We start from the raw sequence: 60948 nt of genomic DNA, 5'->3' as shown, positions 1-60948 counted from the left end.
TTTATTGCAGTGTGATTAGATAATTGAAGAGTAACAACAGTTAGTAGTAAAGAGTATTTGGCGTACATTAATTTATATACGCTTGAATCGCGTGGGGAAAAAGAAAAAGAAGAGAAGAAATTTTAGTAGTTAAAACCTAAATCAAAGTACAATATTTGCAGTTCAGATGTCTCTGTTCTTGCTCTTTACTTTTGGTTCCATGAACTGCTAATTTTATCTACTAACTCTAGCCACTGATTGATTATAATATTGAATTTTTTAGAGTAAATTTGTCTTAACCCCCTTAATCTTTTATGGTCGGGAGTTGTAGACACGTAATTTTTTACCCTCTCGAAATGTTTTCATTGTCTTATTGATTAATTTTTCTTTTTAGTCTAATCTTGGATTTTAACTATTATTTCATTTTTAGTAGGTCTGTTTGTGAAAATGAAAAAAAAAAAAAGGACAAAAAATATTCGCTATTTTCAAGGTATAAGTTTTGTGTTTAAAAGAAAGAAAAATTACAAAAAATAGGTTTCTTTTAATCTAGTTTTTCTAAGTTAATTCTTTTTTTTGGATTTTTCGTTAATCTATTTTTTTTTTCTTAGTTTTGGTTTAAAAATAGTTGATTAATATATTTATTTTGGTATTTTATATATCCTTTTAATGGAAAAGAAAAAAAAAATGGAACCAATGATGGCCCGTCACTTGGCAAAATTTCACCCTATTGGAAGGGAATATTCCTTTCATCCTTCAAGATATTTTTATTCATGTGGACATTTTGGGAAAAGGAATAACACACTCAAAACCCTAGCCTAGACACCATATAAATATCTAATTATAGAAACCTGATTTTCCATCCATATACAGCCGCAATTCACTCGAAGAAAAGAAAAACTTCCTCTCACGTTCCTCATTCACCATTTAATATAAAACAAGATCATGCCTTGGTCACTACCATAGACAGTTATGTAGAACCTCATTTTTACCGCACAAAGGACCCACTGAAAAGCTCCAAAAGCCAGCTGAAAACAGCTCGATAAACTCATTGAAAAATAGCCCTTAAAACATCATTGATACCCAGCCAAAACAGTCCGACAAACCACCAGTTTCGGGTTCAGTGAGGTTCGTCAAACTCGGGTGAACAGCCCAATTTTCAAGTAGGGTCAGCGTGCTTTTGTTTTTCTCTGTAAACCGACGCTCGGGTCCGTTATTAATATAACGAAGAAGGTTTTACTCCATTAAAGGTCCATCTTTTACTCCTTTGCTTTTAAATTTACCATGAATGAATGCATTTCTTTGAGATTCCGTAATTACGCTAATTGAATTTGAGTACTACCTTTAATGTATTGGCATGTTAGCTTCATTTTGAGGTGGATTGATAATTTCTTTACATTGTTAATTTGAAAGTTAGCATGAGAGTTCAGATTTATAAAGCAAGAGTTGAGTTGGCTGAAAACATGAAAAATTAAGAATCTTTTTTTTAGACTAAAAACGTTCTCTGTTGATCTATGATTTAAGCGAGCAAATGGTTGAAAACACATGCGACGTGGATTAATATTTAGAAATCGTGTTCGTTTATTTAGTTAGTTATAGGTTTGTTTCTTTTGGCTTGATATGAGGGACTTGGGTTCCCAGCATGTTTTCTTTGTTTTGTGGAAACAAGTAAGTTTGAGTAAGGATAAAAATATTTTACTGTTTGCATCGTATACTTTTCGGTGCCTTCAAATGAGTGTTAATATTCAGAGAATGACCCTTTGAGTTTGCATGATTGGATATTAAATATTAGGCAATAATATTCTTTAGGTTCCATTCATAGATTGCCTATTTTGATTTGCTTTGATTTTAAATTTTTCTTCAGCCTTTATTAACTTTCAATGGCCTAACTAATTAATTGAGAGCCCGAGCAAGATGGGATACGAATTTATTTCAAATCCCGTCGCAAAGTTGAAAGAAAAGAGTTGAAAAAATAATTTTAAGGGAGCGAGATAGGTTGTGAACATGCTTTAAGACCCGTTGTCAAAAGAGTGAAAAATAATAATAAGTCTCGGATTTTAGAGACAAATAATTACCTTTAACGCTAGATGAGCTTTAGGCACGTTTCAAGACGTTTGTTTCGATTAAGAATGCGGTTACGCATCTTATTTCGAGACGTTTTTTTTATAACTCAAGGATGCGGTTACGCACCTTGGCTGAACTCGTTTTAATAATTAATTGCGTTTCGAATAAGAATGCAGTTATGCATCTTACTTTGAGACGCTTAAAAGATTCGGAATGCGGTTACGCATCCGGACGCTTAAACAACTCAAGGATGCGGTTACGTACCTTGGCCAAACTCGTTTTAATAATTAATCTTGTTTCGATTGAGAATGCGGTTACACATCTTATTTTGAGACACTTAAAAGATCTAGAATGCGGTTACGCGTCCGGATTAAGATTAATAAAAGTTCAACAATAAAAAGTACAAGCAAATCAAGGCTCGGGACATAATTTATCCAAAAATAGTTTAAGCTAAGTATAAGTCGATAAAGCGACCGTGCTAGAACCACGGGACTCGGGGAATGCCTAACACCTTCTCCCCGATCAACAGAATTCCTTACCCGGTCTTTTGTTTTCGCGGACCAATAATAAAAGAGTCATTTCCTTTTGATGGGGATTCATAAGGTGACTTGGAACACAAAAACTCAATTCCAAGTGGCGACTCTGAGTAAATAAATAATCCCTTTTTCAAAACCGTCACTTCAAATGGAAAAACCCTTTAATAATAAAAACTTGCGCGTTTATAGCGCGGGGGCGCAAAAAAGGGGTGTGACAGGAGTGAACGATTACATCCGTAAAAAGTTGTCCAACAAAATGGTGTAAATTAACATCGGTTGGTTGAACAAGGGTGGTTCCTCCACTGCTAAAAATATAGATACAGACATGGCCAACTTTGTTTGTCTTCGATCGGAGCTAACTGCTTTTTAATATCTTATGAAACTAATGAAAATTTCTTTGTTTATTGAATATTAAGCACAAAAAAAAAGGCATTATCTTTTTTCTTGTATAAAAATTTTAATGCTCACCGAAAAATGCTGCTCAAAGGGGTTACCATTCCTATTTAATAAATGGAGGAGGTATTGTCTCCCATTTATTAAAGGTTAACGGAATTAAGTGAAATTTACTCAATTTTTTACATGGATATATAACATTAAGGAGTCGTTTGGCAATATATTTTTTTTTCTAAAACATTACTTTTGTTATATAGTAGAATGATTCTTTTGTTAGTTTTTATCTAACTTTTTTTCAGGTGAAAGACATGTTCAAACACAAGCTCAGCTTTCAAATACCATTTTTCAGCTTCAACTTCAAAAACTTGTTTTCCAAAGTTTCAATCAAATTTGTGTCCAAACGCCTACTAAAATAAATTCTCTAAGGGCCTAACTGTAGTTTTACCAACTAAAAATAGGAGGAAATTGCAATTTATTCAATCTCTTTTACAATATGCTGTTGCCTTATGGATTTCACCAATTTAAGCATCAACTAAGACAACTTAATACGCCATCCATCAAAGAACTTTATAGGAGTACTTTACATTAATCCTCAGGTGAATCGTCTTCTATATTTCTCTTTTTTTTCTTTTACTTTTACTTGCTATTTTCTTCATTGTTAACACAACTAGTGTGCTTTTATGGTTTGGGGTTCTATAGAATCTTGAAATCAAGATTGCATTTTTATTTTCTTGGTATAAAAATGCCCCCATCCTCAGCACTCCACACCCCCATCCGCCATAGCATTTACCTAGATTATGTACAACTGTTTTTGGGACAATATTTCTACTTACTTGCCAAACACAAGAAATAAGTATGAAAACCACATAGTTTTTTGATGTCTGCATAGTGTGTACTCTAACCGGACAATTTGGAGATTTTATTGTATTCTTGTTTAGTTTTTGCAGATTATTGTTGGCAATCATTTAATATTATGCCTTCAAATGGCAAAAGGCAACAGTTATCTCCCCCCGATATACTTAGCAACATTCCCGAGAGTGTAATTGATGACATTCTAATGAGGTTGCCTTTACAAGAAGCTGTGAGGACAAACATCTTATCAAAGAAATGGAGACACAGCTGGTGCAGACTTCCATGACTGAGGCTTGATGAAACACTTAATTTGGAAAATTAAAAAGTCTAACATACCCTACAAGTAACTTTACAAAGATTATCTACCACATTTTGACCCTTCATGCAGAACCAATTACAAAGTTTACCCTCTCCATTACTTATTTGCATGGTTGTCCTAATATTGACAACTTGTTTTATTTCCTCTCTAGGAATGGCATTCAACATCTTGTGATTGAACTTCCATACCGGGGTAGATACAAATTGCCACCTTCACTTTTCGCATGTTCGCAATTGAGGCATCTGTGTCTCAAGCATTATCTAATACGCCGTCCACCAGTCTTTAAGGGATTTGATAGGTTAATTACCCTAGAACTAAGTGAAGTCGCAATTTCTTCTAAATTGCTTGGGAGTTTAATCTCCCATTGCTTGAGATTTTGGTGCTGAAAGATTTACGTAATTCAAACCACATTGAAATTAATGCTCCCAATCTGAGGTCATTTTTTTTCGAAGGCAACATAAACATTTTACATCTAAAAATGTTCCCCTTCTTTCAAAAGTTACATATGAGCCTACAACATTTTCGGTAGAGGCAGAACATGATCTTACCAAGATTTTGGCCTCTATTCCTGCTCTCGAGAATCTCTGCTGGAATCAGTTATGGGTAATGTTGCTTCATGACTTAATTGTAATGCATTTTCGTAGATGTACCATCTTGGGGTTTGAGTGATCCTGATTTTTGACATTTTCTTCCTAGGACGTGGATAATGTACTAGCTGAAGCTATACCAACAAGGCTTCCCTATGCTCCTAACTGTCTTAAATGCCTTTGCATGGCTTGGGTACTCTGGGAGATTTCTTTGATCTTTCGTTTGCTCTTTGCTTAATAAGAAGCTCTCCAAATTTAGAAGAAATTGAAATTGAGGTAGTTAATGATGTTTATTTTTCTCTCTTCCTCTTTTATGTGTTTTTCGTATGCAACAACTTTCTTATTCTGCATGCTCATCAGATTAGCAATTTTAAATTCATGGGTTTTTCTCGATCTTTCTGAGGTACGTGTTAGTAGTGATGAGGACTGTTATGAACCTGTGCCCCAGGATGTTGTTGATGAGATTCGTGCAAGCTTCTCAGATATAACATTTAATCAGCTGAGGAAAGTTGAGTTTTACGATGTACTAGGAGCAGAGGCTGAAATGCAGCTTATCAAGGTTTTATTGGCCAAGTCTCCAGCACTGGTCAGAATGGTAATCAGGCCATGTGAAATGGAAAATAAAAAATCTCTCAAAGTACTCGCAGAGATAACAAAATTTCAGCGGGCGTCATCTAAAGCTCAAGTTGTGTATAATATCGATTAGTATCCATATCACAATCCTGCTGGATCTTCACGAGTCTTCAATCACATCATGATCTTTAGCTAAACTGTTTTGGAAGTTAAACATGTGAATAGAAATGAACGTTGATGCAGTAGTAAGGCTGTGTTTCGCCTTTCCCGTAAGTGAATCTGGACGAATGTTTTGACTAATCTGTTTCATTATGCTTAGTGGGAACTGGTTTTTGCATTTCATGCTTGTTCTTGAAATATCTATGAAATGAGACTTTTGGTTTTTTATTTCAAAGTTATTCTTATGTGCTAAATTCTTTGCTTGATGAATTCGCTTTGGCAAGCTTGATGCATTTTCTCCACAAACAAAACTCATAGCACTTGCATAAGTAACAAAATTTAACCGGGCATCAACTGAAGTGGAAATTGTCTTTTAACTTAGACTGCAATCCTGTCTAAAAATGCTCTGTCAGTAAAAGGTTGTCCTTTTTCCTATTTGGCGATTGACGGATTCAGTGTGACAATGCTGAGGGTTTAAATTTTATGCTTGTTATCGAATGACCTATGAAATGAGACATGACATGAATTGGCACTGATTGTTTGCTTCAAGGCTTAATGCATATGCAGCCCCCTAAAGTTCTACCTTTTTTCCATTTTGGCATCTTAACTAAGCGTTGTTTATATTGAACCCCTGAACTCGTCCTTAAGTGTGTCTATCAAACATAATCAGACTTACATAGCAAACTTTTGCAATAGGATATATAGAATTATCCTTAGTATGCGCAAGCAGATATCCAGTGAGTTTCATTAGTGTCATTTTCTTACTTAATTACCAACTTCAAGTTCACGCGCCACGGTTTTTTGGTTGATCATTTTTTAATTGATTTCTAGTAGGTGTTATTGTTTTGTTGCATTTAGGTAGTCAAATAATTGAAAATATTCTAAAGAAGACAATCTTGTTTGAAATTTCTGGAAATAAAGAAAAATATATGGAACTTTTAGTAGTTAAAAACTAAATCAAACAAACAATATTGCTCCGTAGATGTCTCTCTTCTCGCTCTTTACTACTGGTTAAAATATTGTATTTTCAACGTTTACAGGAAATAGTCAAAGATACTCTTAACATATTAAAAATGGTTCAAATTTGCTCTACTTCCATCTATTGGCCCTAACGTTAATTTTTAGATTAAGAATGTTCTTCCTTCCACCTATTAGGCCCCAATTGCCCTTACCGTTAATTTCTGGCTTAAAAATGCCCCTCATTTTAACATAATTATGAGATGACACATGTGGGGCTTTAATTAATAAGTGACATTAATTTATTGCTCCATGTGGCCCTAACCATAAATAACCCCATCCATTCTGGTTAATCCAAAACAACTAGAAACCATTTGTTCATACCAAATTTTTTCAATGTTTCACGTTTTGCGACTGAATAGATTAAAAAGACAATAATATCATCTTTATTTGAAGCTGCAATTTTTGGCTCAAAATCAATGCAAATGAGCTTCAGTTGATTGAAGATCTAGGTTCAACTCATCTTCTTTATCCTTGTTATGAATTCTTAAAAATCTAGACTCGACAATTAATTTCAAACAAATAAATTTTGATAGGTTAGGTTAGTTTTGGACTGGTTTCAATATCCACATGGACCAATAAGTCAGTATCATCTATTTAATTAAAATCACGCATATGTCATCTCATAATTATATTAAGAGCATCATCATTTTTAACCGTAAAGGACAACTTGGGTACAATAGGGGGAAGGAGAGACATTTTTAACCCCAAAATTAACATTAAGCCTATGTTTGATGGTCGTTACCCATGGCCAACGTTTCATAATGTATAGTATGATATTGTACTGTACTGTATTAATGAATATAATGTCTGGATTGACTGTATTAATTGTTGTAGTTTAATAACATTTTTATTGTTTGGTTTGACTATATGGTACTATATAATAACATGTAAGTTTTATTAAAATACCCTTAACCCTTAATTACAAACTAGTTTATATATATTAATAAAACTAAGATAAAAGATAAAATAGGAACTTTAAAAAATAAGTAGGTGGTGGTGGTCATTGCGTGGGTGGTGGGGGTGGTAGGGCAGGGAGGTGGGTGGGTGGGGTGGGGGTATAATGGGGAAATGAAATACGTAACCACGCAAAAATCACCAAATTCGTTATTACAAAAATTGAATTTTTTTCACAGTTATATAACCACGGAATTACAACACCATACAACATAATTTTAGAATCAATAGAAACAAATATGATTTCATAGAAAACAATACATTAACGAACCACGGGAAAGAACCATCCAAACTGGGGGTAAGGGCAATTGGAATCCGGGGGAAGGAAGACAAAATTAAACCTTTCCAATACGTTAGACATGTTTTACCCTAAAATAGATTCTACAAGGGCCTAACTATGGTCTTATTACAAAACTAAAAAGAAGGCAATGGCAATTATTCCATTTTACCATATATATATATATATATATGCTGACGCCTTTGATTTAACCATGTAAGCGTGATCTCTTCAGTTTCTTCACATTCATTCTCAGGTTCATCTTCTTTTTCTTTACTTACTGTTCTCTTCGTTGTTAACAGAACTCTCTGCTTTTATGGTTCTGGTTCTATAGGATTTTTAAATCAAGATTGTATTTTTATTTTCTTGGCATACTTAAATCAGATAAAATTTAATTGTGGTTTGCTTAAAATCTGATGGGGTAACGTTGCCATGCATGTGGTGTATTGGTAGGTCTATCATGGATGTGTTTCAGCAGTGGCGCAACCATGATTTTCGCTAAAGGTTGAAATATAAAGAAGTAAACGGAGTTTAATATATAGTATATATACATAAAAAATAAATTTTTTTGACCTATCTACACTGGCCCCACGTGCCCGTTGGGCCAATGCAAACTAAACATCAATTTGGAATAAGAACCCACGGTACCTGACCAAAAGACATAAGGAGAGTATTAAGAAAAGGAATCCGGTCTTTGACAATCCAATCTTAGCTACTTTTGTCCCGTTTAAGCTGAACCTAGGATTTGTGACTATAGATTGGCACTCCTTACGCAAATCCAGTGTACGCCACTGTTTGAAAACAATTTTTACTGTGTAATTACGAAAACAACAATTAGATGCTGAAGGAAGTGTCTAAGTGTTTGTTACCTAGTGATGTATAATGTTACAGTAGAAATTAATTTTTCAGTACAGGAGAAGATTCTTTTGTCAAATTAAGTTGTTCTGCTGTGGATGTTTGCGCAGCTATAGGTTGTATCATTATGGTAAAATGAACTCAATAATGCTAGTATTGTCAAAAATATCCCAAATAGTGGATATCCAAAATATCCCAAAATATCCCAAAATATCTCAAAATATCTCATTTCCTGTTTCTCTATAAATAGGATGCACAGATGTAATGTTGAAAGAGCAGAAGTAAGATAATCTGATATCTCTCTACATATTCTCTCTCTACATATTTCTTCCGTATATTTACTTTATAGTTATTATTTTATAACACGTTATCAGCACGAGACTCTGTCATCTCGAGCAAATACTTTACAAGCCTCGAAGGTATTGATTTCTTTGTTTTCCATTACTAATGGCAAATCTTTCTAGACGTGAATTTGTAGCCTTAGATATATCCGGCAATAGCTATATGTCTTGGATTCTTGATGCCGAGATTCACCTTAATGCGATGGGTCTGGAAGACACCATCAAAGATAAAAATGAGGCATCAAACCAAAACCGTGCTAAGGCAATGATATTCCTCCGCCATCATCTTGATGAGAATTTAAAAATGGAATATCTCACGGTTAAAAATCCTCTTACGCTGTGGAATGATCTGAAAGATAGATATGATCACCTGAAGTTGGTCATACTTCCACAAGCATGTTTTGATTGACTCCATTTAAGGTTCCAAGATTTTAAATCTGTTAAGGCATACAATTCTACTATGTTTAAAATTATTTCTCAATTGAAATTATGTGGTGAAAATATTACTGATCTTGATATGCTGGAGAAAACATTCTCCACTTTTCCTGCCTCGAGTATGCTCCTGCAGCAGCAATACCGAGAGATGAAGTTCAAAAAATATTCTGATTTAATCTCACATCTTCTAGTGGCTGAACAACATAATGAATTATTGATGAAAAATCATGAAAGCCGACCCACTGGTACTGCCCCATTCCCTGAAGTGAATAAGGCAAATTTTCGCCATTCTAGGCGTGGAAGAGGTCGTGGCCCCAGTCGTGGTCATGGTCGTGGTCGAGGAAGGGATTTTAATCATGATTCTCGTTTTGCACCATATAATACCCTTGACCACCAGCAGTGTAAAAGGAAGGATGAAAAGCATGAAGTTGTGCAAAAGAAAAATTCAGAAAATAATTGCTTCCGATGTGGAGGAAAAGGGCACTGGTCACGTACCTGTCGTACGCCAAAACACCTTGTTGAGCTATATCAATCCTCCCTCAAAAGGGCAGAAAAGGATGCCGAAGCAAATTTTATTTCTGAAGATAATGTTGAGCCTATGCATCTAGATGTGGCAGATTTCTTTGAATTCCCTGAAGGAAAAATAGATCATCTGATCGGTGATGGATCTGTATTAACTTAGATATTTCATACATGTCGTTTGTATTAGCTATTGTGGTTATGTTTCCATATATATGTAATAAAGTGTGTGTAATACTTTGTCTAATCAAAATATCTACTTCGGTGTTTACTTTGCCTATTCTTTCGTTTTGAAGAATATATGGAAAATCCTCAAATATTATTTGGATCAATGACCAATCATGAAGATATTTGTGTAATTGATAGTGGAACAACGCATGCTATATTCAAAGATGAGAAATACTTTTCTTACTTGCGTAGAAAAAGGGGAAATATTAATACAATTTTTGGTAATAGAAATTAATGATCAAAGGCTCCAGAAGAGCTAATTATTTATTTACAAGTATCATGACACTAGCAGTGTCCAAATAATATATGATTATGGTGAACAAATTAATGTCTCTCGAAGAGCTTATATATGATAGTACCATTCATCTCAGATCATAATTATTTCGATCGGAAAATAAATTATAGTAAACCTGAAGTTTACTAGCGAGAAAAATGGTCATCATATTGAGACTACAGATGATTGGAAGATTGAATATCTCCAACTTATTACGGGTAGGGTCGCGTGTGTAAAAGCGTTACCCGAGCATGATGAGATCGCATGTCACAATAAACCAGAAGTTTTGACATAAAATTTCATGCAACAGCAAACCAGAAGTTTATTAAAAGAAATAGCACTCGTCATAGTAAACTTGAAGTTTACAGGTACAGATAATTTTATCAGTTGACAAGACCATTTTGATCGTCCTGATTTAAATCTGATGTGCTAATTGAGTATTAAAAACATATTGAAGAACTAGAAGATTCTTCAAGAATTTGTTTGTGTTGCTTGTTCTCATGATAAGTTGATTACACCAGCTAATGTTGGGACTGAATCCCCAAAATTCTGAAAAATATAAAAGGTGAGTGTGGGCCCCTTCACCTGCAATGTGATGTCTTAAATAGATGCATCTATGAGACGGTCACATGTATGTTTATTGTCAACTGGCAGTTTGACATTTACAAAGTTGCTTGCTCAAAATAATTGAGTTGGAAGCACAATTTTCAGAATATGTAATCAAGACAATGATCTTGATAATGCTGGTTTATATCTAAGTTGGTTTGGCATTGGATGCCTCCTGACCCAACTATTTCATATTTCATCTGCAAAATATGCTCTTAATGTCCCTGAAGGACAAAGTCTACAACGTGCATGGAGCATGGTAGACCAATCGGTTCCAAATATAATAATCCTTGAAAAAGGGAGGAACAAATGATCATAATAAGGAGGCAATGTGCTCTTGAAGAGCTACGACATAACACTTCATAAACCTTATGGGAGGTTCAGGTACCTGAAAATAATGAAGTGATGAGATCTCAGTAAGTTATGTCGAATTGCGAACCGATACAACATGATATCTTCTCGACAATATACAATATAGCGCGCAATATTGTATAAGGTTGTAAGGATTTGATTTCTACGTCTCTTAAAGCATGTTGACGTAGAATAATTACCAAGTAAAATGATGCATCTTGGTAGACGTAATGTTTATTGGGCCAGCAGTCCAAACAACAGAAGATGTCACATTATTTATACTGATGGATGCTGTCATGGCCTATGTGGCTTACTTGATGAAATTTATATGAAAATTCCTGAAGGATATAAAATGCCTGAAGCATTTGGTTTAAAGTCTCGGGAAATGTATTCAATCAGATTACAAAGATCATTATATGGTTTAAAACAATCAGGGCGTATGTGGTATAATCGCCTAAGTGAGTACTTGATAAATGAAGGATATATAAATGATGCCATTTGTCCATGTGTTTTTATTAAGAAAACAAAATTAGGGTTCATAATACTTGCTGTTTATGTTGATGACATAAACCTCATTGGAACTCCAGAAGAGCTCCAAAAGGCGATTGAATATTTGAAGAAAGAATTTGAGATGAAAGATCTCGGAAAGACAAAACTCAGTCTTGGTCTGCAAATTGAACATTTCGCAAAAGGGATCTTTATCCATCAATCTGCCTATACTGAGAAAGTTTTAAATCGGTTTTACATGGACAATTCGCATCCTTTAAGTACTCCTATGATTGTTTGCTCACTTGAAGTGAGCAAAGATCCGTTCCGACCTCAGGAAGAAAACGAAGAGCTACTTGGTCCTGAAGTACCATATCTTAGCGCAATAGGTGCACTTATGTATCTTGCTAATGCTACAAGACCTGACATAGCATTTTCTGTTAATTTGCTAGCAAGATATAGCTCTTCTCCTACACGGAGTCATTGGAACGGGATTAAGCATATATTGCGATATCTGAAGGGAACTAGCGATATGGGTCTGTTTTATACTAACAAAGGTAGTACAGATCTTGTTGGTTATGCAGATGCAGGTTATTTATCTGATCCACATAAAACTCGATCTCAAACGGGCTATCTGTTTACATGCGGAGGTACTGCTATATCATGGCGATCGACCAAGCAGTCCATTGTTGCTACTTCTTCAAATCATGCTGAGATAATCGCTATTCATGAAGCAAGTAGAGAATGTGTGTGGTTGAGATCAGTGATACATTTCATCAGAGAAAGATGTGGCTTGAAGTGTGATACAAAAATACTAACAGTATTATATGAAGATAATGTTGCATGCATAGCTCAATTAAAAGGAGGTTTCATAAAAGGAGATAGAACAAAGTACATTTCACCAAAGTTATTTTTCACACATGATCTCCAGAAGAATGGTGATATTGATGTGCAACAAATCCGTTCAAGTGACAATCCTGCAGATTTGTTCACTAAATCTTTGCCAACTTCAACTCTTGAGAAGATGATATTCAAGATTGGAATGCGAAGACTCCGACATCTGAATCTTGGTCTTCGTCAGGGGGAGTGAAATACGTGTTGTACTCTTTTTCCCTTAACCAAGTTTTGTCCCATTGGGTTTTCTTGGTAAGGTTTTTAATGAGGCAACTCTCAAAGCGTATTATTAGATATGCGCACTCTTTTTCCTTCATTAGGACTTTTTCCCACAGGGTTTTTCCTAATAAGGTTTTAACGAGACACATCATCTATTAATGGATATCCAAGGGGGAGTGTCAAAAATATCCCAAATAGTGGATATCCAAAATATCCCAAAATATCCCAAAATATCTCAAAATATCTCATTTCCTGTTTCTCTATAAATAGGATGCACAGATGTAATGTTGAAAGAGCAGAAGTAAGATAATCTGATATCTCTCTACATATTCTCTCTCTACATATTTCTTCCGTATATTTACTTTATAGTTATTATTTTATAACAAGTATAACATTATTATTCAGTTTTTTGTTGTGTATTGTGTCTTTACACGTACCAAGACACCTCCAGATTATATACATTCAGTGTAGTCAACGGCATTCTTAAAGCGGGCTTAAGCCCTGAAGCAAAGCTCAAAGCGTTTCGCCTCACTTTATGTGCGCTTCAGTGTCATCATCAAGGCTCTAAGACATACTTTTCCCCAATGAGCCTCTCTTGAAGAGGTGACACAAGAAAATTGATATTTCACTTTATCGTAATATTGTTACACTTTCTTTGTCCATGTATTTGTCATTCATGCTTATTGTAATTAGTCTTGGACTAAACATATATAAATTTGTATTTTAGCACCATTGCGCCTTTTTCCATTAAATCCCACACTTTATTTGCGCTTTGCACTTAAAGCCCCAGTCGACCTTAGAGTTTTTTGCGCTTTTCCCTTTTGATAACACTGTATACATTGCTAATAAAGCTACTAAGATTAACTAGGCTATGCAAATTTTAATAGTAAAGCTATTAGTACAAGAATTAATAAATAAAACGAAAAGTTAGTAAAGCTTTAGTAAAGCTACTAGTTCGATGTCAAATCTTGCTGAGTTGGAAAACTTTTTTCTTGTAGCTATTGATTTCAGTTGATAATGTCATTACTTATAAGCAGCAAAAGATAATGAGATCCCTGTTTTTGTTCATTTAGTTTTCCCTTCTAAATAATAGATCTTAATAATATTTTGGATTCATGAAGTATTGATGTGATTCTTGCTGTAAATTTAGCAAGTCATGGTTATTAAGAAGATATTGATGAGTCATTTTAGTATAATGCACCTTTTAATTTATTTGTTTAACAATGTGAAAAGCGGTTGGGTGCTGTCCGTGTAGTGTGTACTCTAATCGGAATGTTTGGAGATTGCTTAACTATTGTATTCTTGTTTATTTTCTGCAGAATTTTGTTGGCAATCATTTAATATGGTGCCTCCTAATGGGAAAAAACAATGTTTACCTCCGCCCCATGTACTTAGCAACCTTCATGAGAGTGTAATTGGTGAAATTTTAATGAGGTTGCCTTTACGAGATGCTGTGAGGACGAGCATCATATCGAAGAAATGGAGATATAACTGGTGCAGACTTCCACAACTGAAACTTGATCAAACACTTTGGGAAACAACAGAGGACTTAACATCCCCCGCAATTGGATTTGCTAACATTGTCTATCCTCTCTTGGCCCTTCATACAGGACAAATTACCGAGTTTACCCTCGACATTCCTGATCTGAAAACATGTCCTAATATTGACAATTTGATACATTTCCTCACAAGGAATGGCATTCAACATTTTGTTCTTAGGCCTCCGTTAGGTGACCGATACAAACTGCCTTCTTCATTTTTCACAAGTTTGCGTTTGAGGCATTTGACTCTCCAAAGATGTATAATACGTCCTCCACCAGTCTTTAAGGGATTTGATGGGTTAATTAGCCTGGAACTAAGTTATGTTGAAATTTCTTCTGAATTCCTTGGAAGTTTAATCTCCCATTCCCCGTTGCTTGAGAATTTGGTGCTGAAAGACCCACGTAATTCAAACCCCATAGAGATTAGTGCTCCCAAGCTAAGGTCATTTGTCTTCCTAGGCAATATACATTTAATACAAATGAAAAATGTCCCTCTTCTTTCCAATGTTTCATTTGAGCCTACAGAATTTCCTGTAGACGCGGAACGCGATCCTGCCAATATATTTGAGTCTGTTCCTGCCCTCGAGAATCTCTGCTGGAATCAATTAATGGTAATGTTGCTTCATGACTTAATAGTAATGCATTTTCATAGATGTACCGTGTTTTGGGCTTTGAGTCATCCTGATTTTTAATATCTTCTTCCTAGGTCTTGGATGCTGGACCATTTGAAGTTATACCAACAAGGCTTCCCTTTGCTCTTAACTGTCTTAAACGCCTTTACCTATCTTGGATTACTCTGCGAGAATTCTTTGAGCTTTCATTTGCTCTTTTCTTGATACGAAGCTCCCCATATTTGGAAGAAATAGAAATTGAGGTTGCTGATGATGTTTATTTTTCTCTCTCTTTCTCTTTTATGTGTTTTTAGTATCCAATGACTTTCTTATTCTGCATTATATATTCAATTTTAAATTCAGGCTGATGGGTTTTTCTTAATGTTTCTTAGGCATTTGTTAATCCCTGGGACACTATTGATGAGATTCCTGCAAGCTTCTCAGATATGACATTTAATCACCTGAGGATAGTTAAGATTAACAATGTAGTAGGAGCAGGGGCTGAAATGCAACTTATCAAGGTTTTACTGGCCAAGTCTCCAGCACTGCTCAGAATGATAATCAAACTATGTCTAATGGAAGATAAATCTTTCAAAATACTCGCGGAGATAACAAAATTCCATAGGGCTTCATTTAGAGCAAAAGTTGTGATAATGTAGATCAGTATCTATATCACAATTCTGCATTATCTTTGCGAGTCTTCAATCAGATCATGATCTTTAGCTAAAATGTTTTGGAACTTGAAAGTGTAAATAGAAATGAACGTTGATGTAGCAGTACGTCTGCGTTTTGCATTTGCCACTGTGAAGACTATCAGTTTGGGAACATAAGTGAATCGGGATGGATGTTTTTGACTAATCTGTTCTAATGTGCTAAGTGAAATGGTTTTTACATTTCATGCCTGTTCTTGAATGATCTATGGAATGAGACTCTGATTATTTATTTACAGTAATAATTTTATCTCATATTGCTGAATGGAGTTTATCCTTTTTTTCAAGGCATAACGTACTGCTCTAGGTAACTAATCTTTTGATGAATTCATTGTGGTCCTCAAAGTTATTTTGATTTTTTTTTCTTTTACTTCAATTTGATTTGATGATGACATGAGTTGAGCTTAAATGAAATAGTGAGAGTTAATAATTCATATAGTCGACCCTGATTGAGCTGCAGTTGTTGTTTTATTAAATGTTGAGACATTGTATTTATTTAGTTGAAAGTACGTTGGAGATACATAATCTTTTACCCGCCCGTCTTTTTTTCTCAATCATTTAAAAAATAATTGCCATTTAGATTGCACATAGGTTTAGATTCGAGCAGAGCCCAAACGGGTGAGGCGAAAGCTCCACTGTTCTGAATAGCGAGAGAATGAAATCCGATCAAATTGACCGAGATTCTCATCACCGAGATTCTCATCATCTGTAACGATGGGCTGGGTATCCATGTCACATAACCTTTCTCTAGCCAAGAATTCCATATTTCCTTTTCTAACTTATTTTATTCCAAAGTAGCTAGTTTTGATTGAGCTCCTGACCTTTGACTTACCTGATTCCTAAAGAGTACTGTTGGTTGTGATTTCTCAGTTTCAAATTCAAATGGTTAGATAGATTTTAATAGTTTCACTGCGTTTTACATTACTCACTTTGTTTTATTTATATGACACTATTAGTCTATTTAAAAAACAAGAGTAAATTTCACTTAAACCCCTTAATCTTAATGGTCAGAAAGGTCAGAAAATAATATCCTTTCACCTTTTGAATGGGAACATAATCCCTTTGAGCAACATTTTTATATGAGAAATATGGTGCAGTATTTATAAGCTGAAACTGAAATTCAACAATATTATTCTTACAAGCTCAAGGTTACAATCCACATCCCAGAAATATTCTCACTCAAAACAGGAAAAAAAAAAAAAAAAAACTCAGCCTAAAGGTCAGTTGTTCTTAAATCTTTTTCCTGTACAGTCAGAACATATCCCATGCCTTTATCATCTTCCATATGATCATATATACAAGTTCAATCAGATCCTACCGTAGACGAAAGTCTGGTATTTAAGTGGAGAGTAGAGGAACAGGTCTATCATCCACCGAGTTTCGAACCGTCTGCCACTGGCCCTCGGGGATTCCTCGGTTATTAAAAAAAACAAGCTCATAATAGCTAAGATTGTCTTTTTTACTATATCACCTTGGCCCTGATAGTTCCATTGCTTGGACAAGCAATGAAGAATCATCAGTAAGATCAGAATATCTTTCTGACGAGGAGAACTCGTTGGCTCTGCACCTGGCGGATTCTGCTCTTTGAGAAGCTTCCCATTTCTCTGCAAGTCCATCTCCTTCGAGCATTCTCACCACTTCTGACATTTTTGGTCTATGACTAGGTTGATATTGAGTGCATATCAGAGCTACTTGTACCATTTCCTCAAGCTCGATCCGATCATATTTGTCCTTTAAGTCCTTGCTCACCAGCACGTCAAGCTTTTTCTCCTGATGAATCTTCTTTACCTGCAACAAATATGCACATTAATATTGTCAATCCCAACAAGAATCAAGATACTCTTTTTTTTTTTTTTTGGGTCTTAGTTTTACCAAACACAGAGTTTAAGAATGTAAATAAGACCTTTGAATCTTGTGATCTTAAACTGAAACCGTGCATAAATTATCCTCGTAATATACAAAAAAAAATACCCTTTGAATCTTGTGGTTTTAAACATGTCTAAGACATTTCTATAAGGGAATGTCGTTAAAGGTGAAATGCGAATGTTGAATTAAAAACATACTAAATATAGAAAGGTTGGAAGCATTCTTTTTTCTAAGCAGAGGGAAAGTAAGGCAATTGAAACCTTCTCATCACATCGTGGAATGTGCAATACTTACCCAATCGAGCATAGCGCCTTTTTGATTTGCAGCTTTACCGAATTCAAGAGCTCTCTGGCCAGATATCAACTCTAGCAGGAGTATCCCAAACCCGAAAACATCTGTTTTATCTGAGGACTGTCCTGTAGAGAGATATTCAGGAGCTATATGTCCTACAGTTCCCCTAACTGCAGTCGTAACATGTGAATCGCGATGATCCAGTAGCTTTGCCAATCCAAAATCTCCCACGACAGCCTCACAGTCATCGTCAAGCAATATGTTTGCAGCCTTCACGTCCCTGTGAATAATCTTGGGATCACACTGCTCGTGTAGATATAGTAAACCCCTTGCAGCTCCTAATGCAATTCTTTTTCTTGTAGTCCAGTCCAATGGTGGCTTTGCTGCAAGAAACGACAGAAAAACAGCAGCCGTTTAGGACAAGAATAGAGAAACAAATGGCTTCATCAACTATCAATTGTATACTCCCTCCGTCCCAATTTACGTGAAGGTGTTTGGCTTGGCACGAAGTTTAAGAATAAAAGGAAGACTTTTAAAACTTGTGGCCTATAACATCTCACTGAGGGTAAAATGGGAATTTCTAAGTTAATTTATTACTACTAAATATATAAAGGGGTGATTCCTTTTGGAGTACTTTTTTTGGTTTAACCATCAGGTATTTGAAGTCCACCAGTTTGACTATTCAGGATTCACCCGGGTAAGCCCACTGCTGGTTAAGGGCGACGGGATTTCAACCATCCCACCATACTTTTCGATGAAAATTGCATAATCTTTAGTTCTTTAAGGTTGTTTTTACCTTTGAGACGAGAAGCAACGCTTCCATTAGACATGTAAGGGTAAACAAGAAGCCTTTCAGTAGGTGTCATGGAGAACCCATACAGATGGAGGAGATTGCGATGCACTGCCAAGCTGATCATTTCAACTTCAGTTTGAAATTGCTTGTCTCCTCCAATTGCACTCCCGTCTTTGAGCTTTTTTACAGCAACAATTGTGCCATCACTAAGACAACCTTTGTAGACGTCCCCAAAACCGCCTTTCCCGAGTATGTTCTTGTTGCTGAAGTTGTTTGTGGCAGCTTGAAGTTCCCTAAATTGGAACCTCCTCAAGTTTCCCAAGCACACTTGTTCATGATGTTGTTCTGAAATTATCAACAATTATATTAACAAAATTTGTTCTCCGAGTTAAATCAACACATTATTAGTACCTTGGTACTTATTTTAGCCTATGTTGCTCGGTTACGGTTCTGAGTATATGACATATCAAGAGGTCGAATTTATCGTCACACAAATTTTATTATTCAGGGGTACTGATCAGCACATTTTTCTTCTTGAAAAATAACTTACATTTTTAGTCAACAATGCAATTTAACTCGATTTCTATTTTGATTTTATTAGCTAAATGACCTATGGTTATCGCATAACTATGAATTGTTTTTATTTTTTATTAATTAAAGTTTTCATGGTTTACTAGTTACTTCTAAACTTCACTGACCCAGTGCTGTGATGCGGCTTGCGTATTTGAGGACCCGACACGGGTGCAATGGTATTTTTTGAAGGATTTTCGAGCAACATAGGTTTTAGCTATATGTCAGACTTACCATTGATGTCAAAGAAAATTTGCTTGTTGTGCTTTTGTCTCCACCAAAGAAAGAAACCAAAGCCAATAATTAGTAAGCAGATGCATCCAAGACTTGTCCCAAATGCTAAGGCAACTTTGTGAGTTTTAGGTCTTCCAAAAGGCTGAGCATCTGAGATATCACAAGAGATTTTTCAGTCAGGAAAATGACTATACAAATTTTTACATGATTTCATCAATGGAAATTACCACCAACAACAACTATACGCCTCGGTCCCAAACATCGTTATTATTTAAAACAAAAAAAAATTAAGAGGATGATTCAAGATTCTTACGTGGTGAGTTGTTCAAAGTTAAGGGCATAGGCATGGATGTTGTTGTCCCATTGCATTCTGGTTCTTTCCCAGTTGGACATATAATAGGATTTCCCAAAAGGCTGCATCAATGAGATACAAAAAAAAAATACCAGCAAATTAAAATATAAAAAAACGATTTCTTTTCTCTAATCTTAAGCAACGGGAAAATACTGAATTTCAAAGAATTGTTCAAGAAACTTACTTGAATGTTTTAGCCAGAAGCCTTGGCACGGGACCACTCAAATTGTTAAATGACAAGTCTCTAGAAAAAACAACAATAATCCCATCAGAATATAATCATGAAAACAGCAAGCATGAAAAAGAAAAAGGGCAGCCCGGTGCACGAAGCATTCCACGTTCACGCAGGTATTTCCGCGACTCAAACGCGTGACCTATAGATCACAAGGAGACAACTTTCCCATTTCTCACATGAGAAAATAAACAAAGATAAATGAGGCTAAGGAACTTACAGAAGAGTCAGTTGAGTCATATTGGACAATTTCAAAGGAACAGCTCCACTAAGACTATTGTTGTTTAGTCTCCTATATAACAATTAAAAAAAAAAACATTAGTTATTGTAATTTAAGAACTCACTTTTATCTCAAGATCTTTTAAAATTTCTTTGCTTACAAGTATTGGAGGCTTTTCAATTGAGCTAAAGATGGAGGGATTTCACCAGTGAGCTGATTATCAGAAAGATCAATTGTTTTAAGTTTTTGAAGCATTCCAAGTTCAGTTGGAATTGGCCCTGATATATTATTGCTCTGCAGAAGCCTGTAAGACACAAATATTTACAACAATATTAGTATACTATTTTTCCATTTTCTTGAATCAATCATTTGAAATTTCAATTTTTTTTCATATAAAGTACTCACAGTAGATCCAAGTGAGTTAAGTTGTGGATGTATGGTGATATTTTCCCAGACAAACTTTGGCTTGGACTTGCCCTGCAGAATTCAACAAAATTAAAATTCCTAACTATTTTTAACATAATTTTTCTATTTTCAGAAAGACTTTCATTTGTTTCAAGGCCAAAATCATAAAACTAGAGAATACTCATGAAAATTTGTAATCCCTCCACCCCTTATCAGAGGTCTCGGGTTTGAGCCATGTGTATTGAAAAAATCTGTTAGGGAGCGCTTCCCTTAAACGGGTCTTACGCGGTTTGGATTAAGCAGGCTCTAGTGCAGGTATCGAACGGCGGGTGGCAAAACAAAAAAAAAGGAAAATAAAACTTGTATACTTACAAGCCAGTGACAAATTTATCACTTGAACAAGTGATCATAGTCCAGCTACATGGATCAACAGAACTGTCATCCCAATTCAAAACACCATGTGGATCATGCAATGAGTTCTTGATCTCCATTAAAGCTTGCACTGCCCAAAATCAACATACAAAAAATAAAAAGGAAAATAATGAATTTCTTTATATGTTTAAAAAATTGATCATATCTCATTCCTTTCAAAATTTTCAGAAACCCCATATAAGTTTAAACTAAAAAAATTCTCTCAGTTTCAATCTTTATGAGAATTAACAAGAACTAACCTTCATAATTAACACCACTAGGTGTAAGCATAGCACTTGAATAAACCAAGAAACTCAATAATACTACAAAAGCAAAAACACCACTGATACTTCTTGTTTCCATTGGTCTTAAAAGTCCAAGAAACAACCTTAAAAAAGAGCAAAAATGAGAAAAAAAAATTATGAAAGAAGAAATTTGGGACTTGGTTTTTTTAGTTTGATTTTTGGTAAGACTTTCAAACCAACCCAAAAAGACACAACTTTTATTCAACAAATATGAAGCATTGGAAAATGGTACAATTCTTCATTTTACAGAAACTTACACTCACTCACTCAAAGTCTCAAACAGCTTTATGTCAGAGTTTTTTGGTGGTTAAAAAAGTGAGAGCTAAAACAACATGCCAGCCACTTTTGTTCAGTTAAGCAAAGTATAAATATAGTAACTTTTCTGTAACCAAAAAAAAAAAGTGGGGGTGTTTATTTAATTAACCCTGTCTTGATAAATTCAAAAGGTGGTGAAAAAAGAAAAATTCCTTCAATCATACATTGGTGTAGAGGGAACTTTCACTGTTTATTTTTTTAAGAATTACTTCCTCCGTCTATGTGATATAGTTTGACTGAGCACAGAGTTTAAGAAAATAAAGGAAGATTTTTTAATCTTCTGATCTAAGACAAGCCAAAAGATATTTGTATAGTTATATTTCATCTCGTTAAACATAAAAGATAAAATTTAAAACTAAATTATTATCAAATAAAAAAGAACAGATTAAAAAAAAAAAAGTATATCACATAAATAAATTAGAGGAAGGAAGTAAAATGATGTAAATGGTATTTGAGATTTGAGAATCTGACTGTTAAGCACTAAAATGATTATTATTAAATATTTTTATTCTGAAAATTCTTTTTGTGGGCCATGGGGGTTAGAGTAGGGGTAAGTAGGACATGCTTATTGGGATTGCTTCAATATATGCTGAACTTTAATTAAAGAAACAGGGAATCTAATATTCTCTGTGAATTTTGTAATCTGCAAAAAAATTGTTATTTTAGGAGAAACTATTCATGGATTTATGTGCAGACATACTAACACTGACCTCTTTCCCAGAATCCAAGGACAGTATTTGCCTAGACTACAAATGTGAAAAAAATTAAATTATTAGTGTAAATTATTTTGTAATAGCATATTACTTATCATTTTTATTTATCGGTTAAAACTATTGTGAAGACTTACTTATAACTACTTTATCAAGGACTTAGTTTTGATTATATTGTTTATATAGTTAACACGAACACTGGTGCGGAGCTACAATTTTGCTTACGGGTTCGACAGAATTCATAAGTTTTGATCCAATTTATGTATGTGTTCATAAATTCACTTATATGTATAAATAATTTAGCAAGAATCCAGTAAATTATTTTTTTTTAAATATCAAAACACATAAACTCAAAATTGTAGCTCTACCCATGCAACATACTGGGAAGGTCATATTTGAGCTCCCCAATTCAGTGGAATTTTAAAATAAAAACTTCAAATTTAATTTGTGACTTATGTTTAACTTTATCTCATTCCAAATTCCAGGACTACTGAGTATAGATAAAGTTTCGTGGGAGTTTGGCCATCCTCAACAAGTTGGGTTATTTAGGTGAAAGAATTCATTGATTTATGTGATACTACCTCCAGATCAAAAAAGAGTTCATTTAACCATTTGCATACTCCTTAAGAAAATACTAATTCCTAGACAAAAATAGATAATTTGACTAAACTACTCCTAATTAAATAGGCATTGAGATTTGATCACATAATACTTAACAGGGGCAAATATGAAAAAATAAGGTTAATTCTTTTTTGATTTGCTAAGTTGACTCTTTTTTTTATTTGGAGGGAGTAATAATTAAGCTTATCTTTTTACAGTATATCCAAAGACAGTATCTTTTGCCGGACATACAATAAAAGTTCATACAGTTTTTTTTAATAAATTGTATGATTTTTTTTCTCCATAATCATTTTCACTCGAAATTTTACTACTTCTGACTTAGTTTCATAACCTTATTTCCCTTCAATTAGTATGACCTTTGCCCGAGGGTCTCTCGGAAACAGTCATCCTACCTTGGTAGGAGTAAGGTCTGCGTACATTCTACCCTCCCCAGACCCCAAGATGTGGGATTTCACTGGGTTGTTGTTGTTGTTGTAGTATGACCTTTGCATATGTAAATTATATAAAAACTCAATTTTAAAGATTGTGACTAGTAATTCATTTCTCTTTGTAATCTATACTAGTAGTACGCAATATATAAAATAAAGACAGAGCTATTGTTTTAGCTACAGGTTTGGCGATATCCAGTAATTTTGCTAAAAAATTGTAATTGTGTTAAAAAAAATCACTGAGTAAGGCAGTAATTCATCTAAACTCTGTAAATTATAATTTTTTTTAGAATCTAAAACTCATAAACTTAAATTTCGAACTCACGTTTATAAACACCCAGGAGTAATTGCCTTAGATTGTCCACAAAAGTTGTTTTTCCACTACTTTTAGTAGTTTTATCATTTAGAGAGTTAATTTTGTTTCGACATTATCTGTTAAATTAATTACTCATACACCAAATATATGAGGAACGTTTCGAGAGAATTACTATCATAGTGTGTCCCAAAGGTCAGTAATGGTAGTACGTAAAATAATTCATTTCTTCCTAAATTAGCAAAAGCAATTCTCTCTTCGATTAATGGACTGAAGTGACATTATTGAGACAGTTTAACTAATCCAAATTATCTTTTCAGAAGTGTTTATAATAGGATCTTTTATAACAGTCATCTTCTATAGTATTTCACTATAAAATTCAAACCTTTTTAGAATCGATTTTAACAATATGTTATATTATATGTTTTTTATTACCATATTTCACTGTAACGTTCATTAAAATAATGAACAAACGACACCGTTATAAAGAGGTTGGACTGTATTTGCAGTATTTCTGTATTTATTTTCACAAAAGCTGGAGAAGTGGGGTTTAAAAGGCATGCAAATGGGTGGGGACAATTAAAAAATTTTGACTTTGGAAGTAAAGTGGAGATCTTTAAAGGTTCGTTTGCTCAACATTCCATCTTTATTCTTTGAGAAAAAAATCTTTCTTTTTTTAACCAATTTTCTTTTCGTTGCCGGATGTGGAAATAGTGGAGGTGATTAACAAATTTAAGTTATATACTATTTGTTAGTGTAAGAAACTTTACGCTATTAGGTAACAAAGCTTAATTTCCAGAAAATATTTTTTTATGGTTTGCTACAATTTAATTAGAAGAAAATATTTGTATAAAGATCTTATGTTTTTCATTGATTTCTTCCGGAAAATATTATATAATATATTGAAATAATATTTATAATGCACTACAGTAGCTCTACTAATAATCAGTATCATTTTTTCTTAATTTAGGTGAAAATGAACTGATTCGAATACAACAATTATTAAAAACAAAATAAATAATTATCACTTTTTCAACCAATAAAAAATAAGTGTCTCGAATGAGCCTCTAAGGGGTGTGATTACGAGTTTGCGTTCTCCTTTAGCCTTCTAATTTAACTAGTGAATCTATCTGTGCTTTGCACGAATTATACTTTCGATATTAAATTCCTTTTAAAATATTTCAAGTTTTAACCAATTATATTATCAACACTTAAGCTTATATATTTTTTCATCACTTAAGAGTTATTAGCCTTTCTATAAAAAATAAAAAAATAAGAAGATGAAAAACTTAAATAGATGCATAACTTAGAGTGAAATTCAAAACTTTGTGGGAAATATTAATGGTCTAATTGTTGGCTACCTGAATTTTTACCTTGTTTGGAAAATTCAATCCCCTTATAATTCCCTCACCCATTTCCTTTTCCCCTCTCCTCTATATACAGTTATAAAAATAAAAAGAGATTTCCTTCTTTGTCACAAAAAAAAAGGTGAAGATGAAAAATTAATAGAAAAACCTTTTCTTTGCAGACAAACAATTTCTTTATTATCTTAGTTGTTGTAGAAAACTATGAACAAAACAATCCTTCAACGTCTGATGTATATTAAAACACAGAATCAAGGAATAATAATACTATATAGTTTTCGTTTGCTATGCTAATTAACAAAATATTAGAAAGCGTGGATAAGTAAAGTAATTGGGTAAAGCTAAGGCAAAAATAATTTATTTTAATTTCTCAAGTTGAAATTAGCTATGTTGAATAAAACACACTTCAAGTTTCCAGCATATGCTAGGCAAATTGTCATTTCTGTTAAGAAGTTAGGTCTTGCCTCTATTTTTGAATCATTAAATGTCAAAACAATATTCAAATTTATCTAATTATATTTCTGAACAAATCTAATGAAATAAGTATGAAATATTAAAGAAAAACCTTTTCCTTGCAGACAAACAATTTCTTTATTATCTTAGTTGTTGTAGAAAACTATGAACAAATTAAACAATCCTTCAACATCTGATGTATATTAAAACACATAAAGTAATTGGGTAAAGCTAAGGCAAAAATAATTTATTTTAATTTCTCAAGTTGAAATTAGCTATTTTGAATAAAACGCACTTGAAGTTTCCAGTTTATGCTAGGCAAATTATCATTTCTTACAAGAAGTTAGGTCTTGCCTCTATTTTTGAATCATTAAATGTCAAAACAATTTTCAAATTTACATTTTTTCAATTCTTAAACAGATCTAATTATATTTCTGAACAAATCTAATGAAATAAGTATGAAATATTAAAGAAATTAAATTTAATTAAGAGTAGAAGAAAATAGTTTATGAATTTAGAGAGTGCATATAATTACCTTAGAAAAAATGCATACAACTTTGAGGTAGATATCACTGAGGGTATCAGGCTCCTCGATGTAGATGGCATAGCAAAAATAACCAAAATTTAGCAAATACTGAGTAAGAAATTATGAAACACAAAAGAGTAACATTTTCAACCAAAACATTTGCCAAACCTTTGCCTGTAAGTTAAATGGGTCTATTTGAATTTGCGAAAGCTAGCATATACAACTAAGTTCAACCAAAATAAAATATTCTCTAACACATGAATCTTATAAGACAAATTTTTATCATACAAAGTAAAAAACTATAAATATACTGGACCTCATGCTGGAGAACTTCCTAATACCGTCGGAGCTAAAATGGATAGATCATATATTTTAATTTCTTGCTCAGTACATATCCAAACCTATCTATGGCTTTTTCAGTCTCTTTGTATGGGAACTTAACATAAAATGTGAACTTTGTATACCCATAATGATGAGACATGTAATGCCACAATATAAAAGAAAAATCACTGTATAGTAATTGTAGAAAATCCTAAGAATCCCAATATGAAGTAATCCATGCATACATTGTTGAATGGTGATTTGTGAATTTCTCCGCTTTGCACAATGCATTGTTGCGTGCACATGATCATCAAGAGTTTGAACTGAAGAATGTTGAGGTGATTTTCTTATTGACCCAATTGTCTTTGTAGGTTACTTCTTGTCTTTTTATCTCCTATTTTTAGCACTTTACTACACATTACTAAAAATTAATTACAGGAAGTTGGAGAAGAATAATAACGTTTTTTTACCCCATACCTTTAGCACATTACCATATATTAATAAAAATTAAAGGGAAGGAGAAGAACCATAACGTTTACAAATTTTAATAGACCTTTAATTTGAATTTTAAATATAAGTTAAATTAAACTAATAGGATGGAGGAGAGGAAAAAAGCCAAAAAAAAAAAGGAAAAAAAAGATAAATGTCAATGGAAGCCATAGAGAGGTGCTACGTAGAATTGTCTATGCCTAGCTTTATATTATATATTGATTGCTTTCTTAATTACTCCCTTCGATCGATCCATAATATAAGTGTTTTTCTAGCTTTTTTAATTAATGTATTAAGTACAGTAATTTTCTAAATGAACATGTCAAATCCTTAAAACTCTCTTATTATGAACCGAAAGGAATACTAAATCTCTCTTTTTTTCTTTTTTCTTTTTTTTTCTTTCTTGATTTTAGTACGGTTCCTTTTCCTCTTTTCAAATCTACAAAGACAGTAGAAAATATCTATTTCATAACATAAACAATACTATATCAAGTCTAGGTGAAAAGTTTAATCATAAAGAGAAAAAGGAGTTCTTGATGAAATATAGTTGAAATGTGAAAATTGAAATTGTTAGAGAGAAAATATTTTTAGTATCTATATATAATATAAAGCTAGGCAATAGAAAGATGATGTGACACCTCTCTATGGCCTAGAAACACAATTATCTTTTTTCTCCTTTTTCTTATTTGTTTTGCTTTTTATCCTATCTTTTTATGTATTTTATTGTAACAACAATAAATTGCTCAATAATTAATACTCCACTCTTCTTATTCATGGAGAAATTTATTATTTACTTGCAAATTACTACGTACATTATGCATAAGTAGCTATTATTGTTCCAACATTGAATTCCTTATTTATGGAGGAAAAAGAATCCGAAAAGTCTCTCGCGATTGAGATTATAATGAATTTATTAATTAACTTAAAAATAGTTGTTACTACTTTCTAATCTTTTCTATTCTGACTTGGAGAACGTGAATCATATATTTATATCTAAAGTTGATCATAGCTAACTTGATCATCAATTCTTTTTGGCATTTTCTTTAATTTTGTTGTTTTCTGTGTGTGAAAATAATGTTTGATAGATAAGTAGGCTAAATAGTGACTCTTTGTCTTCTTTATTTATTTCACTTATGTAGGTTACTTAGGTGAAGAAACTAACCGGTTACCCTCCTTTATTATATAAATTCATACACGTTTATTTAGGACATTAAAAGTAATTAGTAGTAGAGAATGTATAAAAGAGAAAACAATATATTCATACTTCCAGTTGGGGGTCTGCAACGTTAGGAAGACATTTTGTAAGCATTTCTTTGGTTATTTTTTCTTCTTTAACTGTTTCCTGTATCTTTTCTTATTCTTTGTTAATTGATTTGATTAAATCAAAATACAATGGTTAGAAAGTATTACAAAAGTCATGAAGAAAAAAATTTAGTATTTAAGAAAACGGGTCAATAAACTACTGTGAATATGATTCAGTTTTTTTTTTCATTCTCATTGTTATATTTATATATGTGTTAATGTATAAGGAAATGAAGTTATCGCTTATGAGTGGTAATGCAATTATGTACCGTGATGAGTACTTGAAAATTAAGAACTGGCCAAAGGATGCAATTACAAGCAGCGAAAAAAATAAGCATTACTTGAAATAGGAGTCAATGTTAATTATGCATCCAAGGATAAGACAATTACAACGGCATGACCAGATGGATTATGATTGGAGATACATATGCATGATCATGTGAAATAGAAAAACAAGAGAAAGTCAAGTAAGAGAGGTATTAGATGGTGCCAAAAATTGTGCTTTGTATTCAAGGTAAATCTTTCAAAACTTTCAATTAGGAAGATTCAGAAGATTGTGTTGAACTCTAAATTGTGTATCAAACAAAAATATGTTTCTTTTTTCAAGTATGGGGACAACCAAACAAAAAGCAAGAGTTTGAACGAAAAATCCTTTTTATTTTCCTTTGCTCTTTATTTTTACTCCTTTTCTAATGCAAGCTTTTATTTTCATTATCATGTTACTTCTATTTTTTACGCATTTGCAATATAAATTCTGTTTTATTTGTACAAGAGAATATATTCTAGGGCCGCGCATAGCGCGGTCAAATTCACTAGTTTAACTATATTCTCAACTGATACAAGCAAAGTTCACCTTGTTGAGAAAATAATTTTAATAGCTCAAAAGGAAGTGGTCAAAAATTTGTCTAGATTCATATTCTGAATACGATATTCACTAATTTTAATATACTACTTAATTATTTTGAATAACTATTATCTTTTATCACTATAGCCGTAATCTCTATTAGCTAGCATATTGATGGCGGGTCCGAAACCAAAATGACCCCAAAAAAAACATTTTGAACCAAAATACCCCAACAAAAAAAAAAAGTTACCAAACTGCCTTTAGCGCAGTAATTTACTGCGCTAAAGTGGTTAATGGGGACGGCTCCGTTAACTGCTATAGCGCAGTAATTTACTGCGCTATAGTATCCGTCCTTTTTTTCCGGCCCTTTTGGTTAACCCTTCTTCCATTACACTTTTTAACGTACTTTGACTATAGATTAATCATGCTTCGGGACCCCGAAACTTCAATATTTTATATAGAACCCTACTTATTTTTGTGCGATTAATAAGGTAGGATCAATACATCAAGGATACACAAAAGTTTGGATGGCCGTTTTAGTGGTTGAAAAGTGCTCAAACGCCATTTTCGTTTGAAGGCTTTGTGTCATTAGCTTGAAGTTCTTTGTGAATACTTAAACTTGTTCATTAATAATTAATCAAAAGTTAGTCAAAATGGCAGCATTCATACAAAAAAAAAAAAAAAAAATTAAATTGCATCATTCATAACCTTGTGTAGATGAAAATACTTAATATACTAATATTCTTCAAAATAACAACATCATCATAAATTAAACTTAAAACTAAAATCACAACATTCTTAATCATCATCAGAGTACAAGTCCTCAAGATCGTCCTCAAAAAACTATTGGCGGTTTCTTAAGACACATCTTGTTTTAGTAGCAGTTAGTTCTCTACCGGTTGATGATGCTTGTTCTTCGGCCAACTTTAGCATGTAAAATCTACATCGTCTTGCCAGCATTCTGTTGTTTTCTTTTCTAATCCTTTGCACGGCAAGCTCGCAAGTTTCTGGACCTACTTGAGGCATGGTTAAGGAGTACCTTGTTGGGATTGGAGCTTTGAGATTTTCCAAGTCACGAACAAGACGTTCTGATTCGGCAAGCCGATGTGACCATTCTCGGCGTAAACCGCAATAATATTCCCGCGGATCTGAATATTTCACACTGCAGAAATCATCATTACGCTCTATAAGAAGGTGGGGATTTAGCTCATCTAGTTTGAAATCACTGGTATCGCTCGAAAAACTGCTATGATTTGAACTCTCATCATCGCTGCTATTTGGTTCTTTTGGAAGGAGTAAAGACCAAGCTGAGTTTCTACTACTCAACATTGAATACGTTGTAGTCTAATAACAAAAGAAAGTGCTACTTATATAGTTGCAAACCCCCATGTACTCGTAGTTGGGCCGGGAGAGGGGGGGTCTTTATGACCCTACCTACTTACTTTATATAAAAAAATATTAATCTTCATCGGACATCTCACAGTCCGAATCCCACTTGGATCTAAATCTTGTGCTACCATGTACACCATATTCTACCCTAAGGTAACGTATTTGCATCCGATTGTTCTTTTCGCGAAAATGGTTAAGAGCAAAATTATACTCTTGTGGAGTTCCACGAGGCATTGACATAGCACTTTTTTTGGGCGTTTAAGCCCTACTGACGCTAACTTGTGCTCCAGTGTTGCAGCCTCCCTAACACGCCAATCTCACTCCTCTCTCATTTTATTATTGTATTCTCGATAGAATTTGTCGTTAGGGTTATTTGAGTAATGAAAATCATCATCATCTAGTTCCCAGGTCCTACCCATTGCTTCAAATATGTTTGCTGGAGTGAACGATATAACACGACTAATATCTCTAAATTGGTCAAAAAATGACATAGTAACTCAATTTTGTGTGGAATTTTGTGTGACAACTATTCATCAAATTACGTTATATAACACTTAAAGTTTGATTCGAATTATGACGTTTTTCTGTTTGACAGTTGAGGTGACAATATACTGCAGCGGTATAACGGAGTGTCATAACGCAGTATTTTACTGCGTTGTGACAGAATAACGCATTATTTTACTGTGCTATTCTGCCAGGACCTGACATAGCCCGATTAATTCACGCGTTATGCAACACTCCGTACTTAATTTGATTTGACGTAACATTGCAAGACACACTAATTGCATGCATGCGTTGGTTCTATATTCAAACTTCAAATCTTATTAATACCGAGTTCGTATAAGGGAAAAAATTCTAAGTTTCATCCAATTTTTAACACAAATTCTAAGTTTCATCCAGTTTTTGCATTTTTTATTCCTCCTGAATTATTCAAAATATGGCAGATGTTCCAAAAATTAGAGTTTCTTTATCCTGGAACGGACAAATTATATTCGAGGAAAATAATTTGCGTTATGATTCTCCCCCAAAATACCATGTTAAGTTTTCACTTGACTTAAAATTCTCAAAACTACTCCAAGCCTTGTATAATATACTACAAATTAGTAGAAGTGATTTTGATTTAAATATAATTGAAAAATATCCAATATCATTTACGCCGCAAGGTATAATTAGTTATGGACAGTGGTGTATTCAAGATGATGGTTCTTTGACTGATTATTTGAAGGCGTCTTATGATTATAGGAAATGCATAACTTTAAACGTCCTTGAAATGTATATAGAGAAGGTCCCCATTAATCGACTTGAATTCATGGCTAGGGCTTCTCGGGAAGCCCAAAATAAACCTCGTCGGGAAGCCCCGTCTATAAGTCAAGCCAAAGTCACTCAAGCGGAACCTACTTATCAACACAATTACCCTGACATGAGTACTTATGAAAGCATTTTGACTAGCCAAATGCCTCTGGATAGTTTAAGTCAGCAAATTGATGGGCAGTGGTAAATATTCATTTTTTTACATCATCATCATCATCATTATGATGATGATGATGATGATCATCATCATCATCATGATTATTATTATTATGTGTAGTGGCACTTGAATGGAACTAATGATATCGATTATATTATTTAGGGGTTATACACCTAATATGGATCATATCGGACGGTCTCCTCAATCGGGATGGATGAACCATGTTGGAACATCCTCAGCCTATCCAACAACTCAAAGCGATGGTCCTTCCTCAAGTATCGGTGCAGTTGATTACTATCGGTACGTCTATTTTTTTTAACATCAATAGTGTTATTTGATGTGTAGTAGTTAAAATACTCTAATTACTTATGTAGGGAGAATGTGGTGGTTGCACCAAATTATAGGCAAAGACCTCCTATGGATTATCCGGATTATCCGAATTATATAGTGACGTCATCCAGCGATAGTGAAGAAATACCTAATGCGGAGGAAAGTGACGATGAGTGATGTGCCGCGAAATTACGGGATATTCGATGCTAATTCCTTAAGCTTTTGTGACTCTTCAAGCACTTTTGTTGTTAATTTTTGTGTATTTATGTTGTTTTGTAGGATAAGATGCCCGAAGAGCATAACAGAGCAAAATAGAGCAAAAATAGAACAAGAAGCACTTTCTGGCAACACATGCTAGTAGCACTTGTTGCAGCATGTTGTGCATGCGAGCAGCACTTGCTGCAGCATCTGCTGACAGAGATATTTGCACAACATGCTACGGTTTGGCACAACATGCGACTCTCATGTTGCACATGCGACACAAGATGCGAGTAGCATGTTGTGCACGCAAGGTGTTTTTGTCCAAATTTTGTTCCCGTTTTGGCACTTCTATAAATAGAATGCTAGGGTTTGTAAAACTCATCTTTGTCCATTTCATACAATTTTTGGAGACTAGGTTCCTACACCACACTTTGGGGTTGAAGATTTGGTTGAGCATTTCTTAAACCTTTAATTCATTTCTTCAATTCCTTGCTTTGTATTGTATATCTAAGTGTGTAGTATTTATTTTCTTCACTTGAATCTTGTTTATGAAAATATTCTATGATTAAAGTGTTGGATGAAACTCTTGTTTTGCTTATGTATTGAATGATTTTTATTACTATTGAAGTGGGTCTTTGTTGATTTAATTAATCTTGTTCTTTAATGTTTCTTAAGGGATTAGCTAACCCTAAGACTCGCCCATTTACTTTGATTGAGCTCGGAAGAGGAAATCTAGGTTGGGAAAGATTAATTAACAAGAATTTGGGTCATTAAACCCATCTAATAACTTGAGTTCGGAAGAGGATAGTTACTTGAGGTTAAATTGATTGTGCCTAATATCACACTCTAAGGCTTGGAAAAGCTTAGAGTGAAATTCATTGATTTGGTTGGAAGACTTTCAATAAGATTTTAGAAATCATTATCTATTAACATAAACCCGCTCTTAGTTGCAAAATCGTAAAATACGTTGGATCGTTACTTGAGTGTAATCTCCTATTATCCATGCTTGTGGTCATTGATCATTTTACTTGCTTTCTAGGTTAGTTTACATTTCCGCATTAGTTATAATTTTCTCAAAAACCAAAATATTATCTATCGTTTGGCTTTAGCTTAGTTGGTGAAAGTTCCTTACTTTCTTAGTCGCCTAGTATATTGTTCCCTGTGGGATCGACCCCGACTCATAGTTAGGTAAATTATATTGCATACGACCGTGTACACTTTCTCTTTGAGGAGTGGATTTGGACGTTATCAATGAGCAAATTGACAATGAGATTGAGGTTGGAACTAATCCTCAATATCAAGTAGAACTATTGCAAGACACGATGAACAGTCCGGCACACCAGGAGGAACTGAATTCACAGCAACCATTTGAACAGCAAAAGTCGACTCCGGTTTAGCCGCAAAGCCAATTTCAACAGCAAGAGTCGACCCCGATTCAGTGGTATTCCGATGAGATCCCCTATCTTGATCATCTTCAAGATCGCCCAGATGCCTTTGTCTTTACTAGGGATGATGATCATATTCGGTGAAGTTTGTGGAAAGAGTCAGTGGGTCTTTTAAAACAAAATGCTCATATTGAAAAAGGCATGATTTTCAGCTCGAAAAAATCATTGCAAAGGGCTGTAAAGATTTATTGCATCCAGGGGATGAGGGATTTTAAAGTTGACGATTCCACACGAAAACTTTAGCGATTGGTCTGCAAGCAAAAATATCAAGGTTGCGAATGGATGCTCCGTGGTAAGGAAACTGCTGAAAAGATGTGGACTATTTCAAAGTTCTACACAAAGCACACTTGTGATATGGGTGACCTCCCAGATGATCATTGCAATCTAGATACTAATATGATTGCTCGTGTATTAGTTGGCGACATTAGAAAAACCCAAGGTACCCCCTTCACCTAAGTTTATTTTATTTTTGGTGTTAATATAATGTTCATCGTTGTTATATGCTGATATTTCAACTTTTTCAGGTTCCCTATTAAAGATTGTATTACAACCGTCCAGAAAGTGTATAGCAAAATTGTTACTAGGAGGAAGGCATATCTTGGGCGTAGGCATGCACATGAGATAGTCTACGGAAATTGGGAGGGCTCTTTCAAGAAGTTAACGAGATACATGGCGGCTCTACAACAATTCAATCATGGTACTGTTGTTGAATAGAAGCTCAAATCGAAGCCTGGTGTGCCCGGTAATATTTTGATTTTGTGTTTTGGGCATTCAAACCATGCATTGATGGTTTTGCTCATTGTCGGCCTGTAATATCAACAGATGGAACACATGTGTACGGGATGTATGACATAAAGCTGCTAATAGTAGTTGGAATGGATGCAAATGGAGCTATATTCCCTCTAGCTTTTGCAATTGCAGCTAATGAGAACATAAGTACGTGGGGTATGCTTTTGGACTACTTAAGGCAACACGTTATTAAGGATCGCATGGGAATATGTGTGATATCAGACAGAAATGCTGGCATATTGCACAATATGTTCAATTTGCAGTGGTGGCAGCCACCCTTTGCCTACCATCGTTATTGTTTAAGGCATTTGAATGCAAACTTCCAAAAGGCATATCGAACCCCAACACTTTGCAATTAGATGTGGGCGGTTGCAACAAAGCATCAGGAGAAGAAGTTTAACCTGCAGATGGACATTATTAGGCGGGCGAATGAGGAAGCCTTCCACTGGTTGAATGCAATTAATAAAGACAAATAGACATTACACCAGGATGAAGGTAGGTGATGGGGTATGTTGACAACAAACAGCTCTGAGTCATTCAATGGCTTGTTGAAATCTGCACAGGGACTACCCATCACCGCAATGGTGAGAATGACTTTTAAGCAGGTTGTGGAGCGGTTCGTCAATGGATCAAAAGAGGCTAAAGCACATGCAGCAGCAGGTCTAATATGGATGCCAAAACCGTCACAACTGTTCGAGTACCACAAATATAAGGCTCAGAATCATGACCGGATGGAGTACAACTCTGCAAAGCGCATATTTGAACTCACAACAAGTGTGCACCAAGGTAAAGGAGGTAACGTCCACACAATTTGTGAGATTCCAAGAACATGCACATGCGGCAAGTGGCAATCATATCACATGTCATGTTCTCATGCCTTCAAGTGTTTTATCGCAATGGGAAAGAACGCCTCCCTGTACATAACTGAGGAATATACAGTTGAAAATTATGCAAGAACGTATGCTGGAAGGTTCTACCCACTTAGTAGTGAGAGTTATTGGCCACCGGATCCATTTTCAATGGTTGCAAATAAAGCATTTATCCGTAAATTCAGAAAGAATGCATACTCGCGTATTCATAATGAAATGGATGTTCTGATGAGTCGTGAAATTACGCGATATTCGACGCTAATTCCTTAAGCTTTTGTGACTCCTTAAGCACTTTTGTTGTTACTTTTTGTGTTTTTATGTTGTTTTGTAGGAAAAGATGCCCGGAGAGCATAACGGACCAAAATAGAGCAAAAATAGAACAAATCAACGTTTCTGGCACCACATGCTAATAGCATGTGGTGCATCATGTTGAACATGCTAGCAACATCTGCTGCCAGTGAAAATGGCACCATATGCTACTCGCAGAGTGCAGCATATGGCGCAGCATGTTGCACATGCGAGCAGCATGTGGTGACAGAGAAAATTGTCACCACATGCTACGGTTTTGGCACCACATGCGATTAGCATGTTGAACATGCGAATAGCATGTTGAACATGCGAATAGCATGTGGTGCAGCATGTTGTGCAAGAGGGTATTTTGGTCCAGATTTTGTTCCCATTTTTTGAATAATATAAATACTCTTTTAGGGTTTGTAATAGATTATCTTTGGCAGTTTTTTGCAAGTTTTGGAGAGTAGGTTTCTATACCACACTTTGGGGTTGATGATTTGAAGATTTGGTTGAGTATTTCTTAAACCTTTAGTTCATTTCTTCAATTCCTTGCTTTGTATTGTATATCTAAGTGTGTAGTATTTATTTTCTTCACTTGAATCTCGTTTATGGAAATATTCTATGATTAAAGTGTTGAATGAAACTCTTGTTTTGCTTATGTATTGAATGATTCTTATTGCTATTGAAGTGGGTCTTTGTTGGTTTAATTAATCTCGTTCTTGAATGTTTCCAAAGGGATTAGCTAACCGTAGGACTCACCCATTTACTTAGATTGAGCTCGGAAGAGGAAATCTAGGTTGGGAAAGATTAATTAACAAGAATTTGGGTCATTAAACTCATCTAATAACTTGAGCTCGGAAGAGGATAGTTACTTGAGATTAAATTGATTGTGCCTAATATCACACTCTAAGGCTTGGAAAAGCTTAGAGTGAAATTCATTGATTTGGTTGGAAGACTTTCAATGAGATTTTAGATATCATTATCTATCAACACAAACCCGCTCTTAGTTGTAAAATCGTAAAATACGTTGGATCGTTACTTGAGTGTAATCTCCTATTATCCATGCTTGTGGCCATTGATCATTTTACTCGCTTTCTAGGTTAGTTTACATTTTTGCATTAGTTATAATTTTCTCAAACAAAAATCAAAATATTATCTATCGTTTGGCTTTAGCGTAGTTGGTGAAAGTTCCTTACTTTCTTAATCGCCTAGCATATTGTTCCCTGTGGGATCGACCCCGACTCATAGTTGGGTAAATATATTGCATACGACCGTGTACACTTTCTCTTTGAGGAGTGTATTTGGACGTTATCATGTTCCACCGGAGAGATACACTCGAAAATGCTCATTTTGCAATTATGTTGGTCATGATAAGCGCAAGTGTCCCTTACGGCATGGTGGTCAAACTACATCTCGCGGTGGAAGTACCTCTCGTGGTGGAGGAAACTTTCGTAGTGGTAGATCTAGCAGTGGTGGCACATCTCGCGGTGGTGGCGCATCTCGCGGTGGTGGCGGAAGATCAACTCAAGGGCATTAATTGATGAATGTTTTTTAAGTTTTTTTCTTACTTTGATGATTGTATTTTAAAAAGTTTGGGTTTCTTATTAATGAACAAGTTTAAGTATTTTCATATACTCAAGGTTATGAATGATGCAATTTAATTAAGTTTTTTTTTTTTTGTATGAATGCTGCCATTTTGACTAACTTTTGATTAATTATTAATGAACAAGTTTAAGTATTCGTAAAGAATTTCAAGCTAATGACACCAAGCCTTCAAACGAAAATGGCGTTCGAGCACTTTTCAACTACTAAAACAGTCATCTGAACTTTTGTGTATCCTTAATGTATTGATCCTACCTTATTAATCGCACAAAAATAAGTAGGGTTCTATATAAAATATTGAAGTTTCGGGGTCGCGAAGCATGATTAATCTATAGTCAAAGTACGTTAAAAAGTGTAATGGAAGAAGGGTTAATCAAAAGGGCCAAAAAAAAAAAAAGACGGACACTATAGCGCAGTAAGCTATAGTAAATTACTGCGCTAAAGGCAATTTGATAACTTTCTTTTTTGTTGGAGTATTTTGATTCAAAATATTTTTTTTTTGGCTCATTTTGGTTCTGGACTCTGTTGATGAGTAAATTCTTCATTATGAGTAAATATTAATAGCTTCGAGCGTTTTCTTCTGGCAAATGAACTTTGACTATTCAATGCGTTTGAATGTCCATCTTCAAGTTCAAGGTGTCATTATAGGCTACAACGTTACAGTTGTAAGGGGCTATTGGCTTCTCTTCCTATAAACTAGACGGTTTATGCCCGTGCTGTGCACGGGCCCAACACTTTAGATTATAGTGTATTTATGTGTATGTAATTATTTTTTAATAGTGATAATATATATATATATATATATTATAACTATATAGAAGAGCCGGTTGGCTCAACTTTTTCGTCGTCCGTTTCATTAAAAAAAAAAAAGTGGAACCCACCACCTCCAAGCTCACGAGAAAAAAAAGTGGATTCCATATTAACAAAATCAAGCAGTATTAAAAAAAAAAAAAGTGAATCTCATATTAAAAAAACAAACAATGTAAAAAAAAAAAAAAAAGTGCATCCCATATTAAAAAATCAAACAATATTCGTGTAATTTCCAAAGTATCTCATTAAATCAATAATGATGGATTCATTGCCACATGCGTATCAACCCATTAGCGGAAGCAAATGAAATTATTGTACAGCAACATACTTAAAATATTTATATATTAAAATAAGATAGAATTTAATTACTTTTTATTTTTTTCCTTACTCTAATAAATGTGAAAAGAGATTAATGTCATAAAAGAAAAAAGAAAATTAAATGGAGATCAAATAATTAATAAGGTAAATTAGCGAAATTATAATTCTAATTGATGTTTCCTTAAAAAATCGTGTAAAAGATAACATGACAAGTAAAATGAGTTAAACCAAAAATATTTACTAAAAATTAAAAAATAGAAGTTCTTCATTTAAATAAAAAATCAAATTTCTACTTTGTTTCATTTTAAACATGTAAAATTAATATAATTATTTGAATTAGAATTATCCAAATCAAAATTTGATAAAAAAAATAATAGGTATTGTTTAGGCTCAATCTACATACAGTAACAATAGAATATTTTACACCTTTAAATTAATCGAATCAAAATTCAAAGTATCAACAGATGCTTAAATATTGCTATTGTTTTATCTCAAAGAGAGAAAAATAGTTTCCTTTTAAATAAGTCTTCTCTTTTAAAAAGTATTAATAAATTTTTGCCAACTTTGTATTCGTAGCAAACACTAATATAATAAAGTTTTGGATACAGAGCACAAACTACAATATTATATTAATCGTGTTTTGAACATAATATATGTATTACTTTACTACTATATAGAAGAGCCGGTTTATAGAGGCAAGATTGTCGTTCGTGTTCGGTCCCACTTTTTTATTTAAGAGCAAAAAAAAATCCTTTGTGGTCCCACCCACTTTTTTATTTAAGGGCAAAAAAATGACATTTTATACTTTATATTACCAACTCTTCTAAAAAGTAGATAGAAATACTTTATTATATTTCTATTTTTCTACTATAGAGAAGCATCGGTTTACCCCATGCTTCGTCGTCAGTCACTCTTAAAAAAAAAAAAAAAAAAAAGTGGACCCCACCATCTCCAAACTCATGAAAAAAAAGTAGACCCCATATTAAAAAAAAAAAAAAAAAAAAAGCAATGTCAAAAAAAAAACGTGCACCTCATATATTAAAAAATCAAACAATATTCATCTAATTCTCAAAGTATCCCCATCAAGTCAATAATAGTGGATTCATAGCCACATGCGTATTAATTTGCACTATTTTTATGCATGTATATATATACATATACTATGTTCAAAACACGATTAATATAACATTGTAGTTAATACTCCGTATCTAAAACTTTATTATATTAGTGTTTGCTACGAATAGAAAGTCTGCACTTTTTTTTTTAACATTATATTTTTTTTAATATGGGGTTCCTCTTTTTTTTTTTTTTTTTTTATATTGTTTGATTTTAATAATATGGGGTCCACTTTTTTTTCGCATGAGTTTGGAGATGGTGAGTTCCATTTTTCTTCTTCCTTTTATTTTATTGATCAGTGTTATTTAGTATGGGGCCCACCCCCCCCCCCCCCCTCTTTTTTTTTTTAAGGGACAACAGACGACAAAGCATGGGTTTATATAGGTTCTTTTTTTTATTATTTTTTTTTATATTGCTTGGTGTTGTTTAGTATGGGGCCCACCCTTTTGGACATTATTAGTTTACACTATTTTTATGCATATAATATATATATATATATATTATGTTCAAAAACACGATTAATATAATATGGACCCCATATTATTACTTTTCTTCAAAATATTTAATTGTTGTATTTGCTATTCAGCCATGTCATTTATTTGTTATGTTTAATAAAATAAATATACTTAAAATATTTATATTTTAAAATAAGATACAATTTAATTACTTTTTTATTTTTATTCTTACTCTAATAAATGTGAAAAAAAATTAATATCAAATGAAGATCAAATAATGAATAACGTAAATTAGTCAAATTATAATTCTAATTCACGTTTCCTTAAAAAATTATGCAAAAGACAACATGACGACTAAAATGAGCTAAACCGAGAATATTTACCAAAAATTAAAAAATAGCATTTCTTCGTTTAAATAGAAAATTCATTTCTACTTTGTTTCGTTTTAAACATGTAAAATTAATTTAATATTTTGAATTAGAATTATCCAAATCAAAATTTGATAAAAAATAATAAGTATTTTACACCTTTATATTAAACGAATTAAAATTGAAAGTATCAACTGATGCTTAAATATTGCTATTGTTTTATCTCAAAGAGAGGAAAAATAGTTTTCTTTTAAACAAGTCTTCTCTTTTAAAAACTATTAATAAATTTTCGTAGCAAACACGAATATAATAAAATTTTAGATACGGAGCACAAATTACAATGTTATATTAATCGTATTTTGAACATAATATATATATATATATATATCCATAAAAACAGTACAAACTTATGTATGTTTATTATCAATATAATATATATATATATATATATATATATATATATATATATACTATCTAAACACAACTACATATATATAGATACACTATAATTCGAAGTGTTGAGCCCGTGCGCAGCACGGGCATAGGCCATCTAGTATATATATATTTAATAGGGGGTGCACTTTTTTTTTTGGACATTATTAATTTGCACTATTTTTATGCATATATATATATACATATACTATGTTCAAAACACGTTTAATATAACATTGTAGTTTATACTCCGTATCTAAAACTTTATTATATTAGTGTTTGCTACGAATAGAAAGTCTGCACTTTTTTTTTTAACATTATATTTTTTTTAATATGGGGTTCCTCTTTTTTTTTTTTTTTTTTTATATTGCTTGATTTTAATAATATGGGGTCCACTTTTTTTCGCATGAGTTTGGAGATGGTGAGTTCCATTTTTTTTCTTCCTTTTTTTTATTGCTCGGTGTTATTTAGTATGGGGCCCACCCCCCCCCCCCCCCCTTTTTTTTTTTAAGGGACAACAGACGACAAAGCATGGGTTTATATAGGTTCTTTTTTTATTATTTTTTTTATATTGCTTGGTGTTGTTTAGTATGGGGCCCACCCTTTTGGACATTATTAGTTTACACTATTTTTATGCATATAATATATATATATATATATATATATATATACTATGTTCAAAAACACGATTAATATAACATTATAGTTTGTGCTCCGTATCTAAAACTTTATTATATTAGTGTTTGCTATGAATACAAAGTCTGCATTTTTTTTTTTACATTATTTGTTTTTTTAATATGGGATTCACTTTTTTTTTTTTTATATATTACTTGATTTTGTCAATATGGGATACTATGTTCAAAACACGATTAATATAACATTGTAGTTTGTGCTCCGTATCTAAAACTTTATTATATTAGTGTTTGATACGAATATAAAGTCTGCACTCTTTTTTTTGACATTATTATTTTTTTTAATATGGGATTCACCTTTTTTTTTTATATTGCTTAATTTTGTTAATACGGAGTCCACCTTTTTTTTCCCGTGAGTTTGGAGATGGTGGGTTCCACTTTATTTACCTCTTTTTTTTTTAAATATTGGTTGGTGTTTTTTTTTTTTAATATTGGTTGGTGTTTTTTTTTTTAATATTGGTTGGTGTTTAATATGGGGACCACACTTTTTTTTTAAATGCTTAATTTGTTGGTGTTTTTTTGAATTTTTTAATATTAGTTAGTGTTTAATATGGGGACCATACTTTTTTTTAAATGCTTAACGGACGACAAAGCATGGGAACATTTTACTTGTCATGTTATTTTTTACACGATTTTTTAAGAAATCGTCAATTAGAATTATAATTTCACTAATTTACCTTATTAATTATTTGATCTCCATTTAATATTATTTTTCCTTTTATGACATTAATCTCTTTTCGCATTTATTAAAGTAAGAAAAAAATGAAAAAGTAATTAAATTTTATTTTATTTTAATATATAAGTATTTTAAGTATATTGTTGTACAATAATTGCATTTGCTCCCACTAATGGGTTGATACGCATGTGGCAATAAATCTATCATTATTGATTTAATTGTTTGATTTTCTAAGCACTTTTGTATTTTAAGTATGTTGCTGTACAATAATTTCATTTGCTCCTTCTAATGGGTTGATACGCATGTGGCAATGAATCCATCATTATTGATTTAATTGTTTGATTTTCTAAGCACTTTTTTTTTTAACATTATTTGTTTTTTTAATATGGGATTTACGTTTTTTTTTTTAAATATTGCTTGATTTTGTTAATATGGGATTCACTTTTTTTTTTCCCGTGAGTTTGGATGTGGTGGGTTCCACTTTTTTTTATTTTTATTTTTATTACTGGTTGGTGTTTAATATAGGGCCCACATTTTTTTAAATATTAGTTGTTGTTTAATATATATGGGCCCACAATTTTTTTTTTCAAAAATTGGAAAACTGATTTAATATATAAGTATTTTAAGTATATTGCTGTACAATAATTTCATTTGCTCCCACTAATGGGTTGATACGCATGTGGCAATAAATCCATCATTATTGATTTAATTGTTTGATTTTCTAAGCATTTTTGTATTTTAAGTATGTTGCTGTACAATAATTTCATTTGCTCCCTCTAATGGGTTGATACGCATGTGGCAATGAATCCATCAGGCTATATGGGCCCACAATTGTTTTTTTCAAAAATTGGAAAACGGATTTAATATATGAGTATTTTAAATATGTTGCTGTAAAATAATTTCATTTGCTCACACTAATGGGTTGATACACATGTGGCAATAAATCCATCATTATTGATTTAGTTGTTTGATTTTCTAAGCACTTTTATATTTTAAGTATGTTACTGTACAATAATTTCATTTGCTCCCTCTAATGGGTTGATACGCATGTGGCAATAAATCCATCATCATTGATTTAATTGTTTGATTTTCTAAACATTGTTTGTTTTTTAATATGAGATTCGTTTTTTTTTTTTTAATATTGCTTGATTTTGTTAATATGGGAGTCACTTTTTTTTTCCTGTGAGTTTGGATGTGGTGGGTTCCACTTTTTTTTTTTATTATTACTGGTTGGTGTTTAATATGGAGCCCACAATTATTTTTTTAAATATTAGTAGTTGTTTAAAATATGTGGGCATATTTTTTAAATATTAGTAGTTGCTTAAAATATGTGGGCCCACATTTTTTTTTTTAAATATTAGTAGTTGTTTCAAATATGTGGGCCCATAATTTTTTTTTTTGGACCCACAAACGGACAACGAAATGACGACCAAAAAGTGAGCCTAACCGACTCTTCTTAATAATAGTAATAAGTATATATTATCAACTCTTTGTGTAAATGGAAAACAGATACAAACACATATACTCTCTCTTATATTTTTGTGCTGGATTTTATTTCCTGTGAAATCTTTATTAGATTTTGACTTTTTTTTTTTATACTAGAAGAGTTTGTTAAATCACGGGATACACCTATATCAGATGAAATATCTTTAAGAATAATGTCTTAATTGACATGCTTCATGTTATATAAATTCACTAAAATGTTCGTGATCAAATATTTTCCGTAAGATTTCCAATGTCTTTCAGTCGACAAAGCCAAAACATAAATAAATTTTTTGCATGTAAATGTTAAGCTTATTCACGTCGGGGAAGAGGAAAAAGAAAAGGAAAATTAATAAAAATATTTGATAATTTTCAAAGTACACAAAGACATAATGATGCCAAAAAAGGTGAGAATCTCGAGATAAGCTCGAGATTGGTGATGTACTGGCTCCTCGTGAGATCTTTTATTGAAGAAATTATTAGTACTACTTTTTGCTTTTGCTTTTTTACCAATAATAATGATAACCAATAATAATGATAATAAATAATAAACAATAACAACAACAACAACAACAACAACAATAATAATAATAATAATAATAGTTACTACTCCATATATGTGCGTGGGTTTTACTTAATTTATTTGATGCCCAAAATGTTTCTACTTGTTTGAGAGTCCAACCAAAATTATATTGAAAGCATAACATTAGAAACAAAAAGCTCCTGATTTCATTTTTACCGATCTTTGTCCCTACCACCACAGAGCCAAAAGTTTAATAAAAAGTTTAGGAAATATTGCACTATTTTTTTATATAAAGGAATTCAAAAGGTTATACATTGTACATAATAAAAAAAAGTATTTTATACAAAGTATAAATTTTTCAAAAAAAAATCAATTAAACTCCCTTCATCATACATAGTTCACCGCTGCCTCCACTCATAAAGTAGTAAAAGTTTACCCGCATCATGTGTTTATAACTAATGAATGCATGTGTTTGAATATACATCACTATCACTTAATTATAATTAATTAAGACTTAATGCACATGCAGCCCTCTAAATTTGTCTTCTTTTTTTTTATTTTTTATTTTGGCATCTCAATTAAGTATTTTTCCTATTGAATCCCTGAACTTGGCCTTAAGTGTGTCTATCAAACACAATCCAACTTACATAGTAACATATATGGTGAGTTTCATTTTTTTTTAGCCTTGCGCGTGAATGTCAATCGCATGCTACGTGAAAAAATTCAACCAAATAAAACACTGTACCCATTTTAATTATACACATCAGATAGGAAGAAGTGTGCTACTGTGTTATACAAGTGAAGAAGCACTACTTAAACCAATTAAATAACAACTCTGGAAAATAAGAAATCAAAATTGGAAACTAAAACTGAAAACTAAGAAACCAAAACTGGAAATAAGAAGCCAAAAATATTAAGCAATGCCAGATCTATTATGTCATTCCAGAATCCCAAAAAAGCTTCAAAATCAATCTCAAAAGGCTGGTTTTCGATTCCTAATTCGCTGAATTGCTTGGTTCTTGAAAAAAAGTCGTTATACACATATTTTAATGATGTGTATAATTAAAATGCGTGGAGGTTTTAATTGGTTGAATTTTTCACGTAGGATGCGATTGATGTTCATGCATAAGGCTAAAGAAAATGAAACTCACCATATATGTTATGTAAGTTGGATTATGTTTGATTGACCCAATGAAGGCCAAGTTTAGGGATTTAATGAAAACAACACTTAGTTGAGGTGTTAAAATAGAAAAAAAAAAAAAAAAAAAAACAAATTTAGGAGGCTGCATATGCATTAAGCCATTAATTTATTAATATATATTTTCACTTTATTAATTACTTAACTATAATAAGTTTTATTAATTTAAATATAAACACACCATGCATATAAGTCTTTACCCTCCACCCACCTCCAAAAACCTCAAAAGTGATGAATATGTGAACTAAAATTTAGAACTCATGATAATGCTGATTGAATTTAGGAGATAAATAATATTGGTGAAATGTACTTACCATCTGCCATTGTTGGCAGTCGTTTGATTTAGACGATTGTTTTCGAAATTGAAATATTTTTTGTTTAATCATCATATGTCTGAATTTACTGATTCGACTAATTCGAATTCACATGGCAAAAGACTTACTTTAAAAGATTTTAATCCAATTAATTCAAATTCAAAAAATCAAAGCTCATCAAAACAGGTTTTGCTTTTTAGCACTTTCTTAATTTCATTCCAAAAATTCGAACCTGAATGAAACGAAGAGTACTCTTAGCTAGTTCAGAAAATTATCTTACTCCAATATAAAAGGGGTATACATGGAGGCATATTTATGGATTTATGATTAAGTAATCCATATTTTTACTTTAATTTTTTTACTTGTGAGGTTAACTTAACATTGAATTTTTAACTGAAAGGTATCACCATCTAACTAGCTCCAGTTATGTCGTTTAGATTCTCAATTCACACTCATTATAATTAAATCTTTTTATGTTTTTTATTGAGTCGAGGGTCTTTCGGAAACAGCCGTCCTACCTTGATAGGAGTAAGGTCTGCGTACACTCTACCCTCCCCAGACCCCACGTTGTGGGATTTCACTGGGTTGTTGTTGTTGTACTCTAATGAAAAAAAAAAAAAAAAAAAAAAGTATGCCTGGAAACTAAGGAGAAATAATGAATGTATCTTCAAGGCATTAGAAAATCAAGAAACCTCCTATTTCACGTAATCAAATTGTGCAATTTTTTCATTTGGAATTTTTTGATGACTTCCTTTTCAATAGTTAAAAGAAATATGAATACAAAAATCGCATTTCACAATTTAGAGGTTCAGAATTTTCTTAACAGGAAATTAAACTCCCCGAATTTAAAATTAACCAAAAATGCATTTGTAGGGTCACTCATTAGAATTCATAAATCATAATACACGTGTAACGTGGACATGAATATCATCACGTTGACCTCAGTCAAACACTCTTTAGAGCCTGTTTGGATGGGCTTATGCCTATAAGCTGTTTGCAGCTTATAAGCTAAAAAAAATAAGTTGGGGTAGTCTAACTTATTTTTTTTGGCTTATAAACTGTTTTCAGCTTATAAGCTGTTTTAGATAAGTTAAGTTAAATGGGCCCAATTATTTTTTTGAGCTTATTTTAAGCACAAAATGACTTTAAGTTGGCCAGCCAAACACTCAAAAAAGCTGAAAACAGCTTATAAGTAACTTTTAAGCAACTTATAAGCCAATCCAAACGGGCTCTTAGTTAGATTGTCTTTTGGATCATAATTGAAACCCAATTGCTTCTTTTGATGCATCCTTATTAACGTTCTAATTAATCATTGTTATGGATTAGAATTTTGTTAATAATAATTTGATTTGACACTTATTCAAACATTCTTTAGTTAGATTGTCTTTTGGATCATAATTGAAACCCAATTGCTTCTTTTGATGCATCCTCATTAACGTTCTAATTGATCATGGTTATGGATTAGAATTTTGCTAATAATAATTTGATTGACACTTATTCAAACATTCTTTAGTATGATTGGCTTTTGGATCACAAACGAAAACTTTTTCCTTTTTTTTTTTCTTTTTGTTTCCTTTTTTAGAGCAATGGTCAGAAATTCATCGGTCCCCTATTTTTGAATGATGTCAACATATAAATGGTAATTCTTTTATTTCATCTATATGTCTTACTTTAACTGAATACAAATTTTAAGAAAGTAAGGAAAATTTTTAAATCTTGTAGTATTAAATTAATAATGTGTCAAATTTAACTTATGTGGTTAATAATCACGTGGAGTGTTTGAATTAAAGAGTTATACTAAATATAGAAGGTAACTTTTTTTTAAAATGGCTTAATGCATATGCAACCCCCTGAACTTGTCTCTTCTTTTCATTTTGGTATCTAGACTAAGTGTTGTTCCTATTGAATCCCTGAACTCGTCCTCAAGTGTGTCTATCAAACACAATTTGAATTACATAGTATTCTATCTTTAATGTAGCAACATACTAATATATATTCTAATTTAATTATGTCATCTTTTAGCTAAGATTAACAGCAATTGAAAGGGAAAAAAGAGTAAACTCTTAATTAAGCTGGTAGTGGAAGAGCAGAACTAGTAGAACCCGACACATCCATGACCTAAAGAATAACTTACCACACGTCTAAAATATTACTTCACCTTCATTAACACGAATTAATTTTTGCTTCTAATAAAAATCATATTTACAGGGTTTGATGGACACACTTGAGTTCAGGAATTCAATAGGAACAACACTTAGTTGAGGTGCCAAAATGAAAAAAAGGACAAGTTTAAGGGGCTACATATGCATTAAGCCTTTTTAAATTGATATAAAAGAAAAATAAGACACCTAAACTGAAATATAGAGAGTAAATGTTTTTTATGTAGCCAGATTATGTATTAAGATTAGTTTTTTGGTTTTTTGGTTCTAAATGAAGTAAGTAGGTCCTCCTAGTTCAGTCAAGATTCAAGCATAATTACAAGTAGAATCCAATACGTTAGTGTTGTTCCACAAATGATGCTATATTCTTTCTAGTTAGTTCCCCTTTGGTACCTTCTAGTTTTCCATCATTATTATTATAGTACCATGTAAAATTATAAATGACTCAGTAAAAGTCATCATTTCTTAGTCAAGAACATCAATTAAAGATGACTACGAAACTATATCATATGTGGCCCCTCAATTACAGCTTTCTTCTTTCTTTGTGTTCCCTCAATTGAACAATGTTTACTACACATGTATCCAACTTTATCATTACTGGTTGCATATTGAGAAATTTGGACCTTACTTTGCCTCTAGTAAATTAGTGATTTTATTTTTCATGAACTTTTATTAGTTTTTACTATTTCTCTCTAATGTCTTTCTTTATTCATGGTTTAATATTTTGATATTCTAAGCGTAGAGGAATCACACAAATCCATCTCGAACTTACAGGTTAAACTGGACTGCTAATAATGATATATACTATATGGGAAGTCCTACGGACAAATATCTCCATGCCAAAAATATATAAAAAGCTTAACACCGTTCATTCTTATTACTTTTCAAACATTGATCCTTTACTCTAAACTAAAAAATACTTTGTTAAAATTTGCAAAATTGTTCGATTCTTACAAAACTCTTGTTTCTTCATCCCAAGTACTCCGGAATGCCTTTCGCCTCCTCTAAGAAATAAAACTAAAATTTGAAAAGGGGTATATTTTCATATTTAGCGAGAGACTTTATTCACTATACAATAATAATTATGCCTCAATCTACCAAGTAAGATCAATTACATGAATATTTTTCACTATCCATATCAAATAGCATCAAAGATTCAAATCTAAGCAAGTTCATGTGGTACTTTGACTAAGATGGTTCTTGATATAATATACATTTATCTATAACACATAAGCTAACAGTATCTGAAGCTACCAATAACCAGCCAAGTTAGTCAGTATATAAAAATTGGACAAAATAAAGCCATAGGGTAATTCAAAAACCACAATAATAGGATAAATGCATGAATATATATGCAGTGATTTTGTCACTTCTTCTTAGTTAACTTTCAAGATATATCAACCAAGTACAACTCCACTTGGTATATAATATATTATATATGTATATAGTTGATCTCTGGAAACATCTGACAAGTCATTGATTTCTTTTTCTTGTCAATTCTATGATACCTTTAGCTCCAATCATGCATCCCCATTTTCTCTCTCCATAGTAGAACTGTCAATATGGGTTTGGCTGGCAAGGCCGGCCCAACTCAACCCTTTATTTTAGTAGGGTTGAGTTAAGATTTTTTTGACCCATATAAAAGTGAGGCTCAAAAGCGCAGTCTCTCTTGGCTCGCCGGCCTCAAGGATTGGGCTGAGGTCAGCCCTTGAGGCCAGAAAAGAATAATAAATTAATTGATTTTTTTAAAAAATATAAGTAAATTAAACAAAAAGATAAAAAGGAATGAGAAAAAAAAATGTACTTACTACTAAGTAGTAATTAGAAACTGGAGTAATACTTTTTAGTCTTAGAATTTATATTATGTTTAACTTTTGAACGTGATCTAAATTATTGATAGAAAGTAATAATTTATATTTGATCTCTTGAATTTTTTCTTTTATGATATGAATTTGCGCAAGAATGGGTGGTAAAAGATTCCATTTCATATTGCAAAAGTTTCTTCTATTTCATATTGCAAAAATTTCATGTTCAAATTGTACCAAAATCACTTAGAAAATGTTATTTTGGAAGACGAAAAAACTTAAAAGGCTGGCCCGTCCTAGCCCGCGGCCGGCTTAGGGCTGGGTTGGGCTGCCATTTTGCAGGCCCTTTAACTAAAAGGGTCAGCTCACCCTAGCCCATTTAATTCTTTGGCCCTTTAGGGCTGGGTTGAGTTGGGCTGGACCAGCCAATTTTAACACCTCTACTCCTTAGCACAAGCTAGTAAATCAACAAACAAATATACTCCAAATTACCCCTCCCACCTCCTCTCCCCTACCCCCACGTGGACACTCTTCAAATAGTTCTTGTTATTTCACAATATCTCTGGATCAGCGTATGTACACCTCAACTATTTCACTGCTTATCTGCTCATAATAATGGTCTCGGGGTCAGGGGCGGATTTAGAGGGTAACCCGAACACCCTCGGCAAGAAGTTATATTGTATATGTAGGGTAGATTTTTTGTGTTTATGTACATATATTAAACTTTAAATATCCTAGACAAATGCAAAAAGTTAGCTAAAGTGGTCCAGGGTGTTCAAAATTGTCTCCGGCATCCTAGGTTCAATTCCCAAGGACAACATTAATTTTTATATTTAGATTTTGTAATTTTTTTCCAAACCCCTTAAGTGAAAATCCTGAATCCGCCATTGATCGGGTGTGGGTGAACAGGAGGTAGGGGTTGGGTGAGATAGGAGTGGGAGGAGACCTTATGTTTTTTCATACTCCAACTAGGAAGGTCATTTTCCTAATTTGTAACAAACTTAATTTCCTCGATAAAACATTTTTAATATTTTGACCAATCAAACATGAAAAATTAAAAATACTGACAAACTTCTTTTGTTTTCTCCTTTTTTCCTTTGTAGGATGGTATTGAACGGAAAGGCAGTCAAACAAATTGAGTGGAGTTAATATAATTGACCATAATCTTAATAAAGATTTGCACTTAGTGTACCCAAATGAGTGAGAAATAATTGATATTTTTACTAGTTGGCTTTGTATGAGAGGGCAATAGAGCAACTATTTGATCTAGCGTACTTTATGCAAATTCACATGATTCGTTGCTTTGGATTTGTCTACTAACGGAGAGAACACATTGTAAAAAGCATCCAAAATTAGTTGACAACCCCAGCCCCACATTTGTCTCCCTTAGTTCACCAGCCTATCCAACTTTAAACTGTACAAGTATTTTGATATGTAGAGAAATCACCATGATCTATGACTTCTATTTACTTGAAAATGTAGCTAGGGAGACCCCTACTAAAAAAATGTGAATTTTCATTGAATATTATTGTCGGAGCGTCATCAGAATTATGAGATCCCTGAAACAAATTTCGACGAACTAATTTCCAATGAATTTTGTTAGAAAATTACGTCGGAGATTTGCGATTTTTAATTGTGAACCCTTCTGCCTCTAAAATATTATCTTATGTAAGTTACTATAGTATTTTCAAGAAATGATGTATTTGGAAAAGAGAAAACAAAGGAAAGAACATCTTCACATGACCTTTATGTAAACTTTTGTAATAACCTATATATCCTCTTTTTAATTATGAACAATTATATTGAAAAGCCTCAAACAACCATGTTTAAAATGTGGTCACGAACGTAAAACGTATAAAGCTGAATAGCAATCAGATAATTATGCCTCAATGCAATTAAAATTACAAGTTAAGTAAATTATATATGAATCCTCTATATTCGTTACGCTCTATTTTGATCTGACCAGTGACCATATATAGAGTGATTAGGAAGGCATATGCCGACGAATTAGCATTCAGAAAGAGTACATAATAATGAAATTATTTTTTCGCTAATCACTTTCAACCTACTATAACATTTCTCCTTAGTTTGAATTTCTAATGACTATAATTTGAAAAACTCAAATTAGCAAAGCAATCAATAATGTTGAAAAAGGGAGAAAGGGAAATAATATTAACCCCTCACGATGATGACAGACAAATGTACCATTTGGCTCGGCAGATTTAGAGGGTTGGTTACGGACTCACGTAGACTTAATATTTTTTGCTCAGAGTCTACATATACACTACTAGAAAACAATTAAGTAATTAGCAACAGATAAAATTTCGTAGCTAAACAGCAAAAACTACATACTAACATCATTTAGCTACGCACGGATTACAAGAAAATCTAATTAGCGAAGAGCTATTTAGCGATGGATTAGCTATGAATTACTAATAAATTCCATAGCTAGCTAATTCCATGTTCTCTTGTAGTGATATTAAGAAATTCACTAAATATTTATAAACTTTTTACTACAAACTTAGTTGTTATTGAAATATTAACAATGAAGTCATTATAAAATCAACCAATAAACTTTAAATTCGGAATTCGCCACTATTATTTGGTCCAGAGATACTACATGCAGCTGCCTCCAAGCCTAAATGGAAAGACAAAAACATTGAGGAAAGAATGAATCAATTAATATTAAGTTATTTTACTTAGTGAAAGCCAAAACTTTCTTAATAAGAATAAGAATCTAACTTTTGCCCTTTCAATCTATATTTTCGTTTGTTTCTTTGAACAAAGTTGGTATATATTCCCATTACTTTGAATCTTTTTTCCAAAATTTACCATCTAATTAAAGGTTGGGATGCTTCCTTCTAAACCTTCCAACTCTCACTCTCTTTTGTAGTGCTACCTTTTACAATCAAAATTCCTACTCCCACCAAATAAAGTAGAAGGAAGAACGTAACAATGAGTTATCTTCTATATAACACCTCCCCCCGGCCCCCCTTCCCCAACACCTCTCCCTCCCTTTCTCTAAAAACTCTCTCTCTAAAAAATATTTACACGGCCAGGTTACTTATTAAGTAATTATAAGTAAGTCTCTTGATAATAGTAACTAAGTAATTGTCATCATAAGTAAAATTCACTTATAGTTTAGAAATATCTTTATGTTGTCAGTGTTATTACTTAAAACATTTTTATAAAAGTGATTTTTTTTCCGCCAGTCTGTATGTATCTCAACAATTTTACCCATAATAATTATCTCTTATCAATACATCGAACAACTCTCCTCGTCAAAATTTAAGCAAATACTGAGGGATCCCGTGGAAACCATGAGATTGGCCTACAATATGTCTATCTTTGAAAGAGCCTTTTAGTGATGCCTCAAGACCTTAAGTGCAGTGCACTTGTCCATAAATCTAGTACTTCAACTTTCATTGAAGAAAAGATGTTGTGCTTTTTCCCATCTCTATTATTCTCTTCGGATATTTGATAGTAGAATCACCAAAATATTAGAGGTCCCAATAGCCAATACGTTCCACTTCCCACCTGTCACGTTGATGTTACTAAAGTTGTACCAACTAATCTTTTTCCAATAATTTGATTTAACTAAAAAAAATTAGAAACATGAGGGAAGAAAGTGGAAGAATTAGGACAAGAATGTCATTTTCTATATTGAAAAAAACTTTGAAATTTCAATATATGACGTATCATGTGTAAGATAGCAAGACGCATTTATATACACATTAAACACATCTTTTGTTTAAGATTATCATATTTAACAGTGTTTTTTTACTTTTTAAAATTTTATGTCCAATTAAACTAAAACACATAAAATAAAGCTGAGGGAGATATACTTTAAGTAGGCGTTTGGACCAGGGGCGGAGCCAGAATTTTCAGCAAGAGTGTTCATATTTTAGGACAGGGGATATGTGAGGGGGAAAAAAAAACAACGCATGAAAAACACAATGCCTCTAATGCAAAAATAAAAAAATTGTGCCACAGCTGGGATTCGAACTCGCGTCCTGAGCAAGAGTTTGCACACCCTTAGCCGCTAGACTATCCTTTGTTTCTATATCAAAGTTGTTCATTACTAGTACATGTCCACAAAGTTCTATATTTAACATAGGCATCCGACAATTTTTTCCGACGAAGGGTGTTCATATGAACACCCTTGAGGAGCTGTGGCTCCGCCACTGGTTTGGACATGAGATTTGAAACCATGAGATGAAATCAGGTTTGGACATGCATTTCATCTCATGGTTTCAAACCATGGTTTGAAATCCCAAATCATCCAAAAAGGCATGATTTTGGGTTTCAAACCATGGTTTCAAAAAATTTAAATATACAACTTGACCCATAAGTTTATATTGTGTAAAAAAAACCCATAAGTTGGTAGATATTTTTAACAATTACTCCCACCAACCATTTACCAACCTTTATTTATATCTACCATGTGGGAGGATTATATTAAAGAGTAGTTACATTATTATTCATGTTAAATTTTATTTTTTATTGAACTAAAGTTTGATCAATTAATGTTGTATTTTTTAGAAAGGCCTTATAATAGCGTATTAATTTTGTTATGAACTATGACTTGCTCATTTGGTAACATTGTATAAGAATTGAGAATATTTTTACAGTTTTCACAACTTGTGGGGTTTTTATGTCTATAAGAATAAATACAACTTAAGAAATCCAAATTACATGTCCAAACATGATTTCAAATCATGATTTCATCGCATGCTTTCAAACCATGGTTTCAAACCATGTCCAAACGGCTCCTAAGGAAGGTACAAGTAATAACAAACGGACAAACAACTTTTGTAACAAAATCTAACCATTGGATCCATACATTAATCATCACTAATACCATCTAATCGACTTGTTAATTACGAAGATAATATCCTGGCATCCAGAATGATAATCTTCCAAACAATTATGCTAAACGTGAGGCAATCATTGAAGCAACAATAATTAATTAGTTATTTGCTTAAAGGGCGTTTGCATAATTATCCCTGTGGGCAAAATAGTTTTTATTAATTATCACACGGTTCAAGGCTATAGCATTATTTTCCCGAATTTGAGGTGACTATAATCGTCCCTATCAAAAATTATTGTTAAATGTTACTAATCCTACTGAAAATTGAGTAGAATTAGCATAATAGAAACAATTTGATGCTTTACATATCCCCTAAAATGAGGGAGTCGTATAGTATACATTATTTGAGTACGAAATAATCATAACATGCACAAGATCCAATGCCGAAAATAATATGATCGAGAATTAATTAAGATATCATTCAATAAAAACGCAAGTTAAAATTAAATTTAAGCACCTTTAATTTGTTCTTACTTTTATTTTGTTCAATTTTCGACCTTCATACTCTAGGTTAAGGTACATTATATATTGGAAGCCTTGTTTGACTGAGAACTTCTTAAACGACATTCATTTTGAAAAAGTTGTTTACCCCAAATTTGGATAATCAATTAAATTTATGAGTGAGGTATAGGATATGTGGTAGGCTTTGACCTATTCTTTGATTGAGAGAAAATGGAATAGAATCAACTATGAATAATCTAAATAGGAACTGATGGTATACGCCGAACGTATATGCTAATATGTTGAATATTGCTTGATTGCACAAATCTAAGGATGAACACAATAAATCCGGACCAAATCTGATATTGAGATAGAGAGAATTTGTATATATTTGTTATTACAAGTGTTATAGAGTTCAAGAAGCCAACCCCTTAAAAGGAGGGCAATGACCCCTATTTATAGTATTGCCCCATGGACTTCATACAACATGAGACCCTAAAAAATAAAGAAAAATTCTGAAAGGGATTAGGTTGGATTAGGTGGGTCGTACGGTCTGACACCCGTACGATTGACAGTTAAATATGGCAGGACGTTATCGACGCGTGGCAATCGGGCAACGGATATCCCGGACCAACGGCCACGATCAACTCGGCTATGGAGAAACCGGACCAAATGAAGATCTTTACTCCCTTCGATCCAAACATTCTTCCGGTCCAGAAAGAAACTCTTCGTGCATGTGCTCGTCCCTCTCTTCCTTCGGTCTCTGGTCTTACCGGTTTTAACATATATCTGATTTTTACCGTATATAAAAGTAATTTTTTTAACATAAACTTTATACATGAACAAGAGTGCATTAAAAAATTCTAGAAGATTGCATGGCCTAGCAAGTGAACTATAACTTTGGAAGTGTATTATGGTGCAATTGTAAGAGTTATCATTACATGATCAGGAGGTCACATGTCCATTGAGAAATCAATCCTTTGCAGAAATGTAACATGACACTGGATATAATAGATCCAATATGGCTCGAATCTTAATCTCCAATCCCTAATATATAGGAAGTTTAGTGTATCGACTGTCCATTTAATTCCTATTTGTAAGTTGTAACCGCAAATCCAAAGTCATCCGGTCAAAATCCAGGCAATTACTAAATACCATGACCAAAAAGAACTGAGAGGAATCAACATAAATACATTTTTATTGCCTCAAATTAGGGGAAAGAGCTACTAACTTTCCATCTTGTGTAGAATTCTTACTAAATTTGTTCATTTCCTTGTAATAGGTACACCAACACGTGAAAGAGTGAGAAATCAAGAACCTAACATATGAACAAAATCTGGCATCATCTTTGATTGACCTTCGTGAATTTGAGGACCCATGTCAACCACCATATCTCAACCTCAGATCGAGTTACACCAACCTAACATTCAGTCAAGCATTCGTGTGTTGGGATACCACATTCCAAAACAATATTATATAATTGTGGAGTTCATGTCAGCTTGGTGCACCTCGACTAATTTCACATAGTACATGTTACTTCTCACCAGCACATATACTAGGTAACCTTGTTTGTGTACCGAGGCTGGACAGATTGGAATAAATCACCTAATGTTTTTGCCTCTGTTAGGATTCAAATCTGAGACTATATATAATATATAGTGCTTTGTTTTAGTTTGAGATGCGATGCTCTAGCTAAGTGCTAGAATTTAAGCTCATGATGTCTGATCCAACTTGCGCGTGCCCAGCGCATGAGATAAAAGTAATACGTGGCAAGTACAAACAAGGAAAAAGAAAGACGTTTTGGTATATACAAAAGGTACCATTTAAACTAGTGATCTTAAGTATTTCATGACATTTCTATGATCATAAAAGTATGTCTGGTAAATTGGGATTGGCACTTTTTAAAGATTCTTCAGAATACATTCGTATTATAGGTAACAACTCAACATGCATATCAAGACTCATGTTCCTATTGCATCTAAAAGAATTTCATTCCATAACAACCGTTGTCGAAGTTCTACCTTTCCAAGGTCATCACAAAGGAGAAGTTGTTCTAATTTTGAATATAGTGATAGATGGTTTCACTTACACCATCCATGGCATAAGAAAGCCAACACAAACAACAATTGGCTTTGCTTAGGTTTATATGTTGCTGCATTTTAAAAATAAATAATCGGACGTGTGTTAGATATATCCTTCAAAAGCTATAGTACCTCCCTCCATTCTTTTTTTTTACATGTGTTCTCTATTAACTTGGCACTCCCCTTATGGAAACATTTATTAAGGATTTATTTTACCAAATTACTCATATTAATATGCTTTAGAAAAATTCGACTACTAGTACTTTGTGTAGTTATTTAATGATAAGGGTAATATTGGAAGAAATAATAAATCTTTCTTGATCTGCTAAAATGGATAGGTAAAATGAAAAATCTATGTTTAGTATAAGGGACTAGTAAAAAAGATCAGAGGTAGTACAATTTTGGAGGACCTAAGGGTGTGCGGTGGCATTTTTTGAAAAGTCTGAATAACATAAGACTGTTACTCTAAGCGCAAAAAGAAAATGCCAAGAGGCGCTAAAGAAAGGGTTCAGTTTTCGAGTCTATTTTCGATTCTTCCAACCTTGAATCTAGGTTTTCCCTAATACCCGTTGTTGCTATTCAGAGTTACACACCTATTTCCTCTCCTTCATAAGTTGCTTTTGGCACTTGTGAAGGTACTAACATTTGGCTGGACTCAAACTGTGAGTGTCCTTTGCCCCTATAATAAAGGCTTTTTGTCCCTTGTTTGGATACACAATGCTATAGAAGGGGAACTGGATTTTGGGCTTTTCCGCTCTTCCCTCACAAGCACTGAGATTTCTTGTGTTTGGGGGTAAAATAGTGTTACTATAATTTACACTAAGCCAAAGTCTGACTAAAACCCAGAGTTGGACATAACCCATTGCTTTCTTATTTGGATAAAACAAGCCATTGGTCCTTGGTGATGGTCCCTTCCTTTCCTCCTTGGTCCGGTACAGATTCAGAATTTGAAGTTTATGGGTTTCTACAACTTCTTCTACATATACAGGGTTCAAAGTTAGGGACGGATCCACCATTACAGTATTGAGCTCATCTGAACCCATTACTTTCGACACGTAGCATAAACTTAATAAAATTGCCACAAATATTAATATGAATCTATAACTTAAAAAAGAATAATGAGTTCATGCAGAGAACCTTAAAAGTTGAACCCGTAAAGTTTAAATAATGATTTTACCTCTATTCACAATCAAATATTTATATATATTTAGTGAATTTCTTAATACATATAGAGTCTGAGCAAAAGCTACTGAGTTTCTATATATAAACATACATACAAGATTTGAGTCAAAACTATTGGGTAAACCCCCCCCCCCCCCCCCCCCCCCAAAACATACACACACTCACAAATTTTACAAAACTTGCTTAAAAATGCCAAAAAAACAGATACATACACAAGGGATATTTTACTACGTCTTTACCAGACAAAGGGTGAAAGAGGCTCATGAACATTGATTTATAAAGGGTTAAAGAGGCTCATGAACTTTAAATTATAATTTGTCTTTACTGGAAGTTTAAAAAAATGTAAAGTACATATTCCAGGCTGCAGAATCCTCTCAGAAAAAAAGAGTACTATCTGGTTTCACATTGGATTGACCTTAGCTGCAATTTTTGGCTTTACGTGTGCTCCTTTTCTTGTGTTCAATTGAGTTGTGGAGTTGTGGTGATCATTCAACATAGTCAATGATCATTTGTTTATTTTTTATGCTTTTTTATCTGCCAAAACTTTTTCCTCTCCAATTATTAATTGTTAGCCCAGTAACCAGGGGCGGATCTAGGGGGTTCATCGGAACTCCCTTTGCTGGAAAACTACACTATAAATACAAGGTCCATATTGGTTTTTATGTAGATATAGTAAATGTTGAGTTCCCTTCACTTCGTGTATTTATTTTTTATAATTTTTAATACCTTTTGTGAAATCTTGGCTTCCCCGCTACCAATAAACTTCTGCGAACTTTGAAGCGAGAAATGATTTGTACAAAGATCATTTTTGATACTTCAGAGTCCAAATTTTGAAAGGGAAACATGATAGCAATTGGGCTAATTGGACAATATGTATAACCTTGTAACACTATGTGCAAGTGTATTTTCCAAACACTTGAGTATAAGTTACAACTTTAATAAAGACATATATTGTGGTATTGCTCTATCCTTCTTATACATAAAATCAAACAGAGAAAACAGCACTAACTAATTAAAGAAAATGACCTCCCATCTCCATTTTAATTGATCACAATAGTTCAAATTGTCCAGAATGGTGAGTTACCTAAGGATATGGGATCCAAAACATGCATTTTCCTCTCTAGGTTCCACATGCTTCACAAAGCCGACCCGACCCGCCCAATTTCCAATTCAATCCATTTTTGTTTAACCCATTTTCAACCCGTGCAAACCCGATCTAACCTGCTCATTCGCCACCACTTGGAAAATTTAAACCCGTATGTGGTCAAATCTCTTTTTACCCATATTTCCCATATTCCAAAGGGTTAAATATGGGCCGAAGCCCAAACATTACCCATCTAAAAAACTAAAATATCACCCATCCAGTCCACCAAAATATGGGTGGGTTCACATAATATAGGCTGGAAAGAACGTTGTTGCTCCCTAAAATCATAACAATTACTCGTTCATAGCCCTCTTACTTTCATACCCCTAAAACAATTATCCGAAATGTCCTAAAATTATGATATCAATATAGTATATAAATACACTGAAATGGTATAATGTTCATTTATTCAAAAGAAAAACATTATTCTTAGAAAAACTTCTATGATACCATCCTCTTATACACATATATTGTGATGGTATCGTGGAGGACTGCTTCAGTCCTTCAATGAGACACTTCTCAGTCCTCTGTGATACCATCGTAGTACATAAATATACTGAGACGATATCAAGGAGGACTGTTTCAGTCCTTCTGTTAGTCCTCTATGATACCATCATGATATATAAATATACTACGATGGTATCATGGAGGAAGGGTTTTGGGCGAGGGGATATTCGGGTAAATATTTTCAGCCGGTTGGGTATGAAGCGAAATTTGTTTAGGAAGGGACATGGGCAGGTAAATATTTTACATTTTAGGGGTATTTTGTGTTGTTTTCCCTATTTTACCAGCATTAGAAGATAAGCAGAATGGATTAAAAAAATAATTCTTAGCCTGGTTATATAACCATGTACCTTGACTGAAAATTCAGAGGGAAAATGACTAAGAGAGGGGGAGGGGTGGGCATGGTTCGGTACGGTAATTTCGGTTTTTAAAAATACTATACCATTACCATAGCAAATTTATTCAATAGGATTCGGTATTTTTCGGTACGATAAATCGGTAACCATAGTTTGTTCGACTTCGACCTACATATACTTATATAATAGATAATTACGACTTTGGCTATTCAAGAAAAGTCTCAATTATATTGTACCAACACCTTACACATGTAAATATATTCAAAAGAAGCACAATTAATCCGCTTCGTAAATCAATTACACAAAAGGGCATTTCAATTAACATAGATTAATCAAAATTCCAACGTTTAAACAATTAATTTTATACTAATACTTGTTTATATATTTTCTAGTATTAATATATATGACTTATTTATGTACTATATACTTCGGTACGGTATTCGATATTTCGGTGTATTATTTATAAATACCGAATGCCTAACGTTTTAAAAAT

General features: G+C 33.1%; 3 protein-coding genes across 4 annotated transcripts; 2 read left to right on the top strand and 1 right to left on the bottom strand.

Annotated features, from left to right (window-relative positions):
- Positions 1–856: 856 nt before the first annotated feature.
- LOC132642822 (uncharacterized) lies at positions 857–5475 on the top strand. 2 transcript variants are annotated; one of them, XR_009583350.1, is made up of 4 exons: positions 857–1226; positions 3917–4743; positions 4837–5003; positions 5176–5475. XR_009583350.1 is itself a non-coding variant. In XM_060359849.1 (3 exons), the coding sequence occupies exons 2-3, from the start codon at positions 4902–4904 to the stop codon at positions 5431–5433; spliced, it is 360 nt and encodes a 119-aa protein (XP_060215832.1). In that variant the 5' UTR covers positions 857–1226; positions 3917–4901; the 3' UTR covers positions 5434–5475. The 2 variants fall into 2 exon arrangements, 1 of the variants encoding a protein (XP_060215832.1); XM_060359849.1 differs by having other exon boundaries at positions 3917–5003.
- An 8785-nt stretch (positions 5476–14260) lies between these two features.
- On the top strand, positions 14261–15729 carry LOC132639910 (F-box/FBD/LRR-repeat protein At1g13570-like). The gene is made up of 3 exons (XM_060356297.1): positions 14261–15070; positions 15166–15345; positions 15463–15729. Exons 1-3 carry the CDS (start codon positions 14261–14263, stop codon positions 15727–15729), a joined length of 1257 nt encoding a protein of 418 aa, XP_060212280.1.
- Positions 15730–16872: 1143 nt separating this feature from the next.
- On the bottom strand, positions 16873–21792 carry LOC132641876 (protein NSP-INTERACTING KINASE 1-like). Its single transcript, XM_060358968.1, has 11 exons — positions 21415–21792; positions 21116–21245; positions 20744–20815; positions 20499–20642; positions 20339–20410; positions 20071–20130; positions 19848–19948; positions 19535–19684; positions 18734–19075; positions 17941–18320; positions 16873–17568 (listed from the first exon to the last, which is right to left on the bottom strand). Exons 1-11 carry the CDS (start codon positions 21515–21517, stop codon positions 17248–17250), a joined length of 1875 nt encoding a protein of 624 aa, XP_060214951.1. The 5' UTR covers positions 21518–21792; the 3' UTR covers positions 16873–17247.
- Positions 21793–60948: the final 39156 nt, after the last annotated feature.

Source organism: Lycium barbarum, chromosome 5 (genome assembly GCF_019175385.1).
Source record: "Lycium barbarum isolate Lr01 chromosome 5, ASM1917538v2, whole genome shotgun sequence".
Taxonomy (NCBI): domain Eukaryota; kingdom Viridiplantae; phylum Streptophyta; class Magnoliopsida; order Solanales; family Solanaceae; genus Lycium; species Lycium barbarum.
This window is presented reverse-complemented; position numbering and strand designations above follow the sequence as displayed.

Excerpts from the sequence above, each read along its gene's own strand:
- LOC132642822 (XM_060359849.1), top strand. The coding sequence starts at position 4,902 with ATGCCTTTGCATGGCTTGGGTACTCTGGGAGATTTCTTTGATCTTTCG. Across the intron at positions 5,004-5,175 it reads TAGAAGAAATTGAAATTGAG|GATGTTGTTGATGAGATTCG; the intron begins GTAGTTAATGAT and ends CCTGTGCCCCAG.
- LOC132639910 (XM_060356297.1), top strand. The coding sequence starts at position 14,261 with ATGGTGCCTCCTAATGGGAAAAAACAATGTTTACCTCCGCCCCATGTA. Across the intron at positions 15,071-15,165 it reads TCTGCTGGAATCAATTAATG|GTCTTGGATGCTGGACCATT; the intron begins GTAATGTTGCTT and ends TCTTCTTCCTAG. Across the intron at positions 15,346-15,462 it reads AAATTGAGGTTGCTGATGAT|GCATTTGTTAATCCCTGGGA; the intron begins GTTTATTTTTCT and ends AATGTTTCTTAG.
- LOC132641876 (XM_060358968.1), bottom strand. The coding sequence starts at position 21,517 with ATGGAAACAAGAAGTATCAGTGGTGTTTTTGCTTTTGTAGTATTATTG. Across the intron at positions 20,643-20,743 it reads TTAACTCACTTGGATCTACT|GCTTCTGCAGAGCAATAATA; the intron begins GTGAGTACTTTA and ends TGTGTCTTACAG. Across the intron at positions 19,076-19,534 it reads AATTTTCTTTGACATCAATG|AACAACATCATGAACAAGTG; the intron begins GTAAGTCTGACA and ends TGATAATTTCAG.